The sequence below is a fragment of the Ochotona princeps genome, chromosome 15, assembly GCF_030435755.1.
Source record: "Ochotona princeps isolate mOchPri1 chromosome 15, mOchPri1.hap1, whole genome shotgun sequence".
NCBI classification, from domain to species: Eukaryota; Metazoa; Chordata; class Mammalia; order Lagomorpha; family Ochotonidae; genus Ochotona; species Ochotona princeps.
This window is the reverse complement of record NC_080846.1, coordinates 5,845,976-5,915,706: the sequence shown is the minus strand read 5'-3', so window position 1 is coordinate 5,915,706 and position 69,731 is coordinate 5,845,976. Positions and strand designations below refer to the sequence as shown.

At 57.3% G+C, this 69,731-nt stretch overlaps 1 protein-coding gene across 1 annotated transcript; it reads right to left on the bottom strand.

Moving 5' to 3' along the window:
* Positions 1 to 26,203: 26,203 nt before the first annotated feature.
* On the bottom strand, positions 26,204 to 40,116 carry PDGFB (platelet derived growth factor subunit B). The gene is made up of 7 exons (XM_004589494.2): positions 39,013 to 40,116; positions 32,590 to 32,686; positions 30,702 to 30,779; positions 29,675 to 29,889; positions 28,723 to 28,867; positions 27,156 to 27,306; positions 26,204 to 26,837 (listed from the first exon to the last, which is right to left on the bottom strand). The coding sequence occupies exons 1-6, from the start codon at positions 39,073 to 39,075 to the stop codon at positions 27,182 to 27,184; spliced, it is 723 nt and encodes a 240-aa protein (XP_004589551.1). The 5' UTR covers positions 39,076 to 40,116; the 3' UTR covers positions 26,204 to 26,837; positions 27,156 to 27,181.
* Between the last annotated feature and the right edge of the window lie 29,615 nt (positions 40,117 to 69,731).

The following is a 69,731-nucleotide window of genomic DNA, read 5'->3' as shown; positions in this document are numbered from 1 at the left end:
GGCTGAGAGTGTGGGGGAGCCCCCAAGGGAGCAAGGTGATGGAGGCTGGCGGAGGGCACCCGGGCCAGCACTGGCAATAACGTGAGTTTCTTCATGTTTCCAGTTTATTTGTTTCCAGAGCAGTTACGGAAAGATCTTCCTTCCACCAGATCCATCTGTTAAGTGGAACAGCAAGGACTCGGATCCTCCTCTGGGATGCCTGCATCACAGGTGTCAGCTAAATGCAATGTGACATAATGCCAGCAACTACATTTGAAAAAAATTTAATTGGAAAGTCAGATATACAGAAGAGGAGAGAGAGAAAGATCTTCCATGCACTGATTCACTCTACAAGTGACCGCAACGGCCAGAGCTGAGCCAGTTTGAAGCCAGGAGCCAGGATCTTCCTCTGGGTCTCCCACACAGGTGCAGGGTCCCAAGGCTTTGGGCCATCCTCGACTGTTTTCCCAGGCCACAAGCCGGGAGCTGAATGGGAAGTGGGGCCTCCAGGATTAGAACCGGCGCCCAAATGGGATCCCACTGCATACAAGGCAAGGACTTTAGCTGCCAGGCTATCCTGCAGGGCCCAAGTAAATCCTTTTCAAAAATAAATAAGAGAGAGAGAGGAGAGGAGAGGGTTTCCTGCGCCCAGGAAGCCGACTGCCCGGGAGCCCAGGCTGAGCAGGTGTGCCTATCAGAAACCCCTGCCTTTGCCTAAATTAGAGGGGAGGAGCCTAATGGAGAGATGATTGGATGAGAGGTGGGATAAGCCGACGGGGAGGGGCAGGGAAGAAGGTCAAGTTGGATGCCCAGGTGTGGGAGAGGGTTGTGCCCGTGGTAGAGAAGTCATTAGAGGAGCCCCCACCTGCCCCACCAGCTTCCTGCCCCCACCACCCACAGGGTGGGCTCCACAGGCAGGGGGCATGTGGTTTATGAAATCTCTCCGAGTGCCCAAGGAAAGACTGCCCTTCTTCAGGGCGCTAGGGCAGAGGGCGGAAGATGGCAACGCGGCGAGAGTGGGGAAGGCTGGTGGGAAGAAAGTGGGAGGAAGGCGGCAGACGACAGATGCGCGTCCCCAGTTCCCTCCTCCAGCCCTGGAACGCTGTGGGGCTCGTTCTGACCACCAGGTGGCGCCAGGGCCCCAGGTGTCTGGCTGCCCGAAGCCCTGCAGGAGACCAGAGAGATGTGGGCTGTGGGACCACAGCAGCAGCACAGCAGGGGCCCTCCAGGCTGGCGCTTGGTCACACCCACCCCCGCCCAGGACGCCAGCGTTTTCAGCAGCCCCCAGAGAACGTCCACCCGGGGAAGGTGAGTGCGGGACACTGGAAGACAGGCCCTCGGATGCAGCCCTGCCTCCATGCACTTGTGTGGGGGGGGCATTTCCTCCAGAGAGTGGGGAGCCCCACCACACCTGCTCTGGCCCCTCAGGACACCTGCCATTCCCTCCTACTCATCAAGCTCCGGTCTCAGCTCTTCTTCCTGTGCACACCCACGATCACCCAGACTCTTCCGTCCCAGCCCTGGCCCTCTCCCACTGCCCTCCACAGTGACAGTGTCCACCCGGCTCTCCCACAGCTGCGGTCTCCCTACATAAATGCTGTAGTGTGAGATGGAGGAAGTTGTAGGGGCTGCCATGACATTGTGTGTCACTTGGGACAAGCCTCCACCTCTCTGGATCTCCAGGAGGCTGCAGCCAGTCATGGGAGGCACCTTGCACCTGTGTCCCCAAGAGCTTTGCCCTTTCTGGGGGTCACTCCGACTCCAAAGTGGCCCATGGGGGTCATGACCCACGCCTGGAACATGAGCTTCTGTCTCCTGGTGTGACACTCAATGCTCCCTGGGCTTTGATGCCAACCTTTTTTTTTTTTTTTTTTTTTTTTTAGTTGGAAAGGCAGATCAGATTTACGGAGAGAAGGAGAGACAGAGATAAAGATCCGTCCAAAAACGGATGGCCGTTTGTTAGGCAGGTACCAAAGTGACAGCTGTTGAGCCCAGATATGTTGGTGAGACAGCCCGAAGTCCTCTGGGTGCGCGTCCCTGCGTGGGCCCTCGTGTTGGTCTTAAGGCGCAGCTAATTCCTTACATGGAGCTAATTTCCACAGCCAAGTCCTCTTTTCACAGTAAGTTTGCCACGAGCCAAAATGCCACACGCAGCAAGGTGTCCGTTCCCCTCCGTGGCCCCTAAATGCCTGGAGCCAGGTTCCAGAACTCAGTCAGGGTTTTCATCTAAGCATATCTCCCACATCCCAGTTCCATCACTCACCGCCAATGGCAGGTGCAGCATGAGCGCTGTGGATGGAGGGCCAGGAAGGTTGGGCTGGGTGTCCCTATAGGTGAGGTCAGAGACCGGCTTATGCCCCTTGCTAGGGGTCACTCACTCATGTACATCATATCCTTGAGGAGGGGAGTGGGAATGGACTTGAAGGAGGCCTTCCTGCTCCCTCCTGGGTGGTAAGAAAGGGGCAGGCGACTCCCTCACACTCTCCTCCCCAATCCCCACCCCCGCCATTCTACACTGGTTCTCCCCCCACCCAGTGAGTGCACCTTGGATGCCAGCTGAGGTGCCGACACCCTGGAGGCCCACAGTGCCTGAAGGATGAGTGAGAATGCTGACAGCCACAGTGACGGACAACCCGCTGGGAAGCAGAGGAGCTCAGGGGCTGTCACCCCGTGCCACACCCCCCCGCAAGTGAGGGCTTTCCTTCTGAGGGACCCCTCAGCTGATGCCTCCCCCAGCAGGACTTGGGGTGAAGGACACATCCGCTCCTCCCCAGGACTTTCAGGAGGATCAAAGCTGGACCTGGGTCTGGGGGAGACCAGGGAAACAGGAGGGGCTCAGCCCGAGCCCCAGGAAGCCCCTTGGCTTGTCATTTCCCTATATTGTGTGTGGGGTGCTGGGGGTGCAGGTGGGTCCCTGCCTTAAGGCTGTTTGGCTTTGTTTTGTTTTCTTGACTTTTTTTTTTTTGGCTAATTGTTTTCCTTGAATCTTTTTGTCCTGCTTTGTTTGTTACAGGCTGACAATGCTGCCCAGTGAGCAGCGCTTCCTGGCTTCCTGCGCTTCCCCTCTCTGAGGCCCTGGGGCTTCGCTTCCTGTTGTGAGTGGTCACCATGGCAACGCAAGGCCTGGTGGGCTCCATAGGGGACAGCAGGGGGGACTGGGGTTGGAGAGAGCTGACATCACCCAGTGCGCCTGCAGGGCCCGGGTCCGGAGGGGCAGTGAGGCGACTGGCGGCTGGGCACATTGCTAAGGGCTGAGTCATGCAGTGGCCGGGAAGGGCCACTCGCATTCTTTTGGGAGGTAAACAGGGTCACACAGTGCCTCGGGGATCCTGTTTACCTGATCCTGGCCCCTGGGGGACCTGGAGCCGATGCAGCACACCAGGCTGGAAGAGAAGCAGCCAGAACCCGGGGTTGGGGAGCCCCGCCCCAGCTCTATCCCAGACCACCTGCAGGATGGCTGGGAGAGAAACCAACTTCACATTGCAGGCTCCGTTGTTCTTATTTGTTAGTGGACAGGATAGGCCCTGTGAGCCGGCCCCTTCATTCCCAGTTGCTTGAGGCAGGCTTTGGGGACAGGGGATTGCAACACACAGCCTGGGCCCTGGATTTCTGTCCCCCACTTCCCAGTAGGGCTTGCCCAGATCTGGTCCCTCACCTCCAGAGGAGAGAGGGTGGGCCCTGCACCTGACCCAGCAAGCAGAGGGGTACAACCTCTAGGATGGCAAGACTGGAGTGAGGGGCAGCTCATTCACTTCCCCACCTCTGCCCCTCCCTGCAGCCCTGCTGGGCCCTTCTCCTACCCCCAAGTGCCCCACACCTCAAACAGGGTCCTGGGCTGCACAGGGGAGCAGAGCTGGGCTGGGCAGCCCCATTCCAGGGGCACACTGCCCACCTTGATCCTGTACCGCTGCAGACGAGACCCTGCTGCCCACAGCCCGCCTCCCTGTAGCCCACCCCACCCCTCTCAGGTCCACAGACCCCTGGGCTGCTAGCAGAGTTGAGGCCACTTGGCCCAGTGGCCAAGAGCATGGGTACCAGTTAGACTTGCTTGCCACTTGCCTTGGGCAAGCTCCTTCACCCCTGTGAGCCTCAGCCTTCTGATTGGTGGGAGCTGGTGGGAATGAAGTGGGTTCACACACACATGGTGGGGGGCAGGGGTAGCACACAGCAGCACCCACCCCCAGCAGGCCCCCTCTGAGCACACAGCCCAGGACAGGAGCCATGCCCAGCAGACGCCCCGCGGCTTTCCCATAAAGGGACCGGCCTTGGATTCCCCTGGACAGGGAATATCCTGTTCTCCACCAGAGGGGGAGGAAGAGGAGCGGGAAGGACATGGCAGTGCTGCATTCCTGGCATTCTTGGCAACCTTTCCGTCCAGCTGCCTGGCCAGGCCGCCTGCCGGGGGCCTTGGCCTGGGACCAGACGGCTGGCCCAGGGAAGCAGCAGCCCACTTGGGGTGTCCCCTGGACTTGGGGGACCTGGGGAGACCTGACCTTCCCATAAGCAGAGGAAGCAGGGCAGTGGGGGGTCTGGGCTGTCAGGCCGTTTGTGTGGATTCTACACTACTTTGGGGTAGGGGCACTTCCTGGCCCACCCTCTATCCCCAGGAATGACTGGAAGGAGAGAGCAAAAGGGGCCCCCAGCTTCCAGCTTCTGGTCTTGGGTACTGGGGATGGTCACTTTCCCTCCTGGGACTTGGGACCTCCATCAGCAGGATGGGACACTCTGATGTCATGACTGCCAACATGGCAACTGCCTCTTTGCAGAAGCTGTCCTCAGTCACAGTGGGAACCTGAGGAGGAGCGCCTGCAAACAGTGCAGCCTGTGAAGGGACAGGTGTCCCAGCCTGGGATAGCCACAGGGGGCCGGGAGGGGCCCAGTTTGTCCCAGATGCCCATTAGCCAGATCAGCTGAGCTGGGCTGAACCAGGCGTCCTTGTGGGCACAGCCTCTCTCCTCCTTCCCTTCTGCCCTGGCCCGGGAGCCTTCCAGTGCCGGCCACTGCAGACGCCTCACTTCCCACCCCACCACCTGCAGGGACACCTACAGGTCAGACCCTGAGGAAAGGTTGGATCCCCACCCCTGGGGGTGTGCAGGTCAGGTGCCCCCGCCCCAGGCGACCCTGATGGTTCCCTCCCCCTGCTGGCCCTGGACTGTTGGCCATCGTCTGGGGCTCACCGGGGAGCTGGGCCACTGCCCAGGGTGGCTCCTGCTCCTCACAGCCCTCCTCCCCCAGAGCCTCCTGTTGGTCTGTCCCGCCACGTGTCCTGTCTGTCTGGCTGCCCATCTGCCTGTCTGTCTTAGACAGTAGGAGGAAGAGCCCCACCCTGCTGGGTGCACGTGGCCAGCCCACACTGTTCCCCCTCCCTTGGGAAATCCCAGGGCCGGTGCTCTGCGTGTGTGGCCCTGTGGAGGGAGTGGCCCTGTGGGGAAGGGCAGTGTTGGGGGAGAGGGGTGTGAGATCATTTGTGTGTTGTTCTTGATTAAGTAAATTATGATAAGGATGATGCAACCGAACACTGGAGCAGTCACTACCTACTGCGAGGTCTTTGAAGAATGGTGATGACCTCAGATGGGGTACAGCGGAGGGCTTAGGAGCAGAGAAATGCTTCCCTAAGGGGCATTTGGCATGAAGGCCTCGGCCCCATGGCTCAGTCGCAGGCAGTCCTATCCCCTGGCTGCCCAGCCGTGCCTGGCCACCCGCAAGCGTCAGCTGTCTTACTAGTGATCAAAGCAAGTTAAAGCCAAATCAGAAAACAGATAAACACAATTTAAGATCAAATAAAACACGGCTCAATGGAAAACATGAAGCATAATGTGCAGTTAACTCCCCCCACCCTTTTGTTCAAGCTTATTCATTTATTTGAAAGGGAGAGAGAGAGTCTTCCGTCTTCTGGTTCACTCCCCAAATGACCATGATAGCTGGGGCTGAGCCTAGAGGAAGCCCAGAGTCTAGGACTCCATCCAGGTCTCCCACATGGGTGCAGGACCCCAAGGCTTTGGGCCGTCCTCTGCTCCTTTCCCAGGCCATAAACAGGGAGCTGGATGGGAAAGTGAACAGCCAGGATTCGAACTGGTACTCCCACATGAGGCAGGGCATCCCAAGCAGTGGCTTAACTTGCTGTGCTACAGCACCCACCCCCAAGTCAAATGTTTACTTCAGGTTAGCAAGCACTGTGCGAGCACCTGCTGCATACAGAGGGCAGAGTTACAGGAGAGATGGAGCAGAGCCCCCATCGGAGGCGTCCCCAGTGGGGGTGGAGGCAGTCACAGGTCACAGACTCAAGACGGCTGTGCTTCCCTTAGGAGGGCACCTGCCAGAAAGGGGGGCGCTGCTTTCACACAGGCTGGTGGCTGGGGCAGCACCGTGTGTGTGTGTGTGTGTGTGTGTGTGTGTGTGTGTGTGTGCGCGCGCATGGGTGTGTGTGAGTGTGCGTGGCGTGGGGGGAGTGTGAGTGTGTGAGTGTGTGTATATACGGCTGGGAGTATGGCTGGTGTGGGGGGTCTGGCTGGGGCCCTTGTGATAGCAGGACAGGTGGCAACTACAAAACTGGCGTGGCATGCAGACCCTCTCTGCAGCGAGCTGGAGTGCTGGGTGGAGAGAACCCTGGGAGCCAGGAAGTGGACATTCCTCAAGAAAGAATGCCAGGCCAGTCAGCAATTCATTCATTCGGCCAACGCAGCTGGGCCCTGCACTGCACCCCAGGCCCTGCTGGCAGCTTCTGCCTCAACGGAGGTAAACGGGCGCGAGTTGGGGCCTGTTTCTTCCACACAGGACCGAATACCAAAGGCTGAGTGGGGACGAGGCAGGGCGGGGAAGGGAGGGCGGCGGGGGCGGCCGCGGCATGTGGGGTGGGCAGGGCAAGCCTAGCAGGACAGGGCAGGCTGCCCTGGATCCAAAACTAAAAGGTGAGGGGGTGAGTGGGCAGAAGTCGGATCTGGAAGAGGGTTTTGCCAGGGTGAGACCCCTGGGCCCTGGTGGGCCATCACAAGGGGCTAGGCTGTTGCTCTGAATGAAATCAGAGAAGTTATTTGACCAAGGTGATAAGGAGCCCACCCCAGCCGTCGGTGATCCAGCTGCCTTAGGGTGCAGAGCCTGTAGGATGGGCAGGGAGCCAGGATAAGGGAGGTGGGGGCTGGGCAGAGGGGGAGTCAGGACCTGACAGTACCCACGGCCTGTCTGGTGTGGGGCCTCGGGGGAGGAGGAAAGGAGGCAGGTGCTGAGGCCAAGGCTGGGTCAGGTGAGATGCCTGAAGACAAAGCTCAGAAGGCAGCTGCATACAGGAGTCCAAAGTCCAGATCCGGGCTGAGGACACCCATCTGGCTGGCATCCGCTCTCGGGTGGTTATTAACCTGAGGGACCATGAGACCAGGGTGAAGTCACCCCAGCAATGGGTGTAGACAGAGGAGCCCAAGGACAGAGCCACATCTAGGGACAGGGAGATGAAGCAGGGACAGACAGCAGCCTGGGCAGGAGGGGCGAGTCCTCAGCCAAGGTGCCTGTATCCTTCCTCCTGGTCCCTGGCGGCCCCTCTCCAGGGTGCCCGGGGCAGGTGTCTGCTGCAGGGCAGGGTGCAGCGCCCTGGAACAGCTGTTTTGCTCAGGGGATCCACCTGAAGGTGCCCTGAGATGACAGAAGGGGCCCAGCCCTGTCCACGCCTCTGTACCCAGGTCGTCAGAGGCTCCTGAATCCAAAGCCTCAGTAAGAAGATCTCGGCAAGTCAAGAGAGAGAGAGAACGCACTTGACCCAACAGTTTGCTAACATATTTATAACCTGATATTTACACTTCGGGTACACAGGCTTCCATCTGGCCTCTTGTCCCCGGCTCTGCAAATGCTAGGGCTGGGCTGAGAGCGTAGCACGCGGGGGTTGAGGGAAGTAAGGGCTGTGGTCTGTAGGGGTGTGCTATTGGTTTTGTTCTCCATTCTCTCCTGGAGTGCCATCCCGGCCAGGGGAGATAGCAGAGGTGGGGGAACTATAGGAGAGGTGGGCCCAAGGTGGTGGCCTGAGACCCAGCCCCACACTGGAATAGGCAGTGAGCACTGGTACAGAGACCAGTGGGAGCAGGTGGTATTTCTCCCATGAGTCCCTCTATTTTCCCAGTGAAAAAGCAGCAACCAGGGGCAGGGAGGGGCTGGTACCACACCATAGTAGGCTAAGCCTCTGCCTGTAGTGCTGGCCTCCCATATGGGCTCAGTTTGAGTCCGGGCTGCTCCATTTCTTTTTCTTTCTTTTTTCTTCCTTTTTTTTCCTTTTTTTTTTTTGTAAGATTTATTTACTTTCAGGCCCGGCGCGATAGCATAGTGGTTAAGGTCCTCGCCTTGAATTCGCTGGAATCCCATATGGGCGCCAGTTCTAATCCCGGCGGCCCTGCTTCCCATTCAGCTCCCTGCTTATGGCCTGGGAATGTAGTTGAGGACGGCCCAAGACTTTGGGACCCTGCACCCACGTGGGAGACCCGGAGGAGGCTCCTGGTTCCGGATTGGCACAGCACCAGCTGTTGCGGCCACTTGGGGAGTGAACCATCGCATGGAAGATCTTCCTCTCTGTCTGTCCTCTCTGTATATCTGCATTTCCAATAAAAAATAAGTAAATCTTTTTTTTAATTGATTACATTGCATTATGTGGCACAGTTTTATAGGCACTGGGATTCCCCCACCCTTCCCCCAACCCCCCATGGTGGATTCCTCCACCTTGTTGCATTACCGTAGTTCAAATTCAGTTGAGATTCTTTCATTGCAAGCATCAACCAAGCATAAAGTCCAGCATCTTATTGTCCAGGTAAGTTCAACGGTTTCTTGGGGAGACCATCTCTGGTCTGAAGGTAGAGCTGGCAGAGTATCATCTCGTTCAATTAAAAGCCCCGACATAACATCAGTAACAATTTATAACGTTATGGAATTAGTTGACATGGTATTGAGTAACCAATATGTTAAAAGAGAAAAAAAAAAATGCAAGTTCTGAACCACATCCTGTGACTTCTACATTGACATTTCAATTATTAGTTTATATACAACTGGGTTCTATACACCTTAAAATGGCTATAGATTACTATTCAGCTGTCTCATGTCTATTTTAATTTTAGTATTTAGCAGTTTATAGTGTTGAAGCATGATTTTGCTGAACCTGGCTGTTTTCCGGGTAGTCTAACTCTATAACTCTAACAGGACATATGTCAACAGTTTAAGTGAACAGTTTTAGGAGGAGTGTGCAGAGAAGTCTTCAATACCCCAGTGAGGAGTAACTAATCTTTATGTCCCACCCAGTGAGTTATAAGTGCATCCCCACTGACCGTTTCCTGTCTGTTTCTAAGCGTTCCTTGTTGTTCTCTATCTATTCTAGTTTTTTTATTTGTTTGTTTGTTTTGACGGGTTTCTGGAGTGATCCTGATGGTCATTACGAGAGAGGGTGGGGACCCAAAGTCGGAACCGGGCAAGGACCAGAGAAAGCTCCTCTCCCTAGTTCTGAAGGAAGTTTACTGTTCTGTTTCTGCGGACCACTCAGTGCTCCTGGTTGTCGTTCCGATGACCTTGGATCCTGCAAGGCAAGATTTGGGCTTCTTCCATCCCATGTGGTAGATCCAAATCTTAAAAAAAAAAAAAAGATTTATTTACTTTCATTGAAAAGACAGATCAGATTTACCGAGATAAGGAGACGAGAGAAATATCTTCCATTGTCAGGTTCACTCTCCAAATGACCATAACTGCCAGAGCTGAGCTAATTCAAAGCCAGGAGCCTCTTCCAGGTCTCCCACACTGGCGCAGGGTGCCAAGATCTTGAGCCAACTTCTACCGCTTGCCCAGACCACAGGCAGGGAGCTGGATGGGAAGTGGAGCAGCCGGGACACAAATTAGTGCCCATATGGGATCCCAGCGCTTGCAAGGTGAGGATTTAGCCACTGAATCATCATGCTGCACCTCCTTCCCTCAGCTGCTCCATTTCTGAGAGACCCCCAACAACCCAGCTGAGCCCCTCCCAAACAGGTGACCCCAGGGCTCTTGCGAGATGGGAAAATAATGGTCACATTGATCCTCAGGAACACAGCTGAACACTCTGCGCATAACCCAGCAGGCCCCCCGACCCAGGGGGACTAGAGGCTGCAGAGAGAATGCAGGAGAAAGGGAGAGAACCAGGTGGAGGGTGAGGACCTGCCCTCAAGGCAGCAGGAAGGCCAAGGTGGGCCACTGAGGGCTGGCATGGCCCGTGTGCATGCTGGGCCCATGCTGGGATCCTCAGCAAGGCCTCAACCTCCATCCACGGCTGCCTGATGGAGGAGAGGGGGTGCCCGGGACAGCTCAGGCCATGGGGTGCTGTGAGAGCCACCTTAATCCCTGCCTGGGGCACAGAATGAACTCAGATGCCTGGCTAACATGGCACCATGCCCTTGAACCTTTCAGCTGTGAGCCACGTTGCCTGGGAATGACTGGTAAGGCGGCCCCTGGCTCTGCGTTGGAGTGCCCTGCCCCCACTTCTGGGAGACCATGAAAGAGTTCACCCCAGGATGGGATCCACTCCAGATTCTTTGATCCTTCTGTTCCCAGCAGCAGAAAATCCAGCCCTGGTGGCTTTACAAATGGAACTTTCCATGGTGCACAGCAACCAGAAAAGCCCAGGGGTTATCCAGCCAGCCAGCCACGCACGTGGATGCCAGGCCCCAGTTCCTCTGCCCCCAACTCTCTGCTCCAGGCTCAGGAGCTTCACGCTGCTCCTTGCCCAGGCAGGCTCACCCAATCAGAGTTGCCAATCGGCCTGGGTCTCTTCACACCCAGGGGAGCAGAGAGAAAAGTCAATCTGGTAGGGAACTCAAATAGAAATCTTTGTTCTGATTGGCCTGGCATGGGTCATGTGTCCATCCCTGAACCAATCAATGGCCATGGAATTGGTTATAGTCACTGGCTTAACCAATAAGGGTCCTGTTTAGTGTTGGGACTGCGCCTCCCCACCCAACCATCAGCTGAGAGGGGTCCTGTTAGGCGAGAGCAAAGGCAATGGTGCTGGGAAGGCAGCCCCCGCCCCAGGTCTTCTGCCACAGGACAACTAGGACACAAGGCATGTCCCTGGCTCCTCCCCATAGAGCTTTCTGGAGACTGTAAGTTCTGCCAGACAGGAAGTGGTTGAGCACCGGAAAGGGACAGTCTCCCATCTGGGTTATTTCCAACCACCAGCACCAGCTGCTCTGAACCGACTAGGAGTCCCAGGATAGGGTGGCCATAGCACGATATAACCGCAGCAGGGGAAAACAAAAACAAAAACAAAACATTCAGAGGCCGATTACCTGGGGGAGGTGGGGCTGGAGGGGAGCAGGCATGGGACAGAAGGATCAAAGTCCATCTCCAAGGAGGGCGCCCAGCCATCAGCTCCAAGGGAGAGCAAAGGAGCTCCAGCAAGTGAGCTCTGTGGAGCTACAACTCCTACGTCCTCCTTGCTCAGAGGAAGGGTGACCCCAAAAGGTCATCCAGGCATCCCCCGAAGTCCCCTCTGGTGCCTGCTTCACCGTAGCACAGCCAAAGGCAAGCCCATTGCCCACAAAGGGAACCACACAAATGCCCCTCCCTGATGCCACAGGCAGAGAAGGAACCATGGGCTCCAACCTGCCCAGGTTCAAGTTCCATTCAGTCAGCCTGGCTGAGTTGGGGTCTTCATTTGCATAAGGAAGAAATGCCTATTGGTGGCCTGAAGGTGGGGAAGAGAGACTGATGTCTCCCGTGCAAGCGCCTGGTCCCCCTCTGTCACAGAAAGGAAGACAAAAGTATAGGTTTCCCCTCTGCTGTGGGGTAGGACCCTGGGCCGCCCACCTGAGGGGTGGGGCACTTCCAGATAGGCACCAAGAAACAGCAGGACCCTGGGCAGGGCAAACTCCAGTGAGAAATGAACAGGGAGTGCCAGTGTGGGGCCGTTGATTTCTGGGAGGGACTCAGCAGCCCTGCATTGCCCAGGGGAGCTGGTCTGAGGTCCCAGGGCGTGGGGGCTGCAGACAGGGGGTCATTGTCCAGCCTGGCAGAGTGCAGATCCTGCAGCTGCCCATCTGGGCACAGGGTCTTCTTGGGATTGTCCTGCTGTGTGTATGTGTGTGTGTTGGGAGGGGGAGACGTTTGTCCCTTGTTGCCATGGGAGACTCAGAGTCCACACTGGCCGCTCTCTCCTGTGTCCTGACTGTGACCCCAGAGCATCTCCAAGCAGCAGGCCCGGGTGGGGCCTAGGAGGACAATGCAGCCTTTGGCTCCTGGCAGCAGGGGGGGCAAAGTATGCGTCAGTGCTGGTTGGGGGGTGCTGGCAGCCCGCCCGTGGCCCCTCACTGAGGCACCAAACTTTGTGTCCTGATGCGATGGAACAGATGTTTCTTGTCAATCAGGCTGCTGAAGGAGCTCCGGCCCTCAGCTCCTGCTGTGTGCCCTGGCGCCTCTCCTTCCTGCCGCCCAGTGGACCTGTCCATCCTAGGCTCCCTGCTCCCTTCGCGGCCAGAGGGAGATCACAGCCTCTGGTGTAGACGGCGCTCCTCCAGTGGTGCAGATCCCAACACAAGGGCCTATGGCCGCAGGGTGGACCCTTAGGCACGGGCTCTGTGGCCATGGATTCAGCCAGCCTTAGATCAAAAACATTCTTAGAGATTCATTTTATTTATTTGAAAAGAGAGAGAGGAGAGCCCACTTGCTGGTTCACTCCTCAAATGGCCACAGTGGACAAGGCTGGGTCAGGCCAAAGCCAGAAATCCACTTGATTTCCCTCATGGGTGACAGGGACCACCAGCACTCCGATACAGGGTGTGTGTGTGTGTGTGTGTGTGTGTGTCCCAAGCAGCGGCTGAACCACTGTACCACAAGGCCTGCCCCACAACTATTTTTGAGGGGATGGATGTTGTGGCATAGCCAGTTAAGCCACCAGCTGCAACACTGGCATCCTATGTGCGTGCCAGTTAGAATACTGGCTGCTTCACTTCCGATCCAACTCCCAGTGAGTGAGCATGCACCACGTAGCACAGCTGTTCTTCAGTAATTCCCTGGGGGCAGTGGGGAGGGCCCGGTTACCCCGCAGGGAGTGTGTTCCAAGACCCCAGTAGGTTCCTGAAACCCTGGGTAGCACCCATGTTTCCACACCTGCATGCCCTACCATAAAGTCTAATTCATAAATGATAAATGTATAAAGTAGGCATAGTTGAGAGATGAACATTAGGTCTAATAAAACAGAACAGTTCTAATCATGTACTATGATTTGCAGCTTCTTAAGTAGTGTAAGGGCTCCTGGACCAACGTGTTGACACTGCCAGGAGGGTCTCAGGGACCAACAAGTGGTACTTCAAACATTCACGGCCAAGGGAGCGTAGAGAGGCACTCGGTGCAGTGGTTAAGGCGCTCCTTGGGAAGCTGGTCACCCACCCACCCTCGAGTCCCTGGGTTCACCTCCTGCCTCCTCCACTTCCCATCCTGCTTCCTGCTGCTACGCACCCCGGGAGACAGCAGGTGGCTCAAGTTCATGGGTCCCTGCTGCCCATGTGACAGATTCAGGTGAAGTTTTGTGTTCCTGGATTCAGCCCAGCCCAACCCTGACTATTGTAAACATTTTGGTGAGTGAATCAATGGGTAGAAAATCTGTCTCTCTTTTTTTTTAAAAGATTTATTTATTTTATTACAGTCAGATATACAGAGAGGAGGAGAGACAGAGAGGAAGATCTTCCGTCTGATGATTCACTCCCCAAGTGAGCCGCAACGGCCGGTGCGCGCTGATCCGAAGCCAGGAACCTGGAACCTCTTCCGGGTCTCCCACGCAGGTGCAGGGTCCCAAGGCTTTGTGCCATCCTCGACTGCTTTCCCAGGGCACAAGCAGGGAGCTGGATGGGAAAGTGGAGCTGCTGGGATTAGAACCGGCGCCCATATGGGATCCCGGGGCTTTCAAGGCGAGGACTTTAGCCGCTAGGCCACGCCGCCGGGCCCCTCTCTTTCAATAAGTAAAACAAATTTTAATTTTTTTAAATTTAATAATGCGGGGCCCAGCATGGTACATAGTAGCTAATGTTCTCGTCTTATGCGCGCCACCAGTTCACGTCCCAGCGACCCCACTTCCCATCCAGCTCCCTACTTGTCGCCTGGGAAAGTAGTGAAGGATGGCCCAACATCTTGGGACTCCAAGGAGGCTCCTGGCTCCTGGCTTCGGATCAGCTCAGTTCCAGCCATTATGGTTACTTATGGAGTGAATCAACAGACAGAATATCTTCCTGTTTGTCTCTCCTCCTCCTCTCTCTATATCTGACTTTCCAATCAAAATGAAATAAATATTTTAAAAATTAATAATGGGGGCCCGGCGCAATAGCTCATCTTATTAATACTACACCTCTAAGTGCCAGCATCCCATATTGGCACTGGTTCATGTTCTGGCTGCTCCACTTCCCATCCAGCTTCCTATTTGTGCCCTGGGAAAGCAACGGTGGATGACCAAAGGCCTTGGGACCCTGCACCCACATGGGAGACCCGGAAGAGGCTCCTGGCTTTGAATTAGCTCAGCTCTGGCTCTTGCGGCCACTTGGGGAGTGAATCAGTAAATAGGAGATCTTTCTGTCTTTCCTTCTCTATGCAAATCTGTCTTTCCAATAAAAATAAGTAAGTAATATAAAAAAAATGTGTTTGAAACGTAGAGTCACAGCGAGAGAAGAAGCAAAAGATAAAATCTTCATCCGCTGGCTCACACCCCAAAAGGCTGCAACAGCCAGGACTAGGTCAGGCCAAAGCCTGGAACCTGAAGCTTCTTCCAAGAGTCCCAAGGACTCAAACCATCTTCTGTTGCATTCCCAGGCACATTAGCACGGAATTGTTGGTGCAAACGGCATACCAGTGTCACAGATATACCACAATGCTAGCCCCTAAAATAAACACTTCAACAAACACTATAGGTAAATCAAAAATAGAATTATAAGGAATATTCAAGTAGTAGACATAAGGTAGGGGAAAAAAATCAGTAAAGAAAATAGTGAACAGGGTCCGGCGGCGTGGCCTAGCGGCTAAAGTCCTCGCCTTGAATGCTCCAGCATCCCATATGGGCACCGGTTCTAATCCCAGCAGCTCCACTTCCCATCCAGCTCCCTGCTTGTGCCCTGGGAAAGCAGTCGAGGATGGCACAAAGCCTTGGGACCCTGCACCCGCGTGGGAGACCCGGAAGAGGTTCCAGGTTCCTGGCTTCGGATCGGTGCGCACCGGCCGTTGCGGCTCACTTGGGGAGTGAATCATCAGACGGAAGATCTTCCTCTCTGTCTCTCCTCTTCTCTGTATATCTAACTTTGTAATAAAAATAACTAAATCTTAAAAAACGAAAATAGTGAACAAAGAGGAAACGAAACAAAACATGGTTCAGCCTAACATGTTAAAATTATACTAAATGGGGCATACATCCTGCTCAACTATGTAAACATCATCAAAAATAAATCTGTTATAAGAAGAAGTAACATTACACTAAATGTTAATGGTCTAAACACACTCACTGGAGACAAAAGTAAGCTGAGTGGATTAGACAGCATGACCCAGCTATAGGCCGCCTATAGGAAACTCACCTCAATTGTCATCACACAGGCAGGTTGAAATTAATGAATGGAAAAGGTGTATTGTACAAACATAACTGAAAAATCAGAAATGACCATGTGAACAGTAGATAAAGTTAACGAGACCTTATATAATGCTAAAAGGGCTAAATCCCCAAGGAGAAACCAGAGCCCAGCCCAGCTGCTACAGCCATCTGCAGGCTGAATCCACGGAAGGAAACTCTCTTTCTCTTTCCTTTCTTCTTCTGTAACTCTGTCTTTCAAATTTTTTTTTTTTCAAAAGATTTATTTATTTTTGTTGGAAAGCTAGATTTATAGGGAGAAGGAGAGATAGAAAGATCTTCCATCTAATTCACTCCCCAAATGGCCGCAACAAAGCTGAGCTGATCCGAAGCCAGGAGCTTCTTCTGGGTCTCCCACGTGGGTGCAGGGTCTCAAGGTGTTAGACCATGCTGTGCTGCTTTCCCAGGCCAAAGCAGAGAGTTGGATGGGAAGTGGGGCCACCAGGATTAGAACCGATGCCCATATGGGATTCCGGCTCATACAAGGCTAAGACTTTAGCTGGTAGGCTACCACGCCAGGCCCATTTTTCACAAAGTTTTAAAGGTACCCTCATCAACGACATATTGAGAGCAAAAAACACTAATGAAAGAAATCAAAGATGAACAGACCATATTCATTCATTGGAAGACAAGACATAGTAAAGATGGCAGTCCTTCCCTCCATTCAGATTTAACCTTAACCCTGCACAGATCACAGTAAAATTTTTCCCCCTATGTAGTCACAAGATCATTCCAGAATTTACCTGGGAAAGCAAAGGAGCTGGGCTCATTGGCACAGGCCTTGGAAAGGAACCGATGGGAGGAGGAGGAATGGGTCACTTGATCTACCCCTCCCCAAGGACAAGGTGTAGCACTCTGCTACACTGGCAACCACAGCCAGGCGCATTGGCAGCAGGAGAACCCAGAAACTGAAGACAGAAATAGGTCTGGCTGCTGCCTTTTTTTTTTTTTTTCCTTCTTTTGCCAGAGTACAAAAGCCACTCAACAGAGGAAGAACAGACTTTTCAACAAATGGTGTCGGAACAATTGGCCATCCACAGGCAGAGAAACCCGAACGCAGCTTCACGTGTTACGCACAAGTGAACTCCAAAAATGCATCGTGACCTTACACACCAACTCTGTCACACTCAGGAGAATGTGAGCAGAAAAGCTTCAGTATCTGGGGCCCGTGGCACAGCTACAGCGTGCAGTGCTAACAGCCATGATCTGGGGAAGGGGAGCCGGACAGACCACGCTTCGTTCTGATAGCTAGGGGCCCTGCAGAACCAACACAGCAAGACAAACAGCTGCAAACTGCCGTGCCTCGGAAGACTGTTCCACACCCAAACATCCACACCGGAGACAACTCCACCCAGAAGATGGGCAAGAAACACGAAAAAGGTAGTTTATCAGAAAGTTGATACAGATGGCAGATAAGCATGGGAAAATATGCACCGCGTCATTCACTATTAGCAAAATGCAAATGAGCACGCAGAGCCAACTGGGGTCTGTGGGAACGGGATGCCACCCCACGTTGGCGAGGAGACAAGCTGCAGTCGCTGTCGGGGACGTGAAACGGTACAGCCAATCTGGGAAACACTCTGGTGGCTTCTTTCAAGATTATTCATGCAAGGGCCCGGCGGCGTGGCCTAGCGGCTAAAGTCCTCGCCTTGAAAGCCCCGGGATCCCATATGGGCTCCGGTTCTAATTCCTGGCAGCTCCACTTCCCATCCAGCTCCCTGCTTGTGGCCTGGGAAAGCAGTTGAGCATGGCCCAAGGATTTTGGACCCTGCACCCGCGTGGGAGACCCGGAAGAGGTTCCTGGCTCCTGGCTTCGGATCGGTCTGGAACCTGAGAGGGGTGGTAATGCATTGTTGTGTAACCACGCCCCTCACAAGCCCCTGTAAAGGCTCATGATAAGGAGGGGCTCGCTCTCTTGGTCGTGTGCTTCCATGGCTCCGGCACTCCGACTCTTGGCCCCCCCATGACCTGTTTGCTCTCTGGCTTCCCACGGACAGACTCCGAGGACAGGTGTCCGCTGAGCATGGCACCTGTGTGTCTGTATTCCTCACCCTGCTTGGGTGGGACAGTGAAGACAGCAATGCTAAGATGCTTTGTATCTCTAATGTGTGTACTATTGGGAGTTCCAGAAGTGAGGCCTAGCGGTAGCGGAATGTGGGCAGAGAAGCCAGGGAAAGGTGAAAGTCTGCAGCTTTGTGTAAGTGTGTCCAGGTTGTTCGCTGCATGTCTGTCAGGATAATTTATATTGCTGGGGAAGCTGGGACATAGGTCTTCAGTTTAATGGATGGACTTCAGGGTAATGACCATTTGTTCCTCTTGGGATTTCGATTGATTGGATTGCTATATGAGCTTGTGATTTGCTCTTTCCAGTGGCCCTGTTACAACCAAGCTGGGTTAATCAAGACTGCTTAATAAACCTTAGATTGGTCTGGTGTGATCTTGCTCGTACCCCGCAACAGGTATCACCCAGGTGTCCTTCAGCGTGCGAATAAACAGCGTGTGAAGAAAACTACTCAGCAACGAAAAGGAGGAAGATATGGATGGACATAGTGGAGGCCTCGCCAGGGTTACGGGATCCTCATAGGATTCCACTGATGCAACAGGTTTTATTATTTGAAAGGTGGAGTAACAGTGAGAAAAGGGTGGAAGAGAGAGAGACAGAGATGGAAAGACCTCTTCCATCCATTTATTCCCCAAGGGAGAAGCCAGGAACCAGGCAGTCCATCCGGGTCTCCCGCACAGATGTTCTGGCCCAGGTACCTGAGCCCCCTTCCTCTGCCTTCCAAGTGCATTAGCAGGAAGCTGGATGGGAAGTGGAAGAACCAAGCCTCAAGCTGGTACTCCAGCGGGAGAGGTCTTCATCCCCAGCTGCGACTCCACCTGCTGCGTCCTGCCCTCAGCTTCTCTGCAAACATGCCCTGCAGGGTGTGGGCACGCCCCTCAGGCTGTTAGCATTGGTGACTTGGACCCCTCCTTCGTGTGAGGGGACCCCTCCCTGAGCACCGTGACCTCAAGTCTCCTTTGTGTCACAGTCAGAGCCAGAACTCCCTTGCTCTATAAAGTTAAAAAAATATCCCATTGATGTCCACAGCACGGCCTGCTTCCCTGGTCATCAGGCCATGATGGCGTCTCGGCTGCACTGAGTGGCATGGCCGTGAACATGGGTTCACACCAACACTTGGATTTTACAGTCAGCGTTGAGGTAAGTAAAGCAGAGCAATAACAGACTTTGAGCTGGAGTTACCTCCTTTTTCCTCTCCCCTAAGCTCCACTCCATGAAAGCTGCGATGAAGCGGCAGCTCTGGGGACCATGCTGCCTGCCCGCGGTAGCCTGGGTGCTGGAGCGAACAGAGATGGACACTGGGGGCAGACGTGGCGGTAGCAGCTGCTGCTCCTGAGGCTGGACACGAGGGACATGCGGATACCAGGAAGCACAAGCTGGGGGGGGCTCCACCCCACACTAAGCAGGCCTGGGGCCACCTGCCGTTTCCTGGAGCCAGCCACAGTGGCAGTCAGCGCTCAGCAGCCAGGGTTCATGCAAGGCTGGCCGCTTGAGGATATCAAGGAGAAACCAGGAACCTCAGGCCTCATTCTTGCTGCAGCCTCCTTGTGTGCCCAGCTTGGGAGGGACTTAAAACTGACTGCACCTCTGAGCACCAACCATGGGAAGGGTTAGGAAATTGCAGCCCACACACATATGCCAAGGGGCATGGACCTCACAAACATGCCCTAGGGACCGGGCCCACAGAGCCTGGTCCTGTGACACACACTGTTTCCCCTCCCTCTGCCTCAGTTGCACCCCCTTCCCCAGGGGGGTAGTGAGGCACAGCTTGGCCCTGCAGGCAAGGACCCTGGCTCTTGGTGAAGGAGGAGATCGGGGCCATTACACAGCAGGCCACAGGCTGAGCCCGGCTCCTCTAGGCTGGAGGCAGAGGCCATCCCACACCAGGAGGCAGTGACAGCCAGTATCCACCATCCTGGCATCACTCTGCACCCTCACAGCCACAGTCCTGGTCCCTGTCTTTAACACTAGCACATAGTAGGTGAGAGCCCACTAAAGTGCCAGGCACCGGGCACTTTGCTGGTGGGGAGGACCCTCCACACTTCCCCCTGTAGGTGTCAGCTTCTTCAGGATGAGCTCTACACTCCTCCCTGCCAGCCACAGTAGGTCTTCAGGAAGCCAGGGCAGGACATGAGTTCTACAAGTCCCCAACCCTGATGGCTGTAGAACAAGTTGGTTTTCTCGGGTGCACCAGCTCCCTTCATAGCTCCCAGGCTGGGCTCGGGGACTGGCAGGTGCACACAGGGCAATCCTGTCACAGCTCCAGCCCAGGGCCTGCCCAGAAAGCTCCCAACCGACTCAGGGCTGGAAACTACAGAGCTGGACATGAAATGCCTTTCTTGTCTCTTCAAGTGCAGTATGGGAGTCTGCTCTGGGGCCCGGAGATCTGCCCATCAAACCTGCATTCTGGGAGTGAGTGTTTGGCTCCACACACTAGGGTGTGCCCAGAATGGAGTAACTGGGTTCAGTTCCAGCCTCAGGCCCTTGCTGTAGCTTCCTGCTAACGCAAACCCAGGAGGGCAGCTGTGAGGGCTCAGCAGTCAGCTTCTTGACACCCACATGGAGACCTGAACTGAGGTCCCAGACACTGAACCAGCCCTGGCTATGGCAGGTCTTTGGAGAGTAAGCCAACAGATAGGCCCTTGCTCTACCTCTCTCTGCTTCTCAAACAAATAAAAAAAAAAAAAAAAAAAAAAAAGAGATGACAGCTGTCATTAAAGATTACACCCTAATAAGATCCCAAATGACTTATTTGTGACTGAATGTTCTAGAAATGTTCTTCCATAGAATCCAAGAATCCTTCTAGTCAGCCTGGTTAGATTTGTTCATAAGTGAGTGCATCAGCCTTCCCCTCAACACTGGGGACAAGCCCTTCACACCCAAGGCAGCCACTGGACTCCCATTCAAGCAAGGTCACTCTGCACAGCTGCTCAGAACACACTGGGAACCAGGCCCTGTATACCTGCTCACACCTGCTCATGGTGGGAATCCTATCCTGCTGTGGACAGGTGGCCCCCCATTGGAGGTTTAGAGACCTCATCTATGGGGCCCAGCACAGTAGCCTAGCAGCTAAACTCCTTGCCTTGCACATGCTCCGTGATCCCATATGGGTGCCGGTTCTAATCCCGGCAGCCCCACTTCCCACCCAGCTCCTTGCTTGTGGCCTGGGAAAGCAGTCAAGGACAGCCCAAAGCCTTGGGACCCTGTACCCACATGGGAGACCAGGAGGAAGCTCCCGGCTCCTGACTTCGGATCAACTCAGCTCTGACTGCTGCAGCCACTTGGGGAGTCAATCAGTGGACGAAAGATCTTCCTCTCTGTCTCTCCTCCTCTCTGTATATCTGACTTTCCAACACAAAAATAACTAAAATAGACCTCATCTATGTCTCTTGTCCTGCCCCAACTCAGTGGCCAATCCCTCCCACAGATGCACAGACATATGCGCACACACACACACACACACACACACCTGTCACGTGTTAGTGCACCCTTGCCTGAGCAGCCACCTGCAGGTGTGCTATGACCCCATGTACACCCCACATCCTGGGTTGCCCCTCTGAATCACAGGGTAACTCCCCCACCCCGTCTTTCCTGATCTTCAAGGGGAGACAGGCAAAGGGAGAGCAGAAAAGAAATGTGTCAGACCCAGACGCTGGAAAGCGACTCTGACCCCAATATAATCCTAGGAGTACTAGGGCCGGGACTGGATCTGGGGTGCCTGTGCCAGGCTGGGAAACAGGTAAGTTGTACCCCACTGCCAAAGTCAGCACAGTCAGCTCCAGGCCCCACCAGACCTGGATGCAGTGGGGGGACAGTGATAACCCCTCACCAATCACCCCAGGATGACACACCTCCAGGACACTCACCACCCATAGCCTGCCAAAGCTTCCTGGGTGGGGCTTTTTTATGATTTATTTACTTTGAGCGTGATAGTCCAGTGCCTAAATCCTTGACTTGCATGCACTAGGACCCCTTATGGGTGCTAGTTCGTGTTCTGGCTGCTCCATTTCCTATCCAGCTCCCTCCCCTGCCAGGGAAAGCAGTCAGGGACGGCCCAATGCTTTGAGACTCTGAGCCCATGCGAGAGACCGGGAAGAAGCTCCTGGCTTCAGATGGACTCAGCTCCAGCTGTTGCAGCCACTTGGGGAGTGAACAAGTGGATGGAAGATCTTTCTCTCTGTATCTCCTCTTATCTGTAAATTTGCCTTTCCAATAAAACAAATCTTTTTTTAAAAAAAGATTTATTTATTTTATTACAAAGTCAGATATGCAGAGAGGAGAGACAGAGAGGAAGATCTTCCGTCCGATGATTCGCTCCCCAAGTGAGCCGCAACGGCTGGTGCGCGCCGATCCGATGCCGGGAACCTGGAACCTCTTCCGGGTCTCCCACGCGGGTGCAGTGTCCCAGTGCTTTGGGCCATCCTCGACTGCTTTCCCAGGGCCCGGCGGCGTGGCCTAGCGGCTAAAGTCCTCGCCTTGAAAACCCCGGGATCCCATATGGGCGCCGGTTCTAATCCCAGCAGCTCCACTTCCCATCCAGCTCCCTGCTTGTGCCCTGGGAAAGCAGTCGAGGATGGCCCAAAGATTTGGGACCCTGCACCCGCGTGGGAGACCCGGAAGAGGTTCCAGGTTCCTGGCATCGGATCGGCGCGCACCAGCCATTGCGGCTCACTTGGGGAGCAAATCATCGGACGGAAGATCTTCCTCTCTGTCTCTCCTCTCTGCATATCTGACTTTGTAGTAAAAATAAATATATCTTTAAAAAAAACCTTAATATTAAATATTTATATTACTTGAAAGCTAGAGTTGGAGAAAAGAGAAGTCTTCTATCTGCTGGTTCACTCTCTAAATTGTCACAAATGCCAGAATTGTGCTTGGTCTGAAGACAGGAGTCGAAAGCATCTTCCAGAACTCCCGTGTGAATATAGGGCTCCAAGGCCTTGGGCGTCTTCTGCTGCTTTCCCAGGTACATTAGCAGAGAACTGGTTGGCAAGTAGAGCAGCCAGGACACACACACTAGTGCCCATATGGGATGCTGGCACCACAGGCGGATTAGCTTGCTATACCACTACACTGCCACTCCATCCCCTATAGGGGCCTTTCTGATCACAGCCAATAATCACCAACACAGCTGGGCCCAGCCCTACCCTGGGTGCAGGTGCAAGTCCCCATTCATTCAGGCCTCGTTTGACTCTTCCCACACCCCCATAGGGACAGGGAGAGCCAGCAGTGCCTACAGGGCAGGACTTGAGCCATGGGGGAGCTGGGGCTGCAGAACTGCTTCCAGGAGGCCTTGGAGGGGTGTGTATAGGGGGGTGTCTGCTATGTGTACCCCACCCCCGCCCCCAGTCCGCAGAGTGACAAGGCTAGGGAGAGGTGGCAGGTGGGCTGGGAGAGCTCAGCCATGGGTTGGGACAGCCATGAGCTCCTGCCTCAATTTCCCCATTGGGTCATTTCTTGCTCTCATGGACTATTCTGGAACTCAGGACTCAGAAAAGGGGTGCCTCAGGTTTTCCCAGGCTAGGCGCTGGGGGGGACACACAAATGGGCACTTGTCCCCTTGCCTGCCCTCCACTCCAAGCCCCTCTGTGTCGTGTCTGTTGGACCCTGTACCCCACTTTCCTCACCTACCCCAGGGGCCCTGGTGGGCTGATGAGCTGGGAGCAAGGGGTGGGGTGTGGAGGCAGGCAGTGTGGGGGGGTCAGCTCCGGGTCTGGAAGCTTCCCAGGCCCGACAGGTGGTCCCGGGGGTCCCTGACGCAGCACTTTCCTGCTGGATTAGTGGACGCGTTCCTACATCCGTCACGGGGAGGCAGCCTGCTCCTGCTGTCAGCCACCCAGGAAGCCCAGGCCCGGGCCAGCTGCTCCCCGACCTGCTTCCCACGGTCTTGGGAGGGCTTGGGGTGCCCCATCCCAGAGTCCAGGGCAGGCTTCTCCCACGCCTTGGTAAGTGCCTAGTCACAGCTGGGCAGGCCTGCCTCTGCGCTCCCACATGCCGCACGGCACCCGCACACACATGGAGCTGCAAGGGACACTCAGCCACGCCCCGAGGCCGCCGCGCACGCACGGACACACCCACTCACAGACACACGCACGCAGGCGCAGCTGCACTGATTCCCGGAGAAGCCAGTGTCAGGACTCAGTGTTGTCTGGGGCAGGCTAGTCTGCGCACTGATGGAGCCCAGCTGATCCTCTGCATGCTGGTTCCTCCGCTCCACTCCCTGGGGCAGGTGTGCTCAGACAGGCTCTTGGTGCTGTGCAGAGACACACAGTGGGAACTCAGCGAACGAGTGATTGCGCACTGGGTCCTCAAGCAGCTGACAGTTCACGGGAAGAGATGGAGGTGTGGCTAGGAGCAGCCCCTGTCTGACCCCTCACTCTCCACCCTCATCTCTGTCCACCCCCACCCTGTGATGTGGCCCTGCCTCTTGCTTCTAGCTACGCTCGCTTCCCCTCAGCAATCCACCTGCAGAGCCCTGCTTTGCGAGAGCTGCTGGTTAACATCACCTACGTCTCGGGGAGCACCCAGGAATGGCATCTCGGGATAGGTGTGCAGAGATGGCCATGAGAGTCCCGTGGCCCCTGCCATCATCCCAACCTCCCTGCCCTTCTCTTCAAGGCTTTGCTCCGTCCCGCACCCTAGCCATGCAGAACACAGCGTGCCCATCCCTGCCCCACCCAGAAGGCACCTTCTTCTCCGGGCCTCAGCACCTGCTCTTTCGCTCCTCCTTCTGGTGCTCTCAGGGACTTCACCCCCACACACCTGGTGTCCTTTCTGTGGCAAAGCCAGAGATTGGGCCTGGCAGGATGGTCCTGTGGCTAATTTGCCAGCTTGCATGTGCCAGGATCCCATATGGGTGACGATACCTGTCTCAGCTGCTCCATTTTCCATCCAGCGCCCTGTTTATGGCCTGGGAAAGCAGTAGAGGACGGCCCAATGCTTTGGGACCCTGCACTCGTGTGGGACACCTGAGGAAGTTCCTGGCTTCTGGCTTCGGATCGGCACAGCACTGGTGTTGCAGTGCCTTGGAGAGTCAATCATTGGACGGAAGATCTTCCTCTTTGTCTCTCCCTCTCTCTATATATCTGACTTTGCAATAAAAATAAAAACAAACAAACAAACAAACAAAAAACAAAGCCAGCTTGTCATGGCCTACCTTGTCCCTGGAGATAAGAGACCTGCCTCCCGGAGCCTGAGCCCAGGATACCGTCCTCAGACTGTGTGCACCAAGTGTCCGAGGGACCCCATAGCCCCAAGCTGTCGTCATGTCCAAGATCAAGGCAGCGAAGCCGGCAGGCAGTACCACCTCGGGCAGCGGGAGTGAGAGGGGGAGTAGATGGCAAATGCATGGGGCTAGAGGGGGTAGCAACCTGAATGCCAAGTGCACACCTGGGTCAGTGTTGGCCCTCATGTCCTTCACCTTGAAGCCATGTGTGGGATGTGCATGGGTGAAGGAAGTGAGGCTGGGACACCCCGTGCGTCCTCCCTGGTGGGGTACCAGGTGCCTCAGAGGTGTGACACCACTGTGCCTCCCTCCAGCTCCCACTAAAGCGCCTTCAATGGAAACAACAGCTCAAGGCCTTGGGTCCCTGCACCTGCATGGGAGACCCAGAAAGGAGCTCCCAGCTCCTGGCTTCGGATCAGCTCAGCCCTGGCTTTTGTGGCCTATTTGGGGAGTGAATCAGTGGAGGGAAGAGCTCTCTGTTTCTTCCTCTCTTTAACTCCTTCAAATAAATTTTAAAAGTATTTAAAAAGGGACTAGACCCCCAACTGGTTCAGCGCTGGGCCAAGGCTAGACCCCAGATTCAGCCAATGGCTGCTGTGAGGGGCAAGCAAGAGGGAAGGCGGCGCACACTGTGGGAACATTCCACCTGCCCAGAGGTGGGTCACCGGTTCCGCGAAACATCAACAGACAGACTTGGGGCCAGAGCACTTGGTTTTGTTTTGTGGTTATTTTTTTTTACAACTTTAAATATGGAATATAAATAAATTTTACATTTAAAAAATAAAAGAAAGGCCCCCCAAAAATATAATCACCGACTTTACAAACTGAAGGAAGCAGATTGGGGAGTGGGCGGGGCAAAGTGCTATGGGGAGGTGGGAGGGGGTGGGGACACAGACCCCGCCCCTAGGGGTCCCGGGGGTCTAGTCCCTTTTCTCTCCCCCTCCCGCTTTTCCTGGGAGGAGATACCAGAGAGGGGAGGGGCTGGAAAGGACGTAAGGAGGGGGAGAACGCAAGCAGGTGTGGGCAAGTGAGAGGGGCTGCCTCCTCCAGACCCCTTCCTGGGTTTCTCACACTTTCTTGAAGGGGGCGTGTGCCATGGGTGAGATGAACAAGGCTGCGGCCTCCCTGGCCCTCCCCGTGAGTCGGACCGTGCCAGGGGCAGGGCCGCTCCCCAGCGTGCCTGCGTGAATCAGGCTGCCTCAACAGCATCTGGCGGTGACCAGGTGAGCCTAGCAAACGCCCTAGGTGTGGTTGATGTCTGTGCAACTTCACCTTACAGCCTGGGCGGAGCCCCTGAGGAGAGGCCACTGGAGGGCCAGAACAGGGCCGCTGCAGGGAGAGAGAAGTGAAGGGAAGCAGGAGGAGAAGGAAGATGAGGGAGGGAAAAGAGAGGCGTGGGGAGGCGAGGGGGCTGTCTAGGATGCTGCCAGCGTCCGCCCCAAGGGCAGACTCCCTGTCCAACCCGCCAGGAGCCGGCCGTGGGGAGCTCTGGCTGTGCCCACGCAGGAGTCCATGTCTTCCAAGATTTCTCCCCGTGCTGGGTGCAGCAGGCCAGGGCCACCAGGCGGGGCAGCGGCAGGGACTCCTACAGTCTGTCGCCTCAGCCACGCCTGCCCTGAGGGGGCCCTCTGAGATGGCCAGGGGGTCCAGGAGACAAGCAGGCCTGGCGGAGAGGTCCTGGGGCCGGCCTGTGGTGGGGCAGGATGCCGTTGCCCCAGCCGTGTCTCGCGTTCCCGCTGTTCAGGAATGCCACGCACTGCGGCTCAGTCCTCCACCGCTGCCGATGCCTCCTCCTTCTTGGGCTGCTGGGAAAGATGCGGCGTCCCCTGCAAGGGTGGACCGGCTGGGGAGGGTGGACGATCGTGTGGAGAGTGGGAGAAGCACCATGGCCGTCCGAATCAGGCATCGAGTCAGACGGACGAGGGGGACATTATCACTCCAAGGACCCCATGGGGGCAATACAGCAAATACCATATTAAATAACCCTGTAAGCCAAGCAAAGGGATACAGGGGTCAGCCACAGCACAGAAGGATACACCCCACTTCTGCTAGGGGTCCCTGATCCCCACAAATTGGGAGGAGCTGAGACACCTGCCCACTCTTCCATACACACACACCCACAGGCCATCTGGGGTCTCCAAGAGCCCCCCATGCCTCCTGGAAGAACTGAGAGGCAGGTTGGGAACAGGAACCAGGGAGAAGCTAGGGTTTGCCTGGAAGATACTACCCACCAGGCCCCGCCCCTTGCCACCAGGCCCCGCCCCTCTCCACCAGATCCTGCCCCTGCAGGCCCTGGACCTCACCTGCCCACACTCTCCAGCCAACGCTCCTAGGCCCCAAGGGTCTCCTTCAGCTCCTTCTTGTCCGGCGTGTGCTTGAACTTACGGTGCTTCCCCTTGGGCGGCCGGCGGACACGCACCGTCCGGATGGTCACTCGGGTCTGCGGTGTCTTGGCTGTACGAGATGGGAAGAGCCCGTGAGCAGGGGACACGTGACCTGGGATGGGAGCTGCCTTGCGCATCCCCAGCCCTGCCCTGGGAGGACTCCTAGCCGGAGCAGCAGGATGGGCGTCTGGGGTCACACAGCTGGTCGTGCCTTAGGGACAACCCGGGCATGGCTGGTGCCTCAGTATTTCCAGTCATGAAATGGAAGTAACAGGGTGGCTCCTCCTCCAACAGAGGGCTGTGGGGAGGATCTCCTATCCCAGACTCCTGCTCCCATGGGCAGTTTCCCACTCCTCCACCCCCACCTCCACAAATGGACACCTCTCCCAGCAGTGCGGTGCCTCAGTGGGTCTCAGGGCCAGGACGCCGGGCAGGGCTACTGAATGGGCCAAGGTTCCCAAGCGATGGGGCTAAGATAGGAGTCCAGGAGATCTGACAACAGAGCCACACCACACAGCTCTCGGCACCACGTCTTCACAGCGCAAAAACAGAAGCCACCAGTGCCCACTGCATTCACCCGATGTGCCCGGCCTGAAATCCCCAGGCTGGGTGTGAGGGGCACACCCAGGGTTCATAGAGAATGCCCACCAGAACATTTGATGTGGATTTGCAAAGCTCTGAGTCCCCACATACCCTTATCTTTTACTTCCATTGTCATTGTCCAACCCCCCCTTTTTTTAAGAGGCAGAGACACAAAGAACGTCTGCTGGCTCACTCCCCCAAGAGCCCAGGACAGACCAGAGCTGGGGCCTGGGCCAAAGCCAGGAGCAGGGGGCATGACGCAGGTCTGCCCCTGGGTGGCAGGGATCCAGTCACTGGCGTCACCACCTACCGCCTCGCACAGGATAGCGTGCAGCACAGGATAGCGAGTCAGCAGCCAGGCCCGGGATAATACCCATGCACCAAGCGGGAGGCAGGTGGGTAGTTCAGCCACCAGGCTAGACACTGGCCGCCAGTTCTCCATCTTAAACCAAACTTCTATCTCCATGCAATGCCTCTGGAGAAGCTAGACTCAGGGAAACACAGAGACGAGCCCCATCCCAAACCGGAGGCGAGCTTGATTCTGCCCCCAGAGAAGTCCTTCTCCATACCGGCTCTAATGGTGCACCACACGGCCACCTCCTCCAGCACCCAGTGACACTGAGCAAGCAAGACGGAGAGGCCAGGAGGATACCCAGTTGTCAGGGAGACAGGGTTCAGACTCCTCAGTTTCCTTTAGCTCGCTCTCACTCCAGTCCCACTCCTGCACCTGTGTCTGCTGTCTGGTCTTTGCTTGTACACCTCTCTGACGGGAATCTCACTACTGCCCCCGGAGGAGGCCAGTGCAGCTGGGTCAGCAGCCAGGTTCCCAGGGCCAGTCAGCAGCTATGATTCCCACACCCAGGACACCAGATGGGGCAGCAGAGGTGCAGGGAAAGGCGCTTACCTCGCTGCTCCTGGGAAGCCCCGGGACCGCGGGTCGTGGAGCGGAGGGGGGCCACTATCTCACACTTGCAGGCCAGGTGGTCTTCCAGGGTCACCGTGACCTTCTTGAAGAGGGGTTTCTTCCGCACGATCTCAATCTTTCGCACCTGGGGAATAGCACCCCTGTGCAGAGCCTCACACAGCCTCCAGCTTTCAGCCTCCTCTCTTTCACTCCAACATTCCTCGAAAGCCCGAGGGGCTGCCCACGGGCCAACACCAGGAGGCCGGGACAATAGCAGGACCTTGCCCTCCGCCCTTCCCAACGCTCTTCCATCAAAACAAGCCCTCCAACCTGGCCTCCTGCCCCTGTTCCTGCCCCCGGAGAGAGAGAAAGGCATTTCCGGGTCGAGCTGGGGGAATGGGGGTGGTGGTGGTGTGTGGCGTTCTCATTCCTGGAGCGCCAGCCAAGGTCAAGGGCTGCCACAGAGGCAGCAGGGAAGTGGGGAGAAGGGGGAGGGAAAAAGGAGGGGTGGCTGGCTGGCAGGTGTCAGAGCGTGGGCGGGGGCACTGAGGATAGAGGGGAAGATAAAGGATCTTTGGTAGTTGCTGGGGTGGAAGCTGGACTGGGGCAGGGGCGGGGGTGGAGGTGTGTCCAGGAGCAGGCAGATGGGCAGGGCTGGCTAAGACAGGCAGAAGCCCGTCCACCTGCATGGGAAGATGGCAGAGAGGAACAGAGAGCGCTAGGAGAACCTGCCCAGCTGTCCTCCACGTTTCAGATCCCAGTCAGTACTGTGCACCTGCCTCTTCCAAGGACCCATGGGGATTTTAGCCCTGCTTGTGTCCCTGTGGACCAGGGCCACCCTGCAGAAGTGCAGAGCAGCCTGAGCCACAACTCCCACCCTCCCCTGACCAGGTTGGAGGCTGCCTCTTGACCCGCCAGCTGTGCACCCTGGGAACGGTGAGGGCCTGCGCACCTGGACGTGCCGCAGCTGCACCTGGGTGGGCCGGCACTGCACGCGGTGGTTGTTGCAGCAGCCGGAGCACCGCTGCACCTCCACGCAGGGCGGCCACACCAGGAAGTTGGCGTTGGTGCGGTCAATGAGGCGTCGGGAGATCTCGAACACCTCGATGCGCGTCTTGCACTCGGCAATCACGGCTGGTTCAGCAGCGGTGGTGGTTGAGGGGGAGCCTACAGGGAGAGGAACTGCAGTCAGGAACCTGGCAGGGAGTGAATGGGGGCCCTGTTTCTTCTGGAAAACACCCCCCTCGTTCCCACCTTCCTGAGCCACAGCCCTCGCACTCAGCCTCAGTGGGCTTATCTGTAAAGTGGGACAATGAACTCCACATCCAAGAACCACAGTCAGGATAGGGAGAAAATGCTGGACATGTGGTGTGTGGCACACAGCATCTTCTGAGACCCCCACACGTGGTATGTGGGGTCCCCACTCTGATACACTTGTCACCCCTCTTGCTTCTTTCCACAGCATCTATAACATAGGATCTCAGTGGCCATGTCTCCCCAGTGGATTTCAGGACAAAAGTCACTGGGGCCCAGCCACCACCAGCAAGCCCTGGCCACACAGTAGGGCCATTCTGCACAAATAGGGAAACTGAGGCCAGGCACCATCTGAACCCACCTCAGCTCACAGAAGGATAGAGGAGCCCCAGCCCTCAGCTACAGGTGTCCTGGGGACCGCAATGGGCACAGAGGCGGAGTTGGGGAGGCATGTGTGGGTCCTTACAGCCCAGCAGGGACACTGGGTTTGTATGGGAAGAGCCAGCTGTGGCTCCCCAGTGGCGTAATCTTGCTTACATCTTAACCTTCTCTGGGCTGGAATTTCCTACTATGTAAAATGGGGCTAGCAGTATCTATCTCCCAGTGGCAGGAGTAGGGTGGGGTAGGGACAGGCTTACAGGCATCACATTTAGAAGACTTTTGTGGCAAGTGCTCAGTGGGGTAAGGAGTGGGCATGTCCCTGCAGGCCCCTCCCACAGCCTTACCCAGGCTCCTTCGGCCACGTGGCAGGTGCTCCAGCTCGCCTCCCGTCACGTTCAGCTCCAGCTCAGCCCCATCCTCATCTGTAGGACGGGATTGTATCAGACCCACCCTGCTACTGCAGACAGGATGGAGCCTCAGCCTCCAGCCGGCCAGGGGTCCCAGCTCCGGGAAGACGCAGGAATGGGCTGGGGGCTAGTGGTGTGGTGGGATACTCTGCCACCCCCTTGCCCCCAGCATGGATAAGAGCGCTTTGGTCACATTTTTTGGCCGGAACCCAGGTCCCCAGAGTTAAAAATACCTGACCCCTTTGCTACTGTAGGGTGGGGCCAGGCCCCAGCGCCCCGAGCAGTCTCCAGTGCCCTTCGCCCAGCGTTCCCACAGGAAGTGCTGAGCGCAAAACTTCCCAGAATCCCCACGGGGGATGGCAGGCCCCATCATGGACCCTCCAGAGTCCCGGACAACGGCCCTACTGGGCCAGCGAGAAGGTAGAATGACGAGGGACGGGGTGGGAGCCGAGGCAGCCAAGCCAAGCGCCCTGCCCTGCCTGTCCCCCATGCTACGGCCCCCACATCCTCTCTCCATTTCTCGAACCCTCTGCCACAAGCTGTTCCTGTTTTCCTGCACAACTCCTATCTCTAGTTTTTCACTGTCACTTTGGGGATAGCAACACTCCATTGAGCCAGTGACCAAAGTTGTCACACTTTGGTCACTGATCAACCTGGGGGTCTTTCTGGTTTTCTCTCTCCTGGGGGGAGGAGCTGAGGGATGTTGGGGACAAATATGTGCCACCAGCAATGTGCAGCTCACTGGTCACTGGCCCTGCTGCCTGCGGCCTCCACCGAGGAACTGGCTTGGAGGGGACTGTCCTGCGGGAGGCTGGTGACTGTTCCATTTCCGTTTGGCCAGAGCCAGCACGCCAGCCAGTGTGTCTGTCTGTCTCTCTCCCTGTAGTCTCTGGAATGTGCCTGGTGGGGGGCACTGGGGGGGACTGCATGCGGGGAGGGGAGTCGGGCAAAAGACGTGCTTTGTGGAAAGGTTAAGTTGATTAGGAAAAAATAGGCACGTGATTGTCTTGAAACAGGCTGGCTATTGAAGACCTCGGCTGCAGGATCCCAACCCCACCAGGGGCGTGGAGGGGCCTTGGAAAGAAACAGCAGCAAGGCTAAATTTGGATGTGGCTGCATTGTGCGGCCAGCCGGGCATGGGGTGGGGGCACAGGGCGCCATTGGCGGGGGCCTGGTGAACAATAGGTGGGTCTGCCTCACTGCCCCCCAGTCCAGGCGAGTTTGAAAGGGCCTGGGGAATGCCTCTGAGAGGCAGCCAGGGGCCCAACTGGGAGATGAAACAAAGGCAGGAAAAGCTGTTCCCCCGTAGATAGCGTCTGGGCGAGGGCTACAAAGCGACAAAGAGACAGAACCCCAGAGGGAAGGGGACCTGCGGGTGCAGGGGGGCTGCTGAGCAAGGCTCCGGGGACCAGGCCAGAGGTTAGAGAGAACGGGATCTGCTTCTGAGACAACGCTCGGCGATCTAGCCCCAGCCTTGCCTGCCAGCCCTGCCACGTGTGTGCCACTCAGCACGTGCCTATTGGCTAGACACAGGCAGGGCAGCAGGCTGGCCGAAGCCAGGTGTCCCCAGGAGACCTCACTGGTCGGGCCCTGGGCCAGAATGGCAGGGAGATGGCTTGCCCCACCCGGCCCCGCCTTGCCAAGCTGGGCTTGGCTCTGCCCTACCCTGGTCTGAGCACCTGCTCCTTGCCTGCAACCACATGGGCTTTCCTCCGGCCACACCCCACCACCCAGGCACCAACCCACCTGCCTGCAGGGCCCCTGGAACTGGGGATGCCACCCACCCCTCCCGGCTCCCAGAGTGCTGGGCTGGGGGTCACTTTACCTCCGGGGTCTCCCTGCAGCAGGCGCTGGAGGTCATCGAAGGAGCGGATTGAGTGTCCACTCAACATCTCATACAGCTCCTCAGGAATGGGGTCCCCCTGTCAAACAGATGGTATGGCTGGGTAAGCTGGAGGCAGGGCTGGGAGCTTCCTTACCACACCCATCCTACCCTCCCCATGGACTTTACTCAGGGCTCCCTAGTTCCCTGCAAACAGTCAGGCAGGTTTGGGGAGGCTCAGCTTATGTGCTGCTCCCCAGCCCTCAAGCCAGGACGCCGGCCCATTTGTCTGTACCCATCTCCCCCACCACACTATGGGGTCCGATCATCTGATTCCTCTGCAACTGCTATCGCGTATCTCGGCATCCCCTGCCACCTTCCGTTTCACAGATGAGTAAGCAGGCTGTGCAGCCCTGCGTTCAAACCCAGGCCATTGTGACGGCCGAGGCTGGGCTCCCAGCCTCCCGAGCACTGGCAGGCTCGGCCACTGGCAGCCACGTGCTCTCCCACGAAAGAGACCAAGGGAATCCTCAGATGCTGCTGGGAAACCTGGACGCTTCCCCACGCCCCTTGCCCAACCAAACTCTATTTTTAGAGCCACTCTGGCCCATTCCCAAACACACTGGAAACCCAGGGAGTGCTTCAGCAAGCCCTGCTCGCAGCTGGCCTCCTCCGGGTCAGCAGACGTGAAGGGCCAACGTCAGAGGCCCTGAGAAAGCAACGAAGCTGAGGAGCAGTCCCCCAGCCGCCACCGACGGACCAAGGTGGGATGGAAAACGCCGCCCCTGCCACGCGTGCACGTGCACACACATGCAGACCACCAGCAGACCTGCAGAGGGCACCGGCTTCCTGTTGGGGACCCTGGACTCTGCCATTCCATGTGTAAGCTTTCCTGCAGACTCTGTTCCCAAACAAGGATGGATGACTGAGCACAGCTGTGTGACGGGGGGAGGGGGTGGTCTCTGTGTGTAGGAGACAGTGTCTTGGGCTCCATGGCAGCCCCAAGGAGTGTCTCCCCAACATCTATCTTGTGGAGACTTGTTACAGCATCTCAGGCTCCAGCTCTGGCCACTCTCAGAGCCAGAAGTCACAGGGGTCTTTGCTATGATGCAGACCCCAATGTGAAATGGAAAAGGTGACCCCCACCCCGAATTTCCTCCCCCACCCCATCTCTTACAAGCCCTGCCAACTGCCATTTGCAAGACCTCACAGCTCCAACCCCAGGACAGGGTGTGTGCCTTCAGTGTCCCTAGTGTTGATAAAGGACTCAGCCCACAGAAGACCAGGGAAAGCCACTGGGCACCTCAGGCTGGTCACCGTCCCTCTCTGGGCCTGGTTTGTCTGTAATTTGAAGGGGTTTAAGAAACCTGCAAATTTACTCAACTCCTGCCTGGGAGGAGGTAGAATGGTAGTGGTGTGGGAGAAAGGGCAGAGGAAGGGCAGGGTGGGTAGACCCCAGCAGTCCCAGGATGGCCCAGGCTCAAGCCCACAAGGCAGTAGAGGTGGCATCTCCAGGGACAAGAGGAGGACATACTCCAGGATGAGCCTGGGAGACAGACTGCAAGGTGGAAGACACATACAGTCGGTACTCAGCAGATGTTGCTACAACGCGGGAAGGGCTCTCACTCCTTCCCGAGTTCCCTCTGGTATGAGTCCACCCCACCCCACCCCACCCCATCCCGCTCCTCCACCTGGGATGCTGTCCCCAAGCCAACTGTCCATGGTAAATTCTGGGGAGCAAATCCCATGTCTCACACACTTCAGGTAATCTGGACGGGCCGCGTGGACTTGCCCCAGCTCACATGTGCCCAGTACTGAAATCAAGGCTGAACCAAAGCAGTCAGCAAACCACTCATCCTAAGGAGTTGCGTTCTTCCCATCTTCCCAATGAGGAAACTGAGACCAGAAAAAACCAAGCAAGTGTCTCAGAGTCCAGCCCATCCCGATGAGAGGCAGAGCTGGGGCCTGCTAGGCTCCAGGGCACCCACATTCTCGCAACCACCACAGGTTTGGGGGCCACTGGCTTCAGGCATCCCTTGAGGGGGCAGGGATGAACTCCTGTGTGTGTCTAGGCATTGCCTCTCCCCTTCTGAGATAGCGGGGTGGGGGGTCCTTCCTGACGGAGTTAAGGACATGCCGGCCAGACAGTGGCACCCCACTGGCACCCCACATCCGGAGAGCAGAGGCCAGGGGAGCCTCCAATTTCAGGTCCTTGGACTTTTTAACCGAGTTCCTGATACCCCACCCATGCCTCACGGGGCATCACTGCACTTGCAGGAACAGTGGACGCACAGCAAGTGCTCCAGGTGTCACGCTGCCACCCTCTCAGCAGGCGCCCTGCAGGACAAGGCCCAGAGAGGAGACAGGGCAGCCTGCCCACGGGAGGGTGAGTGACTGACTGCATCATCTCTGATGATGGGCCACGGGAAATGACACCTCGCCCCGCAGTGGCACTTCCTGGGGTTGTGTGGGGGCTGAGAGGCCCCTTCCGGGACCGGGGTTGGGGATAGGGACAGCCAGTCCCCACAGTCAGCTCCAGGATGCCACACACTGGAGGAGACTTGTAGGGCACCTATTGGGATCAGAGGGTTCTCTGGGTACAGGAGGGTGAGCCACACCCCTCCTGCAAGTCTTGGCTCACCTGGCATGTGACTGGACACCCCTCCCCACCACCACCACCACTGTCACCACCAAAGATCTGGGGCTCCTGGCAGGGTGAGGGTGTGGCAAGAAGGCAGCTGGGGCACAGCCAGCCTGGGCAGCCAAGGCAAATAGCCTTGTCCCCACCCCACCCCCAGTGCCAGCTGCAGGAGGCAGGAAGGGCACGAGCCAGCGTGAGGCCAGGTGAATTACCTGCTTCTAAGCAGGCTGGCAGATCAAAGGGCCCCACCCCACCCTCCACCTGGGCTGCAGTGCACACGTGCACGCACACACACACAACTCCCCACCTGGCCTGCCATTCCCGCAGAGGCACACACAGACTAGGGCCTGCCAACCAGGGGCGTTGCCCGGCTGAGACAGCAGAGGAGACGGCGCTTCCCAGCATGCCTGCCTGTCAGCCCGCTTGCCCCAGTCTCAGGCCCAACCAAGACAGGAAGCCAGCGCTTCTGCAGAGCGCTACTCCAATTCAGGCTTGGGACCCTCCTTCCTGCTCAGCCTCCCCCTCCTCCCCAGGGGCCTCCACACCTCTGGCCAGGGAGCAGAGAAAATGTCACAGCAGGAAGATGGGGACTGTCTCCAGCAAATGACAAAGGTGACAGTACCCCCAAGTCCACTATGCACCAGCTGCCTGGGGACTCCAAGCTGACCCAAATGTCTCATTTCCCCGTTGTTGCTTCCCCCTCTGACTGTCCCAGCTGAGAGAGAGAGAGAGAGAGAGAGAGAGAGAGAGAGAGAGAGAAGAGTGGAAGAGTGTCTCAAGACAGGGCGCCTGGAGAGACAGGTGCCCCTGGGGGTGAGGACTCCAGGAGACCACGGCTGTAACCTGCCCAGCTGGCCAGGCCCAACCAGCCTTGGCCAGTCTTTCCATTCATAGCTACTGGGTGTGCACTGTGCCCCAGCTCCACACTAACACAGGATTGGGACCAGGCTGAAGCAAGCTCAAGGAGTCTGTGATCCAGCCAGGGGAACCAGATCATAAATGCCCAGGTGACCCCAAAACAGCTACTGGGGGAAGGGCAGATTGGTGAGGAGAAGGGGGGTGGACCCTGAATTGCTGTTCAGAGGCCCCCCATCCAGGCGAACATCTCCTCCTTTTTCCCACTAAATACAAATCTTGCCTCCTGCACTACAGCCTGCCAACTGTATCTGACCCTGACCTTGCCACCTCCAGGCCATCTGGCCTCCAGTCCCCCAAGGCCATGAGCAAACCAGGAGGAAGCTGGCTAGCAGAGGACTGGGGGCTTCCCCATCACGTGCTGGCAAAAGGATGCTGAGGCTGGAGGTAATCTTGTACAGTGGGCTTCTCCGAAGCCAGAGTAGCTGATGCTGCACACCACCTCACGGCCTCGGGGGTGGGGGTGCCCCTCTCTACCCCAGTTCCCAGGCCTCCACATAAGTGTCAGTTTGGGGTCACGGACAGCCCTAAGGCCACCTCAGCCAGCAATCCCTCCGAGGATCTCCCTGCACTGCTCATTCAGAACTCCTTCCCAGCCTGGACCCCATGTGCCTAGGTTTTAGTACCACCTTGGAGCCCATCTGAGGCTTACTGGAGTTAGGCAAGAAATTATTAAACTTCCTGAGCTGCAAAGCATCACGCACAACCAAGAACTAAGTTTCTGGGGTGGCCTCCAGCTCAGACCCCCGGACCTGGGCCAACAGGTGCTGGGCGGGGCCTGGGGGCTTGCAACCTCTCGGGAACAGATGGGCAAAGAGAGCAACACAGCGGGGGTGGGAGCCCTTTGCGCAGAGACCCAGGGTTCCTGCAGGCTTGGAGGCTCAAAAAAAGGCTGGCTGGAAATGACAGACACTGGGGACACGGTGACCTTCAGTCACAGCAACGCCATTTGGGGCCGTACAGAGAGGGTAGGGAAAAAAAATTCATCCCGACTTCTAAGTCTTGGCACGGCGGGTGTCAAGTGGTTTGAACAGGCAAAAAGCCCCAAAACAACCCCCCCAAACCGTGCTGGGGCGCTGCGACTGGCTGCAAGGCGGTGTACGGGAAGCCCACCTGTTGCGCAGGGCGGGCCTGGCGCTGGGTGTACGGGGCCGTGCGTGCCAGTGTACGTGTGTGGGTGTGCGCGCACGTGTGCTAGAGTCGCGCGTGCCGAGGCCGTGCGTGCGTTTGGGTGCGGTGCGCGCGCGTGTGAGGCCCGCATGTGCACGGGCGTGGTGGCGGCGGCGGGCGCGCGACCTGGCCGCGGTAGTGCGTGCCCGTCTCTCTGCGCGCCCGCCTGCCGGAGCGCAGCATCGCCTCCGGCCAGGAGTGTGCATGCGTGGGGTGAGTGAGCGAGTCGGGGGGCCGGGCGGGGTGGGCTGCGGCGAGCAGCCGCGGGGCGCCGCCGTTCCCAGGACGCCCTGGCACCGGGCCCAGCCCCCACGTCCCACGGCGGGAATCGAGTCGGCAGCTGGGGCCGGCCGGCACCCCCCTCCTCAACAGCTGGCCGCGGCCCGGGGGCTGCGGGAGACGGGGAGGCGGGGTCGGGAGGGGCCTGCCAGCGGCCAGACCGAATCCCGCGCGTCCTCCTTCCCGGGTGCGGGCCGCAGGAGGTGGCCGCGGAAGGGCGGGGCCCCCGGGCGGCCGGCCGGCGGCCCTCGAGGAGCCCCGAGAACAAAAGGAGACGGCGACGGCTCCTCCGTGGTCAAAACAACCTGAGCTGGCTGCGGCCCAAGGCCCGGCCGCGGCCTCGGAACGCTGCGCCTTAACCCCTTCGCCGCCGCCTCCCGGGGCCGCTCCGCTCGCCCACGGGGCCGGCCCTCCACACGGAGCCCGCGAGGTGCGGAGGCGGGACGGGCCCCCCGGCGGCCGCGCGCGGCCCTCGCAGCCCCTCCACCTCGAGTCTTCTGCCTGCCCCGCCCCCTTGCCCACCTGGATTCCTGGCAGACTTGCCAACTCACGGCTGCGTGAGCCCCAGGCGGGGGTAGGGTGGGGGAGGGATCCGACCGGGCGCCCGCGCCGCCGTCCGTACACCCCCTCCTCTGCAGCCAGGCGTTTGCAAGGCGGCGCGCTCCGCACCCTGCCTGCGGGGGAGAGAGGTGCTTCCTCCTCTCGCAGAGGGCGCGCGCGCAGGTATGGCGGGGCCTCGGGAGCGCACTGCCCCGGGGCTGCATTCCTTAAGCGTCCCCTTCCTTTCCCGGCCCCGTGGCCCAGTACCCAAGTGCCCGAAACCTACTCTTGTCTGTCTGTCTGTCTCTTGGGGTTCTCCCCTCATCCAAGACACGACCCGCTCCTGGACCAAGCTCTGGGGACAAGACGTGCCCTGAGCCTGCCAGAGGGCGCCCACCCCCGACAGGGCGCTGGAGCCAGGGCGGAACCAGAACCCACCCCAAAGGGCTGTGGAGACGCGCCCCTCCTGGGTCAGCCGGATCCCGGATCCCGATCAGAGGCGAAGCCTGAGGTTGGAGCCCAAGTAGGTCGGGAAGGACGCCCTGCCTTCCACACCCTGGGCACCACCCCAGCCGCCTCCCCTGACCCCCTTCGCTGGAAGGGGCTCCCATTCGGGATCCTAGGGCGGAGTGGGGGAGGGGACAGGGGCACATACGCCCGTCCCCAGGCACTTAGGGGCTTGAGGTCCAAGCCTATTGGAAAGAAACCGCCCCGTCTTAGAGCCCGGCACCTCCAAATCTCCCCCACCCTCCAGTTCCAGCCCTCGGGTCCAGCAGCCAGGGTCCAAAGTTCACTGCGGGAAGGGAAGGGGAGGGGCGGGCGGGAATGGGGGTGAAGGCGAGGCCGGGAGACAGGCAGCCGCAGCAGCCGTCGCAACTCACCTCGGCGCTGACCAGACGCAGGTAGCAGCAGAGCGAGAGAAAGAGCGCCCAGCAGCGATTCATGCCGACTCCGGGCCCGGCCCCGCGGGGCCCCGGACGCGTAGATGGAGTGCGCCGCCCCCGCGGCCAGGGTTGGGGGCTGGGGAGGGGGGGTGGGCTCGGCTCCCGGCCGCGGCGATCAGGCGCTCACGCCGCTGCAGCCGCCGCCGCCGCCGCTCACCCGCATGGCCCCCGGGCGCCGCCGCCGCCGCCCCCGACCCCGGCTCCGTCGCTGGGGGGCTGGGGAGGACCTGGGCGCTGGACCAACGTCCGAAGCCGCTACCTGGGCGGATCCCGAGCCCGCGCGAGCATCCAACGGCCGGGGGGCTGCGTCGCGAACCAGCCGAGGCGTCTAGCCGTGTGGGGGCGCCCAGGGGACTCCAACCTCCGAGAGGAACCGGAACGCGGCACTGGATGGTTCGTCTTCACTCGCCGGCTAAAAGGCGTTCTCCTCTGCCCGCCGGCTTAGCTTTTTTGCAACATTTTCTGGAGAAGTCCCTCTGGATCGGAAAGCGCAAGGCCTGGCACCTCCAAGCCCAGGGCTCCCCGAAAAAACTTTTTCCAAAGTTGGCTTTGCAGCGGCGGCCCGAGCACCCTAGCAGGGAGAGGTGCAAACTCCCGCCCGGGCCGGGTGTGGGGGGGAGGCGGGAGCTTGTGCGCTCTGGCGCAGGGCCCGGGTGTCGGGCACGGCTGCAGCGGCGCGCGCGGCGTGCCCGCTGCGCGCTCGGCCCGGCCCAGCCGACAGGTGGACGCGGCGCGAGTCGTGGGTCGGTCTGCCCGCTGGCTCCAGGCTCTGAGCGTCCTCTGCGGGCTGCGCGCTGCGGCTGCTCCGGTTTCTCTTGCCACTAGGCTGGAAGATTAGCTGTGGGTTTTTCTTTTTTTTTTTTTCTCCCCTTTTTTTGCGCGCGTATGTCTGTCTGTGTGTGCGCAAAATCTCTACCCCGGGGATGAAAGATGGGCGCTGGCAGCCGGAGGGGGCGGCCTCGGGGAGGCGGCGGGGGGAGGCTGCGGGCTCGCTCCAGGAGGCAGGCGGGCCGCTCCCGGCTGCTGTAGGAGAAGTTGCCACCCTTTCAGCTGTTCCGGCCTTTATAAAGAAGAGTGCCGAGAGGTGGGTGGAGACAGCCTTTCCTCTTCTGGCCCGGAGTCAGCGCGGCGAGGGGGTGGGGGGAGCTCTGGAGGGCCTGGGGCGGGGCGGGGCTGGCGGGGTCTCTGGGAGTTGGGGAGCCCCTCCGCTCGGGAATCCGGAGGCAGGATAAGAACTAGGGGAGGCCGAAAGCCCGCCCCGCCCCTCAGCACCAAGACCAAGGACAGGTTCGGAGCCCATGTGGCTGTTGTGTGTGTGGGGGGCGGGGAGGGTAAGGATGTCTCCTGGGCCAAGACCAGGAGCCGGAACCCCTGCTTCAGGACCAGATATTTGCGCGCTGACGCAGGCGTGCTGGCGGCTCCCAGACTCCGGCTCTGCAGCCTGCACGACCCTGCCCTGAATCCCGGACTGGGTCACCTTGGACAAGTCACTTCCCTTCTGTGCTCCTCCATCCAGCCTCAAAGCTGAGTGGGATAGGCTGTCTGTGGCCGGCAGCCTGCACGCTGGAGCCCTCTTCCCTCCTCCTAGCTGGTTGCCTGGCACGCAGCAGGCAGTGTTGAACTGCAAAGTCACACAAACCCCCGCAAGCCAGCAGCGTCCTGCAGGGCTGCCATCCGAAGCCTTCTGTTTACTACCCTCCCTCTGCCTGCACCCCCACCCCCGGGGGGGCCTGGCCCAGGGGCCCACGCACCCACACCAGCATTCACACAGTTAACGCCTCCCGCCCCCAGCTCAGGGAGCTGCTATGTCTGCTTCTAGCAGTCACACTGTCAGAGTCACACGCATTCAGGCACACCCAGCACCCACCATGAGACCTGCAGGCCAGCCGGCTGCAGCGCTGACCTCCCAACTTGAGGGCACCTTTAGCTCAGCGCACTCAGACATGCCCTGAGGGGCTGCCAGCCAGCTCCTGGTTCTCCATGAGCTGTCTTCTGGGACCCAGACGAGGGTGGGGCAGAGGAGGGCAAGTCCTCACTTGCAGCCCCAGAGGCAGGTTGCCTCCTGGCAAGGCTACCTGCCCACCAGGACCCCATCTCTTCCTCTATGGGCACAGGTGTTTCTGTCATGGCAGGAATGACAGGGGGCACAGGACGGCCAGGCAGGGCCAGAAGGATTGGGTCCCTGGGACTGTGAGCTGGAGTCCCACATGTGCAGTTTGCCACCCCTCTGCATGCATCCATCCAAGATTCGTTTCCCCACCCCGCACCGGGGCTGGGTGGCTCCATGAGGTCAAGCGTGCAGGAGCCCTGTGCAGGAAGCAAGGGAATGACCCTGTCAGCACAGCTCCTGTGTGTCCTCCAGGGCCAGACAAGCGAGCCAGGCAGCTGGAGAGCCTTACGTAGCCTCCAGCACCAACAGACGGGCGTCAACAGATTGGGCAGGAGGATGAGGAAGGTGTTGGGAGGAGGGGACAATGATCCTGAAACACACTGCCTGTTCCACCAGACAGCTGGGTGACCTTGACCTTCTGTGTCCCCACCTGTGTGTGACATGAGAGGGGCTGCGTTCCTCCAGAGCCCTGAAAGCTTCTTGGGGTACCACTGGCTTATCAGTGGGCAGCGGAGGCAGAGGGCCCAAGCAGCTTGGTCAAGGTCAGCCAGCCGATTGATGGAAGAGCCTGGACTTGAACCCAAGAGGACACGTGCAGTGTTGTTGCCCGGGAGGTGATGCCAAGGATGAGCGCAAGGACACAAGGCTTGTTTGAGCACCGAGAGCATCCATGTGAAAACACTAACCAAGCAGGAGTCCCACTGTGAGCCTTGAGGGTGGAGGTCCAAGGAGGTGGATGGGAGGAAAAAAACCTTTTGAATACCTGCTGTGTGCCAAAGCCTGTGTCATGCCACCCTGCGGTACAGGCGCCAAGCGCAGTGATCCAGATGTGCCTGGGCTCGGATGCCATCCTGAAAGTCCTTTCCCGCCCCGTGTCTTGGTAGAAGTTCTCTAAAGGAACACCTCCCCTTCCTCCTACCAGGCTCAGCTGAACGGGGCCTCCTCCAGGGAGTTCTCTAGGGTTGGTGACTGCTCTGGGGGTTTCCAGGTCCTGGGCCCCCCGACAGGACCTTGTGTCTGGTACTGGGCTGAGTTCAGGGTGAGCAAAGGCCTCCCCCCAACTCCCAGCATTTGGTCGTTGCTCAGAAATGTCTCCTGGAGGGACGAACCTGTGAGTCAGTGTCACGCCCATGTCAGCCTGGGAGTCCAGGCGGGCACCAAGTTGCCAGGCTCTCATGAAAGGGTGGGCAATAGGAGGACAGGGCCAATCAGGGGCTTTAATAGGACCAGGAACCAGTGACAGCTGGGAGGCAAAGGTGGGTGGAGCCAGACCCCCACACCTCACCCTGGCCCATTTCAGGAAGATTGGTGGCCTTATAGGCTGGGATGGGGCCTGCCCAAGGCCTTCTGAATTCTGATAAGACTGGCTTCAGCCTGACCCAGCCCTGAATGTGACTGTTACAGCCATTTGGGGGAGTGAACTAGCGAATGGAAGAGTCTCTCTGTGTGTGTCCTCCATGAAAAGCACCTTCCTGGAACGGGCAGTGGTTCAGTCCATGCCTACAGACCCACAGCCCGCATCCCGGTGCCGATTCGAGTTCCCCGGCTCACCTTCAGTTAACGTGCACTCTGGGAGGTGACAGGCGGTGGCTCTAGCACTTGGGGCCCTGCCGCCCGCGGTGTGACCCTGATGAAGCCCGGGCCACCTGAATGAGGCGTGGCTGCTGTCGTGGGCGTTGGGGGAGTGAACCAGGGGCTGAGGGCGTCCCCTGCACCTTCCACATACACGAACTCAATAAAATGTTGTCTGAAAGACCATCTGCCTTCCTTCCTGAGATGGGGGCCTGCGGCCGGGACCCAGGCCAGAGAACATCACCAGGGCTAACGCACTGTGTGCTGGGATGTCTGCTGAGCCCCCACCACACCCCCAAGAGGGCATGGACACCAACCCCCACGCCTGCCGGGAGAGGCAGCGGGTGGCTCAGGCTGCAATTCGAGTGCCTTAGACTCCAGTCCTGGCTCCTCCAAGGCCAAGCCTGTGCCCTACTCCCACCAACTACCCTGTTTCCCACCACCAGTGTGGCAAGGTCAGCTCACCCTGGCCAGCTCATGACCTTGAACAACTCACTTCACCTTTGTGTCTCGGTTGACCCCCTACTCATTGAGGTGGGTGAGTGACTCCATCAGAAGAGTTGAAAGCCGCCGGGAACCCTCCCCAGGAGTCAGCCAGCCCCACCAAGGTGGCTGTTACTGCAGGCTGTGTGTGTTGCATCTATATGCTGGCCCACACACCTGTGTCAGTGCTGGAGCAGGCCACAGCCATGAGCCCCCGTGCAGTTCTGTTGGAGAACCCTTTCCTGGGGAGACCTGGCCCCAGGGAGGCAGACAGACAGACAGCCCCCCAGCCCAGCCAGCCAGTAGGAGCCCACCCTGCGGCCTTGGCCTTGTCCTGTATACAAAGCCGAGGGAAGCGCAATGTTTGTTTTCCCGGGGCTCAGCTGATGCATTTTTAGCTTCCCCCAGGCTCCAGACGAGGAAAAGGATGTTTGGACGGGGGGGCATCATGGAGCTACCTGCCTGGGAAGCGGCTGGAATTGGAGTGAAGTCCTCCTGGAGTGAGACGGTGGGGAGGCAGCTAGACTGGGAGACCACCAAGGGCAGTATCTAGTGCTAAGCCCCGCCCCATCCTAGTCCCTCCCCCAGAGAAGGTTCCACCCCTCTGCACCGTGTCCCTCACCTGCTGGGTCTGGAACTGGGGAAGGGGCACTGTGCCACGCTCCGCCTCCCATCTCCTCCTGTTCCTCTTCACGACCGGCTTCACCAGGCTGCTGCCCGGCCCTGTGTTACCCAGCAATGACGGGGCAGCGCTGGGATTTGACACCCCACCTGGGAGCGTGGAGCTATTGCCCCTGCCGTGAGACCCGCAGCCCGCGCTGTCCGTGCGGGCTGCATGGAGAAGCCGTGCTCCGAGACGGCTGGAGACAGTGAGTCTGGGAGCTCAGGGGCACCGCGAGGCTCTCCCAGTGCACAGAGCTTAGGCCATCTGTTACCCTGTCCCCGGGGGAAAAACTCTGCTAGGTGCGGGTTAGCCAGCACTTTTCAAGCCCGGCTGATTTCTCTGACCTGGGCTAATCTATTGGGGACCCTTGAAAGGGGCAGCAGCTGGGACAGAGGGAGGGGCAGGCAGGCAGCAGGTAGCCCCTCCTGCTGGGAACTCCAACTTGTCTGGGAAAATATTTGCAACTGCTGGGAACATGATAAAAGAATGAAAAAGACATTGTCATGAATATTCATGAGAGGCAAGGCAGAGCGGTTTTGAGTCCTTGAGGTGTCTTGGAGGTTGGCCCCAGTTCCTGTAAGAGAGGACCTTCCTCACCCCTCTACATTTGGGTAAACTGAGGCTGGGGTTTGAACCCGGGTAGTCTGATGCCCGCAGCACTGCCTGGAGCTCTCCACCATCTACCAGGTGGGTGAAAAGCAGCTGCACCTGGCCCTGCCCTGGCCCACCCGCAGGTGGTCCTGGGCTTCTCTGGACCTGCCCCTCGCTTCGGCTGCAAACCTGAAACTGTTCTTAGGAAAAAAAACAAAAAGGAAAGAAAGAAAAAAAACAAGTTGAGAGATTGGTGTTGTGGCACGCTGAGCTAAGTGGCCACCGGCAACTTGAACATGGGAGTCCAGGCAGTTCCGCTTCTGGCCCGGCTTTCTGCTTATGCAGTTGTTGGGGTTGGGGGTGGAGGAGAGGAAGTTGGCCCCAGGACTTGGACCCCTGCCACCCACGCTTGGAAACTCGGAGCTTGTGGCCCCTGATTTCAGCCTGGGTCAGCCCCATCTGTGGCAGCCATTTGGGGGAAAAAAACAAAGAATGAAAGACCCCTCTTTCTACCTGTCCTCACCCACTGCCCTCTCTTGTCACTATGCCATTCAAATAAATAACGAGAATCTTTAAGAATTTAAAAACTTAAGACCTTAAGCAATGGGCTAGTGGCTCAATCTTTTCCTTGAATGTGCCGCCCACGTCCCATTCAGTTGCCAGTTCATGTCCTGGCTGCTCCACATCCCATCCAGCTCCCTGCCTGTGACCTGGGAAAGCAGTAGAGGACGGCCCAAAGCCTTGGGGCCCTTCACCTGAGTGGGAGAACCAGAAGAGGCTCCTGGTTCCTGGCTTCAGATCAGCTCAACTCCAACTGGTTCAGCCATCTGGGGAGTGAACCAGCAGATGAGAGATCTTTCTCTTTGTTTCTCCTTGTCTCTGTATATCTGCCTTTCCAATAAAAAAAAAAAAAAAAAAAAAAAAAAAAGAAATCTTTAAAAAAAATTTGAAAACTTAAAAATAAATTGAGTAGACATTTGGCACAGCTGTTAAGTTCCACCTGGGATCCCCTGTCCTGGAGTTAAGTCCCAGCTTCCTACGCCTGTCCACCACCCCTGGCACCCAGCGGGTGGGAGCTCTTGTCCTCGGCCCTGCTACCCGCATGGGAGACGGGGCTGGGCTGCCCTAGACCCGGCTGAGGCAGGCATTTGGGGAGTGAACCAGCAGCTGGAAGGTCTCTGTCTCTTTCTGCTTCTCTGCCTGTCAAGTAAACACAAAATTGTCAAGTATTGTGATTTTTTTTCATAGTTTGAATTAACAGGAGGTTAATGGAAACAGAATTAAAGGGTAATTATTTCACGTGGAAATTTTGAAATTCATGCATCATGCTTTCATGATACACATTTTCCATGAAACTTTTTTTTAAGATTTGTGTTTTTATTTTTATTGGAAAGTCAGATATACAGAGGAGAGACAGAGAGGAAGATCTTCCATCCAACAACTTACCCCTCAAGCGGACACAACGGCCGGAGGCAAGCCAGTCCAAAGCCAGAAGCCCAAAGCCTGCCCCAGGGTCTCCCACACGGGCACAGGGCCCCAAAACCCCAGGCCATCCCCAACTGCCTACCCAGGCCACAAGCAGGGAGCTGGATGGGAAGTGAGGTCACCGGGATTAGAACTGGTGCCCACATGGGATCCTGGCACATGCAAGGCAAAGACCCCCAGCTGCCAGGCTACTGCACCAGGCCCACCATGAACTTTTTTAAGTACTCTGGTATGTCAACCCCAAACCACCCGACAATGCAGGGAGAGGAAAGCGTTCTGCCCTCATCTCACAGACAAGAAGACAGTGAGGAGGAAGGGGCTGGTGCAATGGCTCAGTGGGCTAATCCTCCCCTTGCAAGCACCAGAATCCCATACAGGCCTTAAAAGATCTATTGATTTTTATTGGAAAGGCAGATATTCAGAGAGAAGGAGAAGAAAGAACTTCCATCCACTGGTTCACTTCCCAAGTAGCTGCAACAGCTGAAGCTGAGCTGGTCTGAGGTCAGGAGCTGGGAGCTTCTTCTCCCATGTGGGTGCAGGATCCCAAGGCTTTGGGCCACCCTCGACTGCTTTCCCAGGCCACAAGCAGGGAGCTGCATGGGGAGTAGAGCAGGCACAAACCTGCGCCCATATGGAATCCTGGCGCAACCAAGGCAAGGACTTTAGCCGCTAGTTACTGTGCCAGGCCCCAAAATAAGTAAATCTTAAAAAAAAAAAAAAAAAAAAAAAAAAGACTAAATGCTGTGCTTGCAGGGGCCAAGAGTTCAGAACTTCAGTGCCTCCCCTCCCCCACCCAGCAGGTTGGGGGCACAGAGCCTGCCAGGTTGCCAGGGGGATGCAGACATGTGTGATGTCATGGGGTTGTTCCCACGATGACTTGGGGCTCATGTCTCTGAAGCCCCCTGCCCTTGTGGGACACACAGGCCAAATTAGGCAGGCTGGAGACAGAAAAGGCCAGACGAGTCTCCCAACAGTGGTTACATAAGCAGATAAGCAAGCGGATGGTAGCCCAGTGGCAGGAGTGAGTAAGCGTCTTGATAGTAACCACCATGCATGTAACATGGGGCTGCCCAGGCACAGCCGCAGCCCAGCCCCCAGGCACGGCCCTGCCACAGCCTGCGCTGCCCATCCATAATCCCAGGGCATGTGGTTCCTCTCTCCCACTCCCACTGCCCAGCCTCGTAAGCCCGGGTGTGTCTGAGCAGGTACCTAGGCACCTCATGGACAGGTGGGGCCGTCCCCGCAGACAAGGCCAGGTGCCCAGCACATGAAGTATATCCTTCCAGCTCCCCGCCCCGGGTGACAAGGCCCTGGGAAGAGGCCGTGCCCCTCAGAAGATGGAGGCTTAGAGAGGCCAAGTAAGATGTGCAAGGTCGGCCAGCTGCTGAGGGGAGGCAGGTATCCAGACATGAGCTTGAACTTCAGTCACAGGTCCTCCCACCACAGAGCCTAAGGGGAGGGCAGAAGGAATGAGTCAGAGAGAGACCCCCAACGTCTCCACCCACCCACTGTGATGAGGTGTTCCCTCCCAGAGCTGCTGGGCTTTGGGGCAGGTGAAAGTGCCCTGGGGGCACCATGTGTGCACTTGGTTGAACACAGACATGGGAGGACGGAAACCAGCATCCTCCATGCCCCCTCCTCGAGCCCGGCAGCCAGGGATCCCCATGGGGAAGACCCCCAGGGTGTCAGCCCAGAGCCAGCCAGGCCTCCGACAGCCCTGGGTGCAGGCACCAGGGACTTCCCCACCCTGAAGACCCTCGCAGGATGGAGGATGTCTCTTAGCCTCCACCCCTCATGGCCCCATCCGTCTGTCCCCCCGCCCCTCTGCACCCCCAGCTCCTTCCTGTTTTGATGGAAGGAAAAATGTTCAACTTTTTTCCTTCTTTATTTTTCCAGACGGGTGACTCGTTCGGGAGAGGAATCCCCCTCCCCAAGCCACTGGGACACCTCTGTGCCCATGGTCGTGTCCAGGCCCATCCTGTTGTGCTGGGAGGCCACAGCTATTTTTGGGCACTCTGTGGGGGTGGCACCCCAGGGAAGGGGATGTGGGGGTGCTCAGCTGCCTTATCCCAGGCTGTGTCCCCCAACCCAGGTTCCTCCCCACCCCCACAGTGTCCTCCGGGCCCAGTGCAGGGAGGGAAGGAAGCCGGCTAAGCCAGGGTATAAATAACCCAGGTGGTTACTCAGCTCCTGCAAACATGATAACATGAGTCATGGTGTGCAACGCTCAGCGGCCACGGCCACGGCTGTCGCCTGGGCAGGGGAGCGGGCACAGGCAGGGGGCCGTGGCGGCTGATGAGCGAAGTTGCCACCCCATGTGTGGTCTCAGACGAGCTACTCCCTACACAGAACCACCACCACCACCCCCAGCCACTCCACAGGCGCACGGGGGCGGTGCCTTCATATCTAAGGCTCAGCAGGGGCAAAGGCCTCTTTCTAGCTAGGTCCTCTCTCTGCACCTGCCACTCCTCCACAGACACAGCAGGTGCACTGGGGCTGCTTGGTCCCCTCCCACCCACCCCACTCCCCAGCACCCATTTCCGGGAACAGGTGGCCTGAGGGCTTCCCTGGGATGCGGTGTGATTTGTGGGATGAGCGGCTGAGCCTTCCATCAGCAGGGTAGCCCTGAATTGAGGACAGCATGCATCCACCTGGCTAACCCTGGCTGCGGTGTGGATGCCAAAACAGGACACCCTCCAGGACCTTTGGAGCAGCCCGTGGCATCAGCCTGTTGCTGCCAGGGACTGGACCAGCAGCAACAGGCTGAGGTCAGAAGCCAACCCCAGCCTCTGCCTCCTCACCCAAGCTCTCAAGCTTCTGGCTCTCTAAGGAGTGTGGCAGGCCTGGACCCTAGGGACACCTGCAACTGTGCACCTTGGGGAGGACCCAACACCACCTGCCCTGGCCAAGGGTGTCGAGTGTGGACAGCTGGTTATGCCAACACAGGCTTCAAGTCTGGGCACAAGCTGAGGGGGCCAAGAGAGGTGCAGGCAAGGGTGGGGGAATGCGGCCATGTTGATTACTGGGAAGGTCCAAAGCTAACGAGTTTGGCATCTGACCCCAGTGTCCCCCTCCTCCTCCTGTCCCACCTTTGCCGTTACTCCCCAGGACAGAGCCTCTGAGCCCACAGCCACCCCCACCCCTCTGTGCCCAGACAGCTTGGCAAGGCCCAGCCCCGGCCATTCAACGGGCAGCCTGCCCTCTGGCCCCTCACACACAATGTGGACTCCAGGAGCATTGTCCGGCCGGTGCTGAATCAAACACTCTAAATTTAGCCCAGCGATGCATCCTTCGTTTCCTGCCCCTGCTGCCCTCTTTTCAAGGCGATGAGGTCACCCCGGAACCGCCCAGCCTGGCGGTCAGTCCTGGGGGGTTTCCAGTCCCAGGGTGGTGCTTCTGCTCTAGGGAACTGCTACCCCCCATGCTGTGACCTCAGGGGCCATGGGGCTTCCCTCTTTACTGCCTTCACCCTACCCCATGGCCCTGCTGGTGCTGCTCTGGGTAACCTTGACCCAGAGCTTAGTCCCTGAGAACTTGGCTACCCACCAGAAGCCAAAGTGGCCACACAGGGTGACAGCCGAGAGCCCCCAAGGGAAGAAGCGCAGTGTGGAACCAGGGCTAACACCAAGTGTTGTGGTCATTTATTCCAAATGGACTTGAGGCAAGCGTGCCATGTGCTGGGTCCCCGCTGGCCTGGAAGGCCGACAGGTGCAAATATGAGAAAGCGCTGCTCAGGGCAGGAATCGGGGAAGCGATCGCTGCTCTGGGCCAGGGCAGGACACTGGCCCAGGAGAGGGGTCAGGGAAGGCCTCTGCGAGGATGACATCTGAGCCACGTCTTGGATGACCAGGAAGAACTATTCGAAGACCTGGGTGCGGCCGGACCAGAAAGGGGAAACTTTTCTGCTGCCGACGCAGTCACCAGACCAGGGAGGGTGGAGGGGACGCTGGGGGACGCTGCCTTAGGAGGGAGCCGGGGCCAGGGACACCCTGCCCTGTGTCAGGGGCAGCCCCGTCAGAGCCAGGTGCAGGCAGCAGAGTTACAGAAAGAGAGAAATTTATCCACTTGCCAAATGGCCACAACTACCAGAGCTGAGTCAGGACTCAGCAGTTTCTTCCAGGTCTCCCATGTGGGTGCAGGGGCCCAAGGACTTGAGCCATCCTATACCACTTTCCCAGGCCCCAAGCAGGGAGCTGGATGGGAAGTGCGGCTGTCGGGATTAGAACCGGTGCCCATACAGGATCCTGGCACATTCAAGGCAAGGATTTTAACTGCTAGGCCACTGTGTTTTGTTTTTTTAAGATTTACTTATTTTTATTGGAAAAACAGATTTCCAGATTATGAGAGATGAAGAAAAAGAGCTTCCATCCATGGCTTCTCTCCCCAAATCTCCCCAGGTGGCTGCAATGGCTGGAGCATAGCCAACCCAAAGCCAGAAGCCAGGAACTTCCTCCAGGTCTCCCACGCGGGTGCAGGGTCCCAAGGCGTTGGGCCATCCTCCATTGCTTTCCCAGGCCACAAGCAGGGAGCTGGATGGGAAATAGAGCAACCAGGACAGGAACCAGCATCTACATGGGATGCCTGTGGCAGATGCAAGGCAAGGATTTACTCAACGGAGCCATTGTGCTTGGCTCTGTTTATCTGAAAAACATAATTGCAGAAGGAGAAGAAGGAGAAGGATCAAGATCTTCCATCTGTTGGTTCACTCCCAAATAGTTACAACAGCCAGAGCTGGGCTGGGCCAAAACCAGGAACCTAGAACTCCTTCTGGATCTCCCATGTGGATGCAGGGGCTCAAGCTTTGGGCCGTCCTTGACTGCTTCCCCAGGCCACAAGCAGGGAGCTGGATGGGAAGTGGAGCCTAAGAGGGCTACCAGCGGTGTTGCAGAAGGGAGCTTAACTCATCACATCACAGTGCCGGCCCCTGGGCTGTTTTTAAAGGATGTGTTGGCTGCTGGGTAGAGGTGGCAAGAAGAGGCCAAACAGAGGGAAAAGGCTGTGCTCTTGTCTTGAAATCACAAAGCTGAGCACCAGAAGCTGTTATATAAAAGTGCTGTCAAGGTCCTGCTGCCGTCCTCCATGGGTCTCTAGGCCCTGTCAGCTCTGTCCCTGGAGAACCTATGGTAGCAGGCAGAAGAGCTGCATCTTGGGGACAGGCATGGTGGCTCAACAGGTTAATCCTCCACTGGGTATCCCATATGGATGCTCCCAGTTGCTCCACTTCCCATCCAGCTCCCTGCTTATGGCCTGGGAAAACAATAGAGGATAACTCAAAGCCTTGAGCACTTGTACCTGTATGGGAAGCCTGGAAAAAGCTTCTAGCTCCTGGCTTTGGATCAGCTCAACTCTGACCATTTTGGTCATTTGGGGGGGTGAACCAGTGGATGGAAGACCTTCTCTGTCTCTCTCCTTCTTTGTATAAAACTACCTTAGAAATAAATATTAAAATCTTTTAAAAAAGATGTTTAAGTAGGTATATTCCCTGCAGTCTTCAGGTTGTACTACCTGTGTCCCTCCCTGTCCAGGGTCCCATGGAGGTGCAGGACAGGGGACAAGGGAGAAGTGTCTACCTGGCCTGGCCCCTCCTACGTCCTGCCTGTGGACAGGTATTCAGCCCTGCCCCATCCCTCCCACGGGCCTCCTTAGCCACACCCCCTCCCCATTCTCCTGGTCTGGACTCATCCCAGAAGCCCCTACTCCCATGCTCTGCCAAGAATCCAGGGCTGGCAGGGAGCACAAGGGGGCTCTGGAATGTCGCTTTCCGGTGCCAGCTGCAGCATGCCAACCTCGGCAGAGGCCTCGGGGGCAGACAGGGATCACCGGATCTCGTCTGGAATGAGGGGGCTGGCAGCCATGCAGCACCTGGGAGGGTGTCTCACCGGTGGGGGTTGTGCCCGGGTTGGAGCTGCCAGGGGCACTCCGTGCTCCTCACCCCAACCCTACTGCAGGAGGCGAGCTGGGGGCCTCCTGCGCACCTTGCAAACTCCTGCAAACTTTGTGTGTGAAGTCACAGTAAGAGCCATCTGGGCGCACTCCTGGCCACCCTCTTCCCTTCTCCCACACTGCCCTGCATGTTCCTTGTCCCTGGTCCCTCAGAGAGAGTAAAGAACTGTTGCTGGCCTGGGATGGGCGGTTGCAGCTCCAGGGTCAGTCGCAGCAAGGTTCCCAGCTGACTCAGGAGTCAGACAAGCCTGGGTTTGAGCCTTGGCCCTTTGGCATGCCAGCCAGCTGTGCCCTCTTGGTCAGTTCGTACTTAGCTTTTCTTTCTCACCTTGTGAGAGTCGTGGGATGGAGCCAGAGCCCGGACCCCAGTCTACCATACGAGGCCCCCCACACTCCCTGTCTCACTGCTGGGGGACCCAGTGCAGGCTTCCTCTTTCAGCCAGATGTCCTCTGGGCCTGGTCCAGAGCCACCCCCTCCCCCTGTGCCAGCAGGGTCCAGGCCAAGGAGCTTTTATTTTTAAACCTTCAAACAATGCCTGACCAGGCAGTCTCTGGCGGGCGGGCCCAGGGAGCGTGAATGGGAAGCAGCCAAGCGCACCTCTCCTCAGGCAGGTGCCAGGTACCCAGGCTTCCAGGTGCCTCTAGCCCTCACCTCCACCTTCTCTTCCCAGAACACTCAGATTCTAGAACCCTCAGGAGTGTGTGTGCCCCGCCTCAACCTCACCCAGGCATGGACCAGGCATATCTGCTGCACTTGCTGGAGTGGCTGAGGGGACCCAGTGGGCCCAGGCTCCAACTCCAGAAGGTCTGCTTCCTCTGGAGGGCTCTCTGTCCATTTGGCAGCCATTAGGAATGATTTTTCTTTACAGAAAATTCCAGAAGCTTAGGGTGACCTAAGACCAGAGCGAAAGCTACGAGCTGGGAGTCAGGGGGCAGGTCCTGATTTTGCCAACCAACCTTGCATTAGGACAGGAGACACCAGGCACAGGGCTCCCCAAGAGCTGGTATTGGCTATGGAGAGAGCCTGACATCTTATGCCCGCTTTTAGGCCCTGGTCTGGGCAAAGAACCCACATTTCCTCATATTGATAGCACTTTTGTCCTGGGCTGTGGGGCAAGATCGTACCTGTGTAGCTAATGTTAGCTCTGACTGAGTGCCTGGTGTAGAGCTGTCCCTGGGCAGGGCCGCAGCTGCTGGACTGCAGAGAAAGAGAGTGGGCACCATCTGGGGTGTGGGCAAAGGCTGAGGCAAGACCTTGTATGGGTGCTGCTGCCTGAATGCGCCCAGACCTGCGGCACATGTTGGGCCCTCACATCGTATGCATGTCCAGCAGTACCCATGGGACCTGTAACACGTGCTGGCCCCTGACACTGTGTGCGTGCCCAGCAGTGCCCATGGGATCTATGGCTACTCTATGGTGCTTCTTTTTCTTTTTTAAAGATTTATTTATTTTTTATTACAAAGTCAGATATACAGAGAGGAGGAGACACAGAGAGGAAGATCTTCCGTCCGATGATTCACTCCCCAGGTGGCCGCAACGGCCAGTGCTGTGCTGATCTGGAGCCAGGAACCAGGAACTTCCTCCAGGTCTCCCACACGGGTGCAGAGTCCCAAGGCTTTGAGCCGTCCTCGACTGCTTTCCCAGGCCACAAGCAGGGAGCTGGATGGGAAGTGGAGCTGCCGGGATTAGAACCGGTGTCCATAGGGGATCTTGGCACGTTCAAGGCGAGGACTTTAGCCACCAGGCCACGCCGCCGGGCCTGTCTACAGTGCTTCTTAAAAATACATTTATTTATTTATTTATTTATTTGAAAGGTAGAGTTAAAGAGAGAGGAACTCCCATCTGCTGGTTCACTCCCCCAATGGTCACAATGATCAGAGCCAAGCTGATTGGCAGCTGGGAGCCAGGAGCTTCTTCTAGGTCTTCCACGCAGAGTCCCAAGCTTTTGGGCCATCCAGTGCTGTTTTCCTAGGCCATGACCAGCGAGCTTGAGTGGAAATAGAGCAGTCAGGACTCGAACCAGCGCCCATATGGTTCATATGGGACTTAACCCACTACACCAGGTGGGACTACAGATGTGTCCTCGTGTCTCCTCTGTACTGGGGCGCTCTTCCATGGGTCGACCTGTGCTGCAGGGGTCCTCTGTCCAGAGCCCAGGAACCACCCAGGCCAAGCCACAGGGCAAAAGGAGACTTCTGAGGGTGGACTGCAGGTGGGCTTGTCTGTCTCCCCCTGGACTCTCCAATGGCCTGAAAGCCCTAGAGTTGATACCTCTAAGACTGCAGGAAAGCAGCCAACACCCTGTGTGGTGGGATAAGCCTACACCTGTGGTGCTGGTATCTCATATGGGTGCCAGTTCGAGTCCTGGCTGCTCCCCTTCCAATCCAGCTCTCTGCTAATGCACCTGGGAAAACATACAAGATGGCCCAAATGCTTGGGACCCTGGATCCACATGGAAGAACAGGAAGAAGCTCCTGGCCAGTAAGGCTCAAGGTCTCAGGGGAAGGTGCTGGCTTGAACGGGAGATGAGCTGGAGGTACACGTGTTCTCCAGTGAGTGTGCACACACACACGCATGGGCACACACAGACACATACCATCATGCAAGGGGAAGGGCAGCCGGTTTAGGCAGATGCGCTGGGTCAGCAGGTGCTGCGGGAATGTCTACTTCCGCCTTCCCTGCCAAGAGCATCTTCCGGGCAATACAGAGGAGTTAGCGTGGTTGTTGAGAAGTGGGAGGGGAAGCTCAAGTTCACGGGGTTGGTCCCAGGAAGAGGCGCAGTCACAGAGAAAGCCACTGGGCAGACGGGGCTGGTGGCCCCTCCTGCACTCACGGAGATGCAGGGACCTGCCCTGACAGCACAGAGCCAGGGCTCAAGTTCATGTCTTTTGGGGCTGGTGCAGCAGGTGAAGTAGATCCTGCCACCGTGAGACTTCTGGCTGTTCACCTTCCCATCCAGCTCCCTGCCTGTGGCCTCGGAAAGCAGTCGAGGACAGCCCAAAGCCTTGGGACCCTGCACCCATGTGGGAGACCTGGAGGAAGCTCCTGGCTCCCAGCTTCGGATCAGCTCAGCTCCAGCCTTTGCGACTCTTTATGAAGTGAACCAACAGATTAAAGATCTCCCCGCCCTCTCTCTCTCTGCCTTTCAAAAGTAAATAACTACATATTTTTAAACAGGCAATTGATCTGCAAATACATTTTATTGTTGTTAGTGATTTGTTTGTTTAAAAAGAGAGAGCTGTAGAGAGCGGGAGAGAGACAGAGAGATAGGTCTTCCTCTTTGCCAGTTCACTTCCCAGATGGCTAAATGTCCAGGGCTGGGCCAGGCTGAAACCAGGAGCCAGGAGCTTCCTCTAGGACACGCACCTCTCCCAGGGCCCAGCAGGGGGGAGAGAGATTGCCTTGGGGCATTTGCCTGCTACAGAAACAAGAGTGCCTGGACACACCACACACCAGGCGAGTGGAGGCTGAGACAATGCTGGGGGTGCTGGCTGTCCCTGTACCAGGGGCGACCCAGCACCTCAGGCCTGGACCCAGCGTCCCACTCTGACACATAGACCCAGTGGGTCCCTAAACTGCCTACCAAACCGACGCCCTTGCACAGGGGTGGGGTGGGGAGGGCCACATAGCCAGCCAGAGGCATAGCCTGGACTTGAACCTAGGCAGACAGGCCAAGTCCACACCTGCACCTGCCCATGAGCTCTGAGGCTGTGGAGCCTCTTGCAGCTGATCCCAGTGGCCAGTGAGAAACAGTTCCACCCAGATGGCAGCTTCCAGGATTCCGGCATGGGTCAGCACGGAGACCAGACAAGGTAGCCCCCAGCCTTGGGGGTGGGCCTCAGACGTGCGCACAAGTGTGTGCATCTGTCCAAGGCATCCCGGGATTTTTGCACCCAGCCCAAGGCTCAACACACAGACAGGCTTTGGCAGGCAGCTGAACCTGGGTACTTCTGCGTCCACCATTCACCTGTCCACCCATCCAGCTCCCGGGAGCTTCCTGGTGCCAAGCTCTTTGCCAAGCCCTGAGGTAAAGATATGAGCATAACTCATTTTCTGCTCCTGGCCAGGGGAATTCCAGGGGGAGGTAACCACTGGCCCGAAGGAGCATTCTGGGCCTAGGTATGTCTCCCTACAGGGCTGCTGTGGGAGGGTTGGGGCATGGGGAACAGAGGAGCAGGCAGGCTGGGGGTGAGGGTCCCTGGCCACCTCTGAAGTCCCTGTCAGAAGAGATGCAGTCTAGGAAAGGTTGCGCCTCAGTCTTCCTGGGTTTCAGCTGAAAGAGGAAGTGGCGGGGGTTGGGGCTGGGGGGGTGGGACTGGGTGGGGCTGAGGTCACATGGCGGGGGGGGGCAGGGAGTGGGCTCAGCATTCTGGCTTCTGACTGCTTGTTGCTTCCCTTAACTTCTGCACTGGTCTTAACACTATATCTCCACTCCCTCCTACCCTGGGCTTTGGCACCTGCTGGTCCTTGTACTTGAAAAGACTCTCTTTCAATCATCCATCCATGGTTCACTCCCCAAATGCCCTTGGGACCAGAGCAGCCAAGGTGGCAGGGGCCCCAGAGCCTTAGATCTTCCTCTGCTGCCTTCCCAGGTGTAGTAGCAGGAATCTGGATTGGAAGTAGAGCAGCCAGGGCTTGAACACCGCTCTGACAATGGGCATGAAACCTGCTGTGCCACACTGAGTCACCTCCTGGCTCCTGTGCCCTGGCTGCCGCCTCCCCTTCTCCCCTAGTACCCTTTCCCTGCTCCATTGGTGTCTGTTGCCCCTGCCAGGGGCAGCTTAGCACATGACCCTGCTTTGCCCTCGGACCCTCATTTCCCTCCTCCACAGCACAGGGCACCTTGCGTGGGCACAAGGGCAGCCCATCTTTCCAGTCCATCTTTTCTCTTTGATTGCTGCAGAACTGTCTTGGCTGTGGAGTCCACACGCTACGTCAGCGCGTGTGCCACTGCCATCTGCTTGGCCTCTGTGTGCTAGGAGCATTCAAAGCCACCCCCATCAGTAGTTTTTGGTGTTGTGTGCGTTTGCCATGATTTGTTTATTAATTTATGCAAAAGGCACAGGGGGCAGGGACCTAAGTACTTGGGTGTCTTCTGCCGCATTCCCAGGTGCGTGAGCAGGAAGTGGCCCACAGCACCACTGACTCCTTGGAAATATACATGGAATTGCTGTGGTCCACGGTTGCCCTTCTGGGCTAAGACCCATGGAGAGCCATCCCGTCAGCCAGTGAGCCCTTGTGCCCATCAGTCACCCTCCCCCACCCCACCCACCCAGCCCTGGGGACCCTTCCTGGCCTCTGTGTTCACAACCGCTAAACTTCCGCAAGTAAGTGTGAGAGAACAGGCGGTTTTTGTCTTCCAGGGGCTTGGCTTGCTTCACTTCACGTCACAGCTTCCTCCAGCTCATCCACGTGGCTGCAGATAACAGGATTTCCTTCTTCTTTATGGCTGAATGATATTCCCCCAGGGTATAAATAGCACGTTTTCTTTACCCCTTCATCCGCTGATGGACATCGAGGCTGAGTCCCTATCTGGCCACTGTTAACAGGGTTGCGATAAACACACCAGGGCACATGTGTGTCCAACACCCCCTCCGCACACTGCCAGCATGTTTGTCATTTTGATACAGGCCATCACAATGGAAGCTGGACAGTAGCACTTGCGGGTTGGGCTTGCATATCCCTGCCAATTAGTGGTGTGGAACACTTTTTCATACATGTGTGGGCCATGTGTGTGTATCCTCTTTTGAGAAATGTATATTCAGGGCCCTGCACAATAGCCTAGCCGCCAAAGTCCTCGCCTTGCACACGCCAGGATCCCATATGCGTGCCAGTTCCCATCCAGCTCCCTGTTTGTGGCCTGGGAAAGCAGTCGAGGATGTCCCAAGGCCTTGGGACCCTGTACCTGTGTAGGAAACCTGGAAGAGGCTCCAGAATCCTGGCTTCGGATCGGTTCAGCTCCGGCCATTGAGGCCACTTGGGGAGTGAATCATCGGACGGAAGATCTTCCTCTCTGTCTCTCCTCCTCTTTGTATATCTGACTTTCCGATAAAAACAAAATAAATCTTTAAAAAATGTTTATTCAGGGGTCAGCATGGTGGCACAATACCACAGGGTGTTGGTTCGAGTCCTAGCTACTCTGCTTCCAATCCAGCTCCCTGCTAAGGCGCCTGGGAAAGCGACTGAGGATGGTTCAAATTCTTGGCTCCAGGTCAGATGTGAAAGGCTGTGGGGACCCCAAAAGATAGAGGCTGCCTCTTACACTCCTGCATGCTTTCTTGTGGGACAATGGCCTAGTTTCAGCATGGACACTGTGCCCAGAGCCCAGGAATGCTGGAGACATTCCAAGGCCACAGGAGGAGCCAGCCCAGAACCCACAACAACACAACAAATGCTTCAACACGTCACACCGGTTCCACTTTTCAAAATGAGGCAAGGGTGTCTGCATTGCTGGCAGCCATAACCACCCCCAAATGCTCTCCAGCCAGCAAACAGTACTTTTGACAAACACACTTTCATGCCAGCCTCTGCCCTGTGGTGGAGCCGAGCTCACCGAGGCCCAAACCAGTGGGCCATAGGGACATGGGCAGCCTAACCTGACCCTTGTGCAGCCCAACCCAGGCTGGGGCCCGGCCTGATTGCAGCTCCTCCTCTCAGCCTTGGACCCTGGACCAGTCCCCAACAGCATCCACCCTTGCCCTTGTATTCTGAGAGGCTTTTCCTTTTTAATTTATTTTTGATGTCTTTGCTATAAAAGTAACAATACACGTTCACTTAGGAAAACCTGAAAAATGCAGAAAAGTCAAAATAAGGAAGAAAAATCACCACCTACCGCCCCCACCCCGGGGAGGTCATTGTTCGGGTTTGATGTATTTCCTCCCATAGTTTTCTGTTTGGCTGAGATCATGCTGTGTGTGTAGAGAAAAATCCCACCGTGGTGCTGTCCCGCCTTCTCCAACCTGCCACAGCACAGCAGGCACGGCCCTGCTCACAGCCCAATCCCCGGAGCCCCTTGGTGTTGGCTGTTGGTGCTGTAGCCGGGCACGTCCGGCAGCTATGCAGCCATCCGTATCAGTTAGGCACCTCCGTTACTTCCATCTGCTCCAAGTGATAAATGCTGTATTTTTAGAAAGATTTATTTTTATTTGGCAGTCCAGAGTTACAGAGGGAGGAGTGACAGAGAAAGAGAGATCTTCCATCTGCTGATTCACTCCCCAAATGGCCACAATGGCAGGAGCTGGGCCGGACCTCAGCCAGGAGCGTCTTCTGAGTCTCTCCCACGGGTGCAGGAGCCCAAGATCTTGGGCCATCCTTTGCAACTTTCCTGGGCGCATTAGCAGGGAGTTGGATCAAAAGTGAAGCAGCCAGGACACAAACCATTGCCCATATGGGCTGCCGGCATTGCAGGTAGATAATTAACCTACTTCACCACGGCACCAGCCCCTAAATGCTACATTTTGATTGATTGATCTCTTTAGGCAGAAAGCTTTCCTACCTCCCTCCATAGACATGGGCAGCTCCTTGGCTGGCCTGGAATGACCTGCTCACAGAAGTCACGGGTGCTCCTGGCACACAGGGTCCCCTTGCTTCCCTCGAAGGGCCTAAGCAGTACCCATTCTACAAATGAGCAAAGAGAGGCCTCAGGGTGATGGAAGCTGCCACCTCCTTTCCCTGTATCTCGCACCCACCCCCCCCACCACCATGGCCTCCCGTTCCACTCCACAGGCAGTGTGTCTCAGCTCCCTCCCCACTGGGTTGGGACACACCGCTGTCACAGGCCGAGGCACACACTGCATAGCACCTGGGGAGAGGTGGGCAGCTTCCTGGGTCCCCTGGCTATGTTCTCGCTTAGAATGGCCAATGTCATGGCCATTCTCCTGAACTGCACACCTGCTCTCGCTGCGTCTATCCCTCGGGCACCCTGCGCCCATGCCCACCTGTCCATCCTTGCCCCAGCACGTTCCTCCTGCTCATGGCTTTTTCATGATGCAGGGAAACGTGACAGGGTGAAGTCACTCAGTGGAGGGGATGCGGCTGCAAGTGACAGAGGCAAATGACAGAACTGGGATGGAAGCCAGACTGCTGAAGTTCAGCAACACAGTACCTGCCGTTGGTCTCGGCCCTGTGCCGCAGGAAGCCAAGAGGCTCTCAAGAGCCGGCTGGGAAGTTCCCCAGTCCCTGACAGAGACCATCCTCTTTCTGCACGAGCTTCTTACCGGCTCCTCGCCTGCCAAAGTGCCACCTCCTCCAGGAAGTCCTCCGTGACCTCAGGGAGTTTGTCCAGCTCAGAGGGAGCTTGGGAGGCCAGGCTGGAAGCAAGAGTTGGAGACTGGGGCATGAACCTAGCCACAGACTCCCTCCCCAGGAGATGCCAGCTGCTATTCTGTGCCCTCAACCTCCTGAGCGGGCTTTGCAAGGCTGGGGGTGTGGCTGGAGGCCTGGAACACCCTGCACAAAGGCCCAGCTTCGTGATCTTTAACCTCTGCCTCAATTCCCCCCCCAAAGCAGACTCCAGTGGGGGAGCTCCTGGTGGCAGTGGTGGGGGGTGAGGGGGTGGGGAGGACAGCAGTCCAGCAGCTGTTCCCTCTTTTCTAACATCCTGACATTCTGTCCCCAGCCCAGGCAGGGCAACGTACTGGCCTTGGCCTCTCTGTGAAGGAACCTGCTCCCCAAGGACTGCCTCCCTAGCCACAGAGGGAGCAGGGCTTCCTGGCCTAAACAATGAGACCTGGATGTCCCCTTAGAGGCTGCCGGGTGTGTGGGTGTGGGGACATTCAGGGAGATGGGGGGTGGGGAACCCTGTTGTCATGCTGACTCTGAGATAGCAGCTGCCCCTCGCTGGGCCTCAGCTTCCCCATCTGCCATGACAAGAGCATCCATCCTAGGGGTGGAGTGAAGTCAGATCACACCCTGAGCAGGAACTGCAATTCCCACGCAAGGCGCAGCAGCTCCGGGACATGAATTGGCCATGACCATGTCCACACCCGGCTGGGTGGCCCAGGCCTGTTTCTTGGTGTCTTAGAGCCTGTTTCTTCCCACCTATCCTCTGCCTGTCACCCCCCACCCCTCCCAGCTCTGTGGTGTGGAGCTTGTCCCCTCCTTCCGTTTTTGAGCTCCTCAGTGGAGAGTCATCTGAGATTAATGGAAGAGCCATAAAAATAGCTCTGGCTGTTCCCAGGGAGGTCCTGAAGCCCCCACTCCAGCTCCCAGCAGACCCCTCGGGGCTTCAGGAGCCCATTAACCCCGGTGGCCGTGACGTCACGGCCCTTCCACCTATATCCTTTTCCTGTTCCAGCCCCGGCTGGGGCCCCGCCCCGCCCCTGGCCACCGGGCGGGAAGGAGGGCAGAGTTCTCATATGCTGGTGCATACAAGCCTGCAAAGCAGCGGCTGGAGCCAAGAGCCCGCAGCTCCATGCACGGCTCCCACGTGGGGTCAGGGGCCCATGCGCTGGCGCCCTGGCTGCTTCATGAGCAGGACCAGCAGAGCCGAGGCTCGAACCCAGGCACTGAGATAAGGGCTGTGGGTGTTCCCAGGGATGGTTTAACTGCTGTGCCACACGGCCACCACCCCATCTGGGTATTTTTTAAACAGCATTGAGATCCTCATGTTTCTTACAATTCACTCATGTAAAGTGTACAGTCCAGTGAGCTTGTGTTTATTGCATTTTTCATGTCTATATTTTTTTTAAAGATTTAGTTAATTTTTATTGCAAAGTCAGATATACAGAGAAGAGGAGAGACAGAGAGGAAGATCTTCCGTGTGATGGTTCACTCCTCAAGTGAGCTGCAACGGCCGGTGCTACACCGATCTGAAGTCAGGAACCAGGAACTTCTTCCAGGTCTCCCACGCGGGTGCAGGGTCCCAATGCATTGGGCCGTCCTCGACTGCTTTCCCAGGCCACAAGCAGGGAGCTGGATGGGAAGTGGAGCTGCTGGGATTAGAACCGATGCCCATATGGGATCCCGGTGCGTTCAAGGCGAGGACTTTAGCCACAAAGCCATGCCGCCGGGCCCATGTCTATTTTTTTTTTTTTTTTTAAAGTTACATTTTGGGGAGGCTGACACTGTAGCACAGTGAGTAAAGCTGTTGCCGGCAGTGCCAGCCTCCCATAAGATGCTGGTTCAAGTCCTAGTTGTTCCACTTCTGATCCAGTTCCTTGCTAATGACCTGAGAAGATCAACAGAAGATGGCCCAACCCGGTGGCGTGGCCTAGCAGCTAAAATCCTTGCCTTGAACGCACCAACATCTCATATGGGCACTGGTTCTAATCCCAGCAGCTCCACTTCCCATCCAGCTCCCTGCTTCTGGCCTGGGAAAACAGTTGAGGACGGCCCAAAGCTTTGAGACCCTGCACCCACGCGGGAGACCTGGAAGAGGTTCCAGGTTCCCGGCTTCGGATCGGCGAAGCACCGGCCGTTGCACTCACTTGGGGAGTGAACCATCACACGGAAGATCTTCCTCTCTGTCTCTCCTCTCTGTATGTCTGACTTTGTAATAAAAAAAAATAAATCTTAAAAAAAAAAAAAGATGGCCCAAGTACTTGGAACCCTGTGCCCCTGTGGGAGAGCTGGAAGACGCTCCTTGCTCCTGGCTCTGGACCAACTTAGCTCTGGCCATTGTAGTCAGTAAGCCAGTAGATAGAAAGTCTCTCTCTGCTTTTCAAATAAGTACACCTGTTTTTTTGCCTCTCTGCCCCAGCTCTTAATCACATCTTGGGCAGGAAAGGTGGCAGTCACACGTCCCCATGTGCCACATACCTCCTAGGACATGCATACCTGCCTCTGTGCCCACAGACAGGGCGCAGGCCACCCCAGGCCATGTCCTTTGTGAAATCCTGCCCCTACTCCAGTTCCTAGCAGGTGCCCAGGTGACTGAGGAGCCTCAGCCCAGCTCTGCCCTCCCCCTAAGCTGGTACCAGCTCTCAGCTTCACTTCTGCCCTCCCAACCCCAGGGCCCAGTGGGTATGCGGGGACAGAACAAGAATGCTGTGAGGCAACCTTGTCTCTGGAGGAAGTCAGGGAGATAAGAAAGTTCTCACTTTCCCAACCAGGACAGACCAAGATAACCTGGAGGAGTAGGGTGCCTGGCCCCTGCTAGTGGTGGGGCTACCCACCTGCCGCCCAGGGATCCCTGACGGGCTATCGCAGATCCAGGTTGAAACCTGAAGAGGCACTCGGAAGAGTGGCCAGGGATAGGCGGCGATAACTGGGGCCAGAGCCAGTGCGGGGAGTCCAGACGCCACTGCTCCTTAAGCCTGGTGCCACCCATACCCCCAGAGAGCCCACTCCCTGCCACATCATGTGCCTTCAGAAGCTCCAGGTCTGGCTGACCAGTGATGAAGCCAAGACCAGTGAGGGTAGCTGGCTTGTCCAGGTCACACAGCGTTCACATAGCAGAGCAAGAACTCAAACACAAGCACCACACACCCATGTGTCCTCAGTGCTGGCCGGATCGTGGAAGGCAGGGAGCTGGATCTGGAAGGAGGTTGGGAGCGGACAGGAAAGGTGCCAGAGTGCGGTGCAGGTGGCCAGAGCAGGAGCAAGACCCCAGTTCCCAGCCCATGGTGCTAAGGGGCTCCATAGGCCTCCTTGCCCCCCAGCTTTGTGAGGTTGGGTTGCTCCTCGCCCAGTGCTGGGCCCTGACTCTACCTTGCCTTCTCAGCCCCAGTGCACCTGCCCGCTTACAGTCCACAGTCAGTGATCTCATGATGTGGTTATAGGGATTAAGTGAAAGGCTGTTGGGGCCAGTGCTGTGGTGTGACAGGGAAAGCTGCCACTTGCAATCCCACATGGGATTGCTCCACTTCCAACCCCCTGCTGGGGTAGCAGCGAGGGCTAGCCCAAGGCTTGTGGCTCTGGCTCCTGGTTTTGGCCCAGCCCTGACCACTGCAGCCATTTAGGTAATGAGCCAGCAGATGGAAAATCTTTCTCTCTCTCTCTCTGTCATTTTGTATTTAAAAAAGTAAATAAATTTTCAAAGCACATAAGGAAATGGAAATATCCACGTGGTGACTGTGGCTTTTTAATTTTTAAGATTTATTTATTTATTTATTTATTATTTTTTTTAAGATTTATTTTATTTTTACTACAAAGTCAGATATACTGAGAGGAGGAGAGATAGAGAGGAAGTGGAGCTGCCGGGATTAGAACCAGCAGCCATATGGGATCAAGGCGAGGACCTTAGCCACTAGGCCACGCTGCCAAGCCCCAAGATTTATTTATTTTTATTGGAAAAGCATGTTTACAGAGAGAAGGAGAGACAAAGATCTTCCATCTGCTGGCTTACTCCCCAAATGGCCTCAATGGTCAGAGCTGAACCGATCTGAAGCCAGGAGTCAGGAGTTTCTTCCAGGTCTCCCACACAGGTGCAGGGTCCCAAGGCTTTGGGCTGTCCTTGACTGCTTTCCCAGGCTACAGGCAGGGAGCTGGATGGGAAGTGGGGCAGCTGGGATATAAACTGACACCCATATGACATGCCAGTACTTGGAGGTGGAGGGTTAGCCAGTTAAGCCATTGTACCAGCCCCAACAGCTATGGTTTTTAATCCAGCCATTCACACATTCAGTTCCTCTGTGGCTCCCCCAATCTTATCAGGTAAGTCTGGGAGAAGTGGGGCTTGGGGCGTGTGTCCTGGGCAGTGATGGAGTCTCCCTGGCCTGCCGGACATGTGAGGGCAGGGCTGGAGCTGAGCTGCGGAGGTGTTGCCACCTGCCAAGCTCCGTGGTAGGCCTGGGGAGGAAACGGTGGAGGGGACTGCAGGGGCCCCCAGCATCTGCCCTCCCCTACTCCTGGCCTGAGAAGGCCTGAGAAGGTTGCCCAGTGTGCCTCAGGGTGCCCTGGGCCAAGCAGACATTGGTGCCACCTAAAGAGAGAAAGATGCCGAAGGCTCTCCTGGGAATCTCAGCCCTGTCACTGTCTCCCCTTCGGGGCCTGGTCTACCCGTGGAAGGCAGGATGTGGCTGCCCCAAGTCTGCTGGGGAAGAGGAAGGCATGGGGGATGGGGGCAGGAGCCGCATCCTGGTCCCCAGGAGATGAGATCTCCAGGTGCCTCCAGCTCAGCGGCTTCCGGCTCCTTGGCTTTGGCGCCCAGCCCGGTGCCCTTCCCGGATGTGGCGTTGGCATTTCCGCTTCCTCCTGCAGGAGGAGACACCCTGGAGCCTGTGGCTTAGGGCTGGGGTCCACAAGCCTGGTCCCCACCCAGCCCAACTCCCTGGGGCCAGGGGCTTGTAGGGAGGGGTCTGTGCAGGGCTAGTGGGGGAGGTGGGGACTGTGCCTCCAAGATGGGAGAAGGTCCTGAAGTCCCAACCCTGGCACATCAAAGGCCCAGTGGAGGCAGGAAGGGCTGCTGGAGAACAATAGGGAGTGGTGGGGCCTGAGGTCCAGCTAAGCCTTCTTCCTGCCTCCACTCTTCCCAGACGCTGCTAGATTCTCTGGAAATACGGATTTTATGCAAAATCTCTAGATTCTGTAGAAGCTGTGAGCTTTACACATCCAGGTGGTAGGTGGCAGCCCACAGGCTGCACCTGCCTGACAGAGAGAGCTGAGGCCAGGGCTGGGGAGTGAGGTCCCCCATGTCAGTAGCAAAGCCAGGACCCCAACTCGGGTTGCCGACTCCCAAACACGGGCAAGCACCCTTCCTCACAGCTCCTCCGTCACTGGCATTGTACAGTGGGTGAACTTGCTGCCTGCCACGCCAGTATTCTGTAGGGGCAACGGTTCAAGTCCTGGCTGCTCTACTTCTGATCCCACTCTCTACTAATGCACTTGGCAAAGCAGTGGAGGCTGGCTCAAGTGCTAGGACCCCTGCGACCCACCTGGGAGAATCGAATGGAATTCCAGGCTCCTGACTTGAGCCTGGCCTGGTTTATTTGGGGATTGAACAGCAGATGAAAAACCTCTCTCCATAACTCTGCCTCCCAATCTTAAAAAAAAAAAAAAAAAAACTTAAGAAAAAATGAATAAAAAATAAAAATGGGGAAGGAGTTGTGGTAGAGCAGGCTTAGGAACCCGGCATCTTGTATCGGAGTGCTGTTTCAAGTCCTTGGCTTCCGAGCTCCCTGATTAAGCACTTAGCAAGGCAGCAGCCAGTGGCCCGGGGTGCTTGGGTCCCTGCCACTCATGTGCGAGACCCAGGATGGAGTCCCAGGCTCTGTCTTTGGCCTGGCCCAGCCCCAGCTATTGTAGATCTCTGCGTAGAAACAGTCTCTCTCTTTCTCTTTCTCTCTCTCTCTCTCTCTCTCTCTCTCTCTCTCTTGCTGGCTTTGCCTTTCAAGTGGATTAAAATAATAAATACCCATTTTAAAAGCAACCCTTTGGTCTGCCGTCTGGTGACGAACAGTGGACCAGGCACCTGCAGGGCAGAGGAAGAGACGAAGCAGCCGCTTCCTGTCCCAGGCAGCCCATCCAGGGGCCAGACCACAGTACCTGCAGGGGGCTGCGAGTCATGTGGAAGGTGACAGACAGGACGCCTCTCCAGGTGAGTGACGACGGAAGCACCTGTTGCAGGGACCCTGGAGAAATGGGCCCGAGAAGGGTGGTCGAGGACGCTCGGGCCACCCCCTTCCCCCGTGCGCTTTAACGACTACACGTGTGGATGCCTTGGCTCGCCACGAGCAGAACGCGGCTCTGTTTGTTTTCATGGCTCCCCCTTCTTCCTCTAGTCCATTTTCTGGGCCTGGGAAATGAATGCAGCTGCAGGTGTCTGAGGGCTGGGGCCAGATCCCTGGGAGCTCAGTCTGGAGGAGGCCCCTTGAATGCAGCCCCTGTCCCACTCCTACTCTGTGGGGGAACACTCTCAACCCTCCCAGGAACTCCTCCTCCAGGGAGGCCATGATGATTCTCATTGTACACATGGGCAGTGACAGAAGCCAACTCAGGGCTCAGCAGCACAGGCCTCGGCTGTCCCTGTTACTCTCCCTGGGCGTCTCCCTGTTTTCAGCTAAGGATCCACAGCCTGGGGTCCGGCATCCCCAAGCCAGGCCCCCTACCTTGCCCTCGGGTTCCATCTCAGAACTGCTGGGGTAGCTCAGGCCCCAGCCGTACCCTGCCCTCCTGCCCGCCCAGATAGGCCTGCAGCAGCCAGTTCCTTCCACGAACGGCTCGAACCCCTGAGTCCCTATTCCCTGTAGCCAAGGACCTTCTGGATTTGAACCCGAGTATGGCCAGTCCTGACTTGCTGGCACAGCTGCTGGCTGCTATACTCCTGCCCCAGAGTGCCCACATCTGGGAATCCCCCACTCCTGGCACATCCTGCCCACGGTGTGCCCTGAGTACTCACAGGGTCTAGGAGGGGACAAGCACCCATTGACACCTTTGACAATGAGAGCAGAGAGACTGAGCCGTTCTCCCATAGTCATACCGCACAGAGAGGACACTGCACATTCCGGGAGTTGGAATGGCATGGGCCAACCTGGGATACGGGCAGGGCAAGCAGATACACAGCGGCTGCAAAGGAGCCACTCTTTGGGACTGGCATCATGGTACTGTGGGGAGTTGCCACTTGCTATGCCAGCATCCCCACAGAGGTGCTGGTTTGAGTCCCAGCTGCTCCATTTCTGATCCAGCTCCTTGCTAATGCACCTGGGAAAGCAACAGAGGATGGCCCAAGTGGGAGACCTGGATGAAACTGCTGGCTCCCGGCTTTGGAACTCTGGTCAATGCAGCCATTTGGAGAGTGAATCAGTAAATAGAAGATCTCTCTGTCTCTCCCTCTCTCTTTCTAATGCTGCCTTTCAAATAAATACAATAAAATTTTCCCCAAAAAAAGTTGCACTTCTCAGACAAAGCTCCAAGGCCCTAGCAGTCTGTTTTCAGCCTCTCAAATGCCTCCAGAGCACCCGGAGCAGACCCTGCCTTGATGCTCACCCCCGCTCCCCAGGAATGCAGCTTCCCCTCATCTGCACAGGTTACCTTTGCTCAGCCATGGTCCTTAAACATACAGTAGGAAATTCCAGAAAGGAACAGTTTTGAAGTTTAAAGTAACTGTCCTGACAGCACGTTTCTCCGTTTCATTGGTGGCGGCTGCCTCCATCTTCCATTATGTTTCTACATCACGCTTCGTCGTGCTTGTACATGGAGACAGCGTGCATTGGTTCTGTGTGTTCCAGGGGGTCACCTTTGTGCACTTGGGAGACAATGTCCCCACCTTGAGCCTTTGTGCTGGCTGGCCTGGATTGGAGCTGGCCAAGCAAGCTTCAGAGTCAGGTGAAGGCATGCTGCTGCTGTTGGCGTTTTAAAATTATCTCACTTTTGAGCTTTGTTTGAAGGACAGAGTGGAAGATCCTCCATCAGCTGCTTGACTCTCCACTTGGCTGCAACGACCAGGGCTGGCCAGGCCGAAGCCAGGAGCTTTTTCCGGGTCTTCCACATGAGTGCAGGAGCCCAAGGACTTGGGCCATCGTTTGCTGCTTTCCCAGGCACATTACCAGGGAGCTGGATCAGAAGTGGAGCTGCTGGGATTCAAACCCGGCTTCTCTATGGGATGGCGGCAGCACAGGTGTAGCTTAACCCACCACACGCACTGCAAAGTCGGCCCGCAGCAGTGCTGGCTTTGAAAGGGAGGAAAGGCCCACAGGACAAGACAAGCTGACAGCCAGAGAGGCAGTGAGAGCAAAGTCCCCGGAGGAACCAGTCCTGTCAAAAACTTGACCTTAGCCCCTGAGGCCTGTGTCCCATCCCGTGGTCCACCACTGTGCACTCTGGCAGTCAGCAGGAGACGGCCCACATGCTGGGTTCCTGCTGTCCCTGCCGGAAACCTAGATGGAGTTCCAGGCTCCTGGCTTCAGCCTGGCCCAGCCCTGGCCATTGCAGCTGATTGGGGACTGAGCCAGCGTCTCTCTTTCCCTCTCAGCCTTCAGGTAACATACATATATGCAGGGATACATACATACCTGTTTACAATGGGTTTCCTTGCTGTCTCAGCTCCAGCCCCTATCCACGCAACAGGAGTCCTGCAGGGCCACTTGGCCTCCTGTCACACGCTCAGAGCCACCAGGGGGCCTGCCAGCACAAGGAAGCCTCTCATGGGCTGTTGCTTGCTTTGTGGCCTGGAGCCCTGTACCCACCTTTCAGAGCCTCAGTGTCTACACCTGTGAAATGGGTCCCCTGGTGCAGCCTCCACCACCACCAGGTCTCCCTGTGCAAACTGGCGTCTGCCATCACCTCAGCCAGGCCCTGAGCTACTCCAAGGACTGAGTCCCAGGGGTGACCCATGGAGTCCAGAACCTGGGGGATCGGGGGCTCTGGGAGGAGAGGACAGAGCAGTGACAGGGCCAGCAAGGCTCAGAGTGACCACTGATAGCTGGGGACTTTGAGCATGGTGTCTGACATATTCCAGACCTCGGCTTTCAGTGCTGGAAAAGAGGACAGCAATGACACTTCCTGGGCTGGACAGGCGACCCCACGAGGAGGTGCAATGACCACAGGGACAGGGGACACACACGTCCTGCCCAGGAGCCGTGCCTGGCATTGGCAGACAGAATGAGGGACGCCCCCATCTACACACACACACACACAGACGCCCTGGGACAGGGGACACTGCCTAGAGCAGGGACCCAGGCAAGCCCTTGTGTGTGTGTGGGGGGGCTTGTCGCTCAAGGTAGAAGTGTCTGCCCTCCAGAGGCCAAGGGCACGACCAGGCCAGGCCACAAGTGGCTGAGGGGCTTTCCAGGCCAACGTGGAGGTAGCACTTGGCGGGATGAGTGGCATGGTCCAGGCTCAGCACAGCCAGCAGGTGGTTCCTCCTGGCCCTCCCACTAGCCCCAGGGGGTGGGCAGCCCAACCCCCAGCCTTCACCGTGGCTGCCAGTG

What these genes read in the sequence shown, in the direction of transcription:
- PDGFB (XM_004589494.2), bottom strand. Translation starts at nt 39,075, where the DNA reads ATGAATCGCTGCTGGGCGCTCTTTCTCTCGCTCTGCTGCTACCTGCGT. An exon ending in TGCGTCTGGTCAGCGCCGAG is followed by an intron (nt 32,687 to 39,012) that starts GTGAGTTGCGAC and finishes TCTGTTTGACAG; the next exon opens with GGGGACCCCATTCCTGAGGA. An exon ending in TGCAGCTGCGGCACGTCCAG is followed by an intron (nt 28,868 to 29,674) that starts GTGCGCAGGCCC and finishes GCTATTCCCCAG; the next exon opens with GTGCGAAAGATTGAGATCGT.